The sequence below is a fragment of the Miscanthus floridulus genome, chromosome 16 (genome assembly GCF_019320115.1).
Source record: "Miscanthus floridulus cultivar M001 chromosome 16, ASM1932011v1, whole genome shotgun sequence".
Lineage (NCBI taxonomy): Eukaryota > Viridiplantae > Streptophyta > Magnoliopsida > Poales > Poaceae > Miscanthus > Miscanthus floridulus.
Window position 1 is genome coordinate 9,692,112 of NC_089595.1, and position 71,307 is coordinate 9,763,418.

General features: G+C 46.2%; 4 protein-coding genes and 1 pseudogene across 4 annotated transcripts; 4 read left to right on the forward strand and 1 right to left on the reverse strand.

The window, feature by feature from the left end:
• The first annotated feature begins 4,853 nt into the window (after positions 1–4,853).
• On the forward strand, positions 4,854–8,395 carry LOC136514505 (uncharacterized). Its single transcript, XM_066508445.1, has 13 exons — positions 4,854–4,989; positions 5,394–5,467; positions 5,596–5,670; positions 5,781–5,856; positions 6,389–6,459; positions 6,692–6,793; positions 6,921–7,010; positions 7,102–7,176; positions 7,279–7,311; positions 7,392–7,472; positions 7,598–7,657; positions 7,752–7,874; positions 7,967–8,395. Exons 1-13 carry the CDS (start codon positions 4,953–4,955, stop codon positions 8,177–8,179), a joined length of 1,110 nt encoding a protein of 369 aa, XP_066364542.1. The 5' UTR covers positions 4,854–4,952; the 3' UTR covers positions 8,180–8,395.
• Positions 8,396–10,847: 2,452 nt separating this feature from the next.
• Positions 10,848–11,189, reverse strand: LOC136510242 (uncharacterized). Its single transcript, XM_066504763.1, has one exon. It carries the CDS (start codon positions 11,187–11,189, stop codon positions 10,848–10,850), a length of 342 nt encoding a protein of 113 aa, XP_066360860.1.
• Positions 11,190–14,569: 3,380 nt separating this feature from the next.
• Positions 14,570–41,489, forward strand: LOC136510243 (probable cinnamyl alcohol dehydrogenase 8A; annotated as a pseudogene).
• A 930-nt stretch (positions 41,490–42,419) lies between these two features.
• Positions 42,420–47,697, forward strand: LOC136512721 (uncharacterized). Its single transcript, XM_066506719.1, has 13 exons — positions 42,420–42,552; positions 42,642–42,704; positions 42,831–43,004; positions 43,195–43,326; positions 43,442–43,581; positions 44,267–44,353; positions 45,850–45,975; positions 46,156–46,308; positions 46,421–46,474; positions 46,668–46,769; positions 46,927–47,097; positions 47,198–47,277; positions 47,386–47,697. Exons 1-13 carry the CDS (start codon positions 42,525–42,527, stop codon positions 47,444–47,446), a joined length of 1,371 nt encoding a protein of 456 aa, XP_066362816.1. The 5' UTR covers positions 42,420–42,524; the 3' UTR covers positions 47,447–47,697.
• Positions 47,698–49,152: 1,455 nt separating this feature from the next.
• Positions 49,153–50,477, forward strand: LOC136513910 (lysine-rich arabinogalactan protein 19-like). The gene is made up of 2 exons (XM_066507890.1): positions 49,153–49,300; positions 49,639–50,477. Exon 2 carries the CDS (start codon positions 49,656–49,658, stop codon positions 50,205–50,207), a length of 552 nt encoding a protein of 183 aa, XP_066363987.1. The 5' UTR covers positions 49,153–49,300; positions 49,639–49,655; the 3' UTR covers positions 50,208–50,477.
• Positions 50,478–71,307: the final 20,830 nt, after the last annotated feature.

Genomic DNA, 71,307 nt, shown 5'->3' on the forward strand with positions numbered 1-71,307 from the left:
ATTCCAACTAGAGTTTGATCCTTAATCTGTAGTTCATGTTCTTCTTTCGTCGTTTGCCCACGAGATTTTCTTCATGTTCCCAGCTAATGCTACTTATTTCCTCCAGATTGTGCAGATCGCTGGGTACCTCAAGGGCTCATTTCTTGTTTACTGGATAGTTGGTGTATGGTGGTAAGACAGCTCCTGCCTCTTATCCTGCCAACTCTTCAGACTATTAATGAATTTGCCGCTGGGCCAATGAAAATCCTTGGATGCTCAAATACAACTCTTATTTTTCTTCTCTTTTCATTAGATTACGTGCTTTATGAAAGATGCTTTTTGCTATTATTGTTAATGGTATATTATGGGTCCTCAGATTATATGACAATTCATTCCAATTTAGTTACAACTGTAAAATATATTTGGCAGAGTTGCGGCTTGCATATAATATCTTACATCCTGGATCGTAAAATAGATATGGAGGAGTACTTGCGCAGCGAGACTGTCTCGCAAATGAAATAGTCCTCCATTTTCCCTGCTTTCATTCTGATGCTGCCTGAAAATCACATGCAAATCACTGTAAATTTAGGAGCTGACAGAACATATGGCTTCTTTTAATGATTTCGGCACCTACTATTGGCTATTAAAAGTTTGTGCAGGTTGAGAGCTTCTAAACGGTCACTCAGTTTCTATATATATGCATATTTATTACAAAAACATAGGTAAAAAGCCATATTCGACAGGCTATAAAAATCTTGTCTGCTTCTTGCATGATTGCTTAATTTATATATTACCTGGAATTTATTACATATTGGTCACTGCAAAGTCTAGAAACTATTAGGAGTACATGTGCTAAGGGGGTGTTTGGTTCTTTAGTCGCCTCTAAAATTCATGTCACATTAAATGTTTAGATACTAATAAGGAGCATTAAATATAGATTAATTACAAAATCAATTACATAGATGGGGGCTAATTTGCGAGACGATTTTTAAGCCTAATTAATCTGTCATTAGCACATGTTTACTGTAGCACCACGTTGTCAAATCATGGACTAATTAGGCTTAAAAGATTCGTCTCGCAAATTAGTCGCAAGTTGTGCAATTAGTTTCATAATTAGTCTATATTTAATACTCCATGCATGTGTCTAAATATTCAATGTGACATAAATTTTAGGAGAAACTGCAGTAAGCAAACAGGGCCTAACTATTATGCTTCTGGTGTCAGTGCTGGTGGTTCAGTCATGGTGTTGGCTGCCAGTGCCTATCTTCAGCTCCAGTTTAGTTTCACCCTAACTTTCAAAAAATTGCTACAATACCTATCACATCGAATGTTTGCGGCTCGTGCATGGAGTATTAAATGTAGACGAAAAGAAAAACTAATTACACAGTTTGGTGGGAAATTATGAGACGAACGTTTTGAGCCTAATTAGTCCATGTTTGAACACTATTTGCCAAATAAAAACAAACGTACTACAGTAGCCCCAAAATCCAAATTCATGAAACTAAACAAGGGCTCAATATTGATTGGTGAATTGCAGATGATGATCGAAGAGCATAAGTGCATCGTGCAGCTGAACGGAGGTGCGTATCTTATCTCTTTTCGTATCAAGGAAGGTGTATCATTAATAATTGCAATTATAAGTTCCTCAGTTGTTTACTTGCTCAATATACCTTTATCATGCGCGTCATCCTACCTATGATCTTTTATTTAACTTTGCCAACTGATATATGCTCTCGCTAAAGAAAATGTTTTTACCATGTGTACATGTAGCAGTGAGATGTCTCCTGTAATATATGATGTTCATATTAGATTATTATATTAGTTGTTCCATGTAGTATGAGTTATCGGCTGTTTCAGTACAGAATATTATCTACATGAGTTCGATGTTGTGAATTATTTTATTCAAGGGTCCATGATTTAAAACTCTAAAGCCTACACCTATTGCCCCTCTACTCCCCGAATTAAAACTCCAAAGCCTACACTACCGATGAGTTGTGAGCATTAGCCTTTTGTTGACATGATCTGTTGCTGGCTGCGCCGTTATGAAGAAGCCAGAAAAGTTGCGTTAGAGCAAAGTGACATGGTTAGTTTAGTAACATCCTGTTTAACTGCTTTTGTTTTTGTGGGGAGCCATCCTTTCCCAATTATCTTCCGTAGGGCGTGTTCCCATAGGTGAAGAATAAGCGTGGGCAGTTGATCTCCCCAACTCTGTTCTCCTGCTTCGGCACCTTTTTGGTCATGTTCCCATATGATAATCTCTGCTATTTGTAAATTTCAATTGCTGGTTTATTCAGTGTATGCAGCACCTGGCTAACAACTTTGCACACAAAAATTCTCACGGTCTCGCCTGCATTTTTTTTATGTGCTTGTCCCAACAACTTTGAATACCCCTATTTCAGTATTAATCTTCATAGCTGAGAACCACCACACTATCTGCATGCTTTATCCAGATCGAGGCCGCTGCCATTGACAGAATGTGCTTCTGCGGTGTCACCTCCCCTGATCCTCTGTTCCTATTTCAGTCGCCTCCCCTTCTCATCCTGGCCCTCTCACGCTCCGTCATGTCCTTCTCCAAGGGGATAGCGTAGCAGCACAAGCGCATAGCTGCTGGTGGCGAGGCTGCAGGCCACCCTAGGATGCTTGTGAGAGTGGTGCCGTGGTTATCGCTGCGCTGTTGTAGCTAGAGGAACCCAAGGTATTGCGATATCTCATTTGCCTTCATACCCTGAACTGTCTAAGGAAATCTGACCATAACACAAACCACATATTAGATTCAATTTTACTTACAATTATGCCTTGTGCCAGTTCATAAATTGTGCTATTCTTTTCCTACCTATGCTGCTAATGCTATTGTTCATGCCGTTTATCGTCCGCCCTCTTGCTCTAAAGGCTCACGTAGGTAAATGTGCAATATCAGGTTCTGCTGTTGCAGATGGTTTTTTTCGATTTGATTTCGTGCTTTGTCTTTGCTTGGGCTTCATGGCCATAGTAAGTTCTACAATAAAAGCATGACTCCAATTCGAAATATACAGAGAAATACATAAAAGAGGTTCTGCCCTGGCCCGATCTGCGCATTGCTACGCTCGCAGCTTCGGTAATCATCTATTTTCTTTTCTTAGGTACCACATACTATTGAGAACATATGGTCTCAGTTCTTTTACCATGTGTAGATCGATGAGTTATTTTTTGGGATGACGTCGAATTTCCTTTTCCTCAATGTTAGCCTTTGATTTTGGCTTCAGAACCGGCATGTGTGTGTCTTCCATTTTTATTTCTTTATAATCTGCGTCAAATAACCTGCTTTGAGTAGTTTGTGTGCGATGTGATAGTAACAAAAAGGCCATTCTACTGTCTCAGCAACAGCATGTATGTTTGATTGGAGGACCGCAACAGAAAAGACCATCACCTGGCAAGCGGCGTCGCATGGCAGTAGGTCTACTCGACCAAAAAATTCTACTCTACTCAAATCATATCTACTCTACTCGACCATATCTACTCTACTCGACCAAAAAATTCTGTAACTTACAGTCATATATATATATATATATATATATATATATATATATATATATATATATATATATATATATATATATATATATATGATATCATGTTGCTTTGGTTTTAGCCTGTTGCCTACCTCCACTCATCATATATTTTCGTTGTACCCTAAGATTTTGAAACTCTGTTATGCACTTTTTGATACCCTGTTCTTACTAAACCTAAGTACAACTCTTTTCACAGGAACAAACGAAATCCCCATCAACAACGATGAATAGCTATCGCTACCCCAATCTCACAATTATTGAAGAAGATGACGACACCCTCATTGGACTCATGCAGTTAGAACAAGCTTGTCATTGCAAAGTTCCCAGACCAGGCTCTTCCCAGAGGCAATCAAAGATGAATTCATCAAACTCTAAAATATATCACTACCTGTAACATATGTCTACGTAGCCCTCTTTAAATTTGTGTATTACTTTAGACTGGTTTCCACTCCATAAATAAAACATATATCCTCTATCTGTATTTACAAACGCGCGCAGGGGCGCGTGCTTTCTACTAGTGAATGAAATACCACAGGTTTGTGCGTGCACTCTTGTCTTGTATCGTTGTTATATGGGGAAGCATTCGATGTTCTAGCGAGCATTGCATTGCCATTGCAACAAAATAACCCTGCACTCACAATATTATTAGTTATAGGATGATGCTTTCGCCTCCCCACCCCCCTTCATTTCTGCATAACAAATTATGTTTTTAATTGATTATAAAATAAATAAAGGGGAAACTAATGTCTTCATTTATATACCTTTTTTGGAATTGTCAAAATGGAAACAGAATAGTTTCTCAATTTATTTACTTTTACCAGCAAACAAGACGATGGCCAGTGACTCAATTCAGAGTGCGAGTGCTCATCATCTAGCTCTAGGACCTGCTTGCCGCCCATTGGCCACCCGTACGCACGCAAGCAGGCTTGTTTGGTTAAACTGTCTCACTTGGACCAAGCTAGATTTGGCAAGTTATCGGTTGCTTCCTTATGGGGTAAATCCATGCCATATGCTGCAAAAAAACCTAGACGGAAATACGAGATTTTTTTTTTCGGGGCTCTTTTAGAAAGCAAAAAATTTATAGGATTTATATAGGAACTTTATAATTCATTTCCATAAGAATAAAACTGTAAAATTAGGAAAATCATCCAGCCCAACAGAACTTATTAACGGGCTGGGCTGGGCTGGGCGTTCTATTAACAATTACTAATAAATCCGATTCTATATATACTATGTAATTGTTTATATATATATATAAAGTAGATATTGACAATTATTATAAGTAGTTTGATTTGATTGATAGAGGAAATTTGAACAGTCGGCGAACATTGAGCCATAAATAGATCGCCATAGCCGCCGCCGCCGCCGCTGTCGTGAGCAGATCGTTCGTTCGCCGTCGCGGCGGTTCGCGTTCCGTTCCCACCCATGGTGTTCGGCAATGTCTTCATCGTCCTCGGCTCCGGTTCGTCACTGCCGCTCCCCACCCTCAAACCGCTTCTCTCCTTGCTCCGTCTTTTATTTTCGCGTCGCGGACTCGCGGCGGTGTTGGGATTGTGCTAGATTGAATTGAATTTGAAGCAGTCTGTGGTGTCTCATGACCTAGACCCAATCTACCTTAGCTACTATTAGTTTCATGCTGCAGGCTGCTCGCTTAATTTGCTAGGAGTATTTTGCTGCGTTAGGTCCTGGTTGGATTAGGGTGACAGGTACGTTAATTCGTCTGCTGCCGTACGTCCACTTGCTAGTATTGACGAAATCAGAAGTGCTTATCGATCTATTTCTCCCAGATAACAATGATCTTGCAACTGCTTTATAGCAAAATCACAGTTACCGGCAAGTAGTAAACGTGTTCAATGTTGCTTGCAGGCGTCGCTGGATCCGTTCTCACCGGTGACGCCAAACTTCCTAAACTGGGGGATGTATTCTCTGGAGCCGCCAAGGTAGTATTGTTACCTTCTTGGTCAGATTGACCCTCAACAGGGAAACAATTAGGGAGTAGCATATAGTATATCTTAAAGGAATAGGCACAGGGTTTATAGCTTTGCTTGTGCTTGCCTGTCTTAAACAGTTTGTGAAGAAACATGGGAAAGAAGGTGGTGACGCAAAGTCTGGCAGCAGCGATCAGAATCAGTTGCTATCTCAGGTTTGTTAACATGTTAACTTTTGTCTGGCTCTCAGGATATATATATATATATATGGGCAATTCTAAACGTCTAGGGTATATGGTGATTAATGGGATCTCTGATATTTCAGATCAACAATCTCAGGGAGCAGATACACACCCTAGCCACAACACCAAATACAATAGTGACACCGGCTGTGAATTCTGGTCAGTGCTTGCTTATGGCTTCTATTGACGATATCCATGCACTCATGCACTGTGGATTCTGCATCTAGTAGTTATGGTTTATGACTGTAACCAATTGAACTTTCACAAACACAAGTTAACGGCGAATGGCTTTTGTGTATGGGTCCAGAGCAAACGTGCATCAGATGTGAATGGGAGTTACATTCTCATAAATTTTTGGATGCTTGTAATGCTTATTTTCTGATAATTTTTGCTTGTTTCTCATGCTTCCTTGCTATTTCAATTGTTTTTTATTGGTATATTGATCTCTTTAAGACTGTTCCAATTAAACACACAGGGCTCAATAACTGGCACTCCTTTGTAATTTGTACAATATATTTATCAGAGTTCTGGAGGGCTTCTTTTGACAAACCCATTCCCACCCAAAACATATGGATTAGAGTGGAAAATGAACTAACTTCCCCACCGTTTCATTACATATATGGATTGGAGGGGGTTATCTTGTTTCCAAATGAGCCCTGGATAATTGTTGTCTTACACCCTCCTCTTGTAGGACCCGGCGTATATACTATAACAGCAGTTGTTGTTGCTGGGGCTATCGGCTATGCTTATATAAAGTGGAAGGTAAGATTTGATTCTTTTAGTTTATGAATGGAAGTGTACAGATCATCAATGCTAAATTACCATTCAATACTATTTAGTTTCAGCTAATGTTTATGCTAGTAATAATATCCTGGTCATAATAACTGCATATATTGTATTATTATTGTTGCAGCTCTATCTTACCAGCTAGACATCATGTTTGACTAATATAGTAGCTACTACTAGTATCTAAAGTTTGGGCATTAATGTACAGGGATGGAAACTCTCTGATATGATGTTTGTGACAAAGCGTGGTTTATCTGATGCTTGCACTGCTGTTGGCAACCATTTGGATCAAGTTTCAGACTCTGTCGTTGTAAGTTTTTTCTTAAATTGTTTCCATTTTCACTTGTGCTGCATTCGGAGACTGCATTATGTCACCAGAATTTCAGTTTTATTTCCAACCAATACATATCCATAATTCTCTGGCTACTACTGTTCAGGTCACAAGGAAACATCTGGCTGGGAGGATTGATCGTGGGGATATTAGTTTAGATGAAACCCAGCAGATTATTGAAGGCACAAGGGATGAGGTGGAACCTTATTGCAGCATAGCATTATTTATTTATCTGGTTTTGATGTATTTGGAAGGTGGATAATAATGCAGAGCTTATTGACCTGTAGGTTGGAATCATACATGGAGATCTAAGTGCTTTCCAGGAGGATTTGCAATCAGTCAATCTTGTAGTTCGGACTCTGGTAGGCACCTTGTACTGGACCACATTTGTACCCTGTTGAGGATATAAGTATCACATACTGATGGAATCATGCTCCCTGCCTCCCTGTATATACATCTTGCAGGAATCCAAGATGGGGCGTCTTGAAAGCTCTCAGGTAAGGAGAAGTCATAGCACCACAATTCCCTTTACAGGTTGTACATGTGCCTAACGTTATCTGGTTACACATCCTGTCAGGATCAAACTGTAGACGGAATAAATCACTTATGTGAGTTCACCAGAAAGGTGGAACCTAGCCAGAATGCCAATGTTCGTCAGGCAAGTCACATATATGGCCCGTGTTACTCTTTATTATGGAACATGCAGCATGCTGCTTGTGTGATCTGAAGTGTTGTGTATTCCACCTTTGGTTCTCTGTTCTGAATAGGCATTTTGAGTTTCAGGTCTCTTCGTTATCCATTCCTGCTGTTATGGATTCCTCTTCAGAGCGAATTGTTGGGAGGGTAAAGAGTCATATATACCCTGTCCGTCCTATTTCCTAGTCCGAGCTTTGACTGGTTCACTTGTTGACTTTGTTTTGTTGCCCCATACCAACAGGTTAGCTGTTTGCCTCGCTTAGCTCTGGAGTCGCCAATCTCCTCACCTGTAGCTGAGTCACCTAGAGCAGAGACATCCCTGCAGGTTTCACCTGCGGCCGAACGGCCTGAGACGACATCGCAGGTTCGGTTTGGTTGGAGCTTTTTTATTTTGTCCAATCGGTTTCAGTGGTTTTATTCAATCAGGTCGGGCTTTGACTGACGTTTGCATTGCAGGAGCAGGAGCAGGAGAGTGTTAGCCGAAAATGTCGTACGAGAAACAGGGAAGGATCATGTGAGCAGAAGTCATCCCATTCGCATGGGGCCTCATCATCGTCATCGGCGGCTATAGCAGCTAGCATGAAGACACAAAACCCAAGCTCGAGCCGATTGGGGGGCCTGTGGATGCCTGTGCTTGGCACTTTGCTCAGGGCTTCTGCTTTAAGTTAGGACAGGATGGCAGCGCCATAGCAATTTTGTAGCTTAGATGGATAAGTCCTCCTAACAGGAGGAGGTGATAGCAATTAGCAATGCAATGCAATACGGGTGGGTGGGTGGCATGTGTCAAAACTCTTTTGTATACAAACGAAACGAGTGTTGCCTCCATATCAGAACTATCTGGCTAGGGTGAAGATTTGCATGCATTGGCAGCAAATTCGATTTAGACCTTTGTGCTTGTGTTTATGTGACTTGTGCAATTATTTCCAAAGAATGTTTGGTACGACTTACTGACTCGTATCTCCTCGGACTGCACTGCCGTATTCTATTCTGTAATATAATCGGGTCATGAGTTAGTAGTAACAGTTTACTCTAAACCCTGTCATCCCTTCCGATGGAACTTAATGATTCTGATTCTGAAGCTCAAGCGAGTACCCTGTTGCAGGAGACGGTTGTATTGTAACCAAATTATGAATGAAGATTGAAGAGACTATTTAGTTATTGGCATCCTCAAAATTATTGGCATCAGATTGGGCTAAATTTGGGAAACTATTGGTATCATGTGTCAAATATTCATGATGGGTCATCCGGCCTAGCAGTGCGGAACGAAGACCGAAAATCTGTACTTTTTTTTTTGCTCAAAAATATGTGTGCATGAATGATACGATACGATACGTCGTATTATATCTCCTACTAGTAGTCGTAGCTTTTCAAAACTGCAAAAGTGCTATATATATATATATATATATATATATATATTCTTTAGCGTAGGCTAGGACTAATCCTACTCTACTACGATCCATCCCATCTTCGTATCGTCCCTCTCTTTAATTTTTTCATCAACATCAACGTGGTCTTGCCTGCCTGGATGGGAATCATCGTATATATGCACTGCACGACGATGAGCTACTTGTAACAGGCAATGCTCATGGCGCCGAGGTAGCAAATAAATGGCATCGGATCGTCGGAACGCATCAAGTCGACAACAAATGAAGAAGAAGAAGGCGCGGGAGGAGGAGGATGAGATTGAGATGAATCATGATGATGATGATGATGATGCCGGTGCCGTCGTCGTCGACACCAGCAACAGCCGGGACGTACGGCCTGCTCTGCACGCTGCTGAGGCTCAAGGTGTGCGGGCCGCTGTGTCGAGGGCGTCAGCGCCTAGGGACGCCGGACCGCGACTACGTAGCTTGTAGTCGCGCCCCAGGCTCAACGCGAGGTTTTTCCCCTCTGTCGGTGGCTTGTTTAGATTAGGGAAAGGATAGATTAGATGGGTAATGACTTGCTTGCCTTCTTCATTATCCACGTACATGGCTAAATAGGCCTTGAGCCTAACAACTAGGAGGTAATTACTCCTCAATCTTAGAAACTAATTTGATCTCTCTTTCTATTCCTAGCCACTGATTGAAACAGCCTGATCCGCATGGCCTGGGGCCGACGGCTGTGAGCCAGCCGTGCGTTCAATAGCGCGACGGACGTCTCGGGCGCGCCGTTTCCTAGAATAGGGGCGGCCCCACATGACATCCCCCTCGACGAGCAACTCGTCCTCGAGCTGGAACGCTGGATGCTTGTCGCGGAAGGAGTCGAAATCTTCCCACGTAGTCGAGGCAGCAAGTTCGCCCTTCCACTGGATGAGCACTTGACGCACCCCACGGGCCAGTCGAGCGCGCACAACGCGGTCCGGCTCTGGCTCCACGGCACCATGGTGAATGACCGGCAGAGGAGGTGGTGCAGCTAGCAGCTCGCCCACCCACTTCTTGAGGAGGCCGACGTGGAAGACATCATGAAGCTTGGCGCGTGGAGGAAGAGCAAGGCGGACGGCCACCTCGTTGATGAGCTCAGTGACACGGTAGGGACCAAAGAAGCAAGGCTGTAGCTTCCCTTTGGGCGCCTGGGATAGAGACGCGACTGGGCGATGACGAAGGCGGAGCAGGACCCAGTCGCCCACGGCGTAGGAGACGTGACGGTGCTGCTTGTCGTAGTGGAGCTTTTGCACAGCTTGGGCTTGCTCCAGCCGGTACCGGACATCCGCCAGGAACTCCTCGCGCTCGGCCATTGTCTTGGCCACCGCAACCACTCGCGTGTCCCCCGGCTCATAAGACCGGATGGTAGGAGGGTCGCGGCCGTAGACCACCCGGAACGGTGTGTCGCGCAGTGATGTCTGGTACGCCGTGTTGTAGGTGTACTCGGCCCACGGCAGCCAGCGAAGCCATTGGCGAGGACGGTCGCCGGTGAAGCAGTGAAGGTACATGGCGATGACGCGGTTGGCCGCCTCCGTTTGGCCATCCGACTGTGGGTGGAACGCTGACGTCATGTGCAGCTTGGTACCCATGAGCCGCATCAGCTCCTTCCAGAACACAGAGGTGAACACCGGGTCGCGGTCGGACACGATGGACTGCGGCATCCCATGAAGGCGCATGATGTCGGTGAAGAACGCCTAAGCCACAGACTCCGCCGAGTACGGGTGGGCGAGGGGGATGAAATGGCAATACTTGCTGAAGCGATCCACAACCGTTAAGATGATGGACTTTCCTTGTACACGCGACAGCGCCTCCATGAAGTCTAGCCCGATGTCCGCCCAGATCACTGTCGGAACCGGCAGGGGAAGCAGCAACCCTGCGGGGTGAAGATGTTTCGACTTGTACCGCAGGCACATGGCGCATGCGCGCACGAAATCCTAGATGATGCGGCGCATGTCGGGGAAGTGGAAGTCCCGGCGAAGGCGATACAAGGTGCGCTGCACCCCCTCGTGGCCATCCTCGTGCACCACGGCCAGGAGCTCGGCTAGGAGAGGCGACGCTGGTGGCACGTACAGCCGGCCATCATATGTCACCAAGTCGTCAGTGCGAGCCCATGGCGCTCCGTGTGAACCTGTAGAAAGCTCGTCCCGGAGGGCGACCAAGGCAGGGTCAGTGGCCTGAGCCTGACGCAGGCGGTCGATGTAGTCGAAGCGCGGAGCAAAGACGGCCAGAACAGCATCGTCATCTGTGTCACGGTAGGAGAGAGCATCCGCCACCATGTTCTACGCACCGGGCTTGTATTCCACCGTGAAGTCAAACCCGAGCAGCTTCCCGACCCAGTGGTGTTGCAGGATCGTGGCGATGCGCTGGTCGAGGAGGAACTTCAAGCTGTAGTGGTCCGTACGCACGGTGAAGCGACGTCCCCATAGGTACGGCCGCCAGTGTCTAATGGCGTGGACGAGACCGATGAGCTCTCGCTCGTATGCGGCGAGGGAGCGATGCCGTGCGGCCACCGGTTGACTGAAGTAAGCGATGGGGTGCTTGTCCTGGATCAGCACAGCCCCGAAGCCGTGGGTGGATGCGTCGCACTCGACGACGAACGGCCGTGTGAAGTCCGGTAGCGCCAGGACTGGCGCCAAGGTGACTGCGGCTTTGAGGGCCTAGAAAGCCGCGGTGGCATCGTCGTTCTAGGTGAAGCCGTCCTTCTTGAGCAACGCTGTAAGTGGGGCCGCGATGGCGCCGTAGTCGTGGACGAACTTGCGGTAATAGTCTGCAAGACCCAAGAACCCCTGTACTGCACGAGCTGAACGGGGTTTGGGCCAGTCGGAGACCGCCTGCACCTTTGCGGGATCCATGGCGACGCCAGCGTCGAAGATGACATGCCCCAGGTAGGCAATGGAGCGCTCGCCGAAAGCGCATTTGGAGCGCTTGACGAAAAGTCGGTGCTGCTGCAGGACGATGAAGACGGCCCGCAGATGGCGCAGGTGATCGGCCCATGATGCACTGTAGATCAAAATGTCATAAAAAAATACCAGTACGAAGCGCCAAAGGAAGGGCCGCAACACGTCGTTCATCAGAGCCTGGAATGTTGTCGGGGCGTTGCACAACCCAAATGGCATGACCAGGAATTCGTATAGGCCATCATGGGTGTTGAACGCCGTCTTGGTGATGTCGTCGATGCGCATGCGGACCCGATGATAGCCTGAGCGAAGGTCGAGCTTGGTAAAGAACTTAGTGCTGTGAAGCTCGTCTAGCAGCTCATCGACGATGGGAATGGGGAAGGCGTCCTTGACGGTGATGGCGTTCAGAGCGCGGTAGTCGACGTAGAACCGCCACGAACCGTCAGTTTTCTTGATGAGGAGGACGAGCGAGGAGAACGTCGAAGAGCTCCGACGAATGAGGCCTTAGTGCAGCATCACGGCGCACTGGCGTTCCAGCTCATCCTTGTGTGTCGCCGGGTAGCGGTAGGGGCGCACCACGACCGTCTGCGACCCTGGGACAAGAGTGATGCCGTGGTCCCGGGAACGGATCGGTGGTAGGCCGTGTGGCTCAGCGAAGACGTCGTCGAAGGACACGAGCAACTTGCCCAGCAGAGTCGTTGTGGCAGTGGTGGTGCGGACGGCGGGCGCCTCAGGCCCGGGAACCCCCTGCCAGCAGACGGACTGGCCCTGCCACTAGAACATCATGGTGCGGGCGCCAAAATCCCACAAGACAGGGCCCAGCGTCGCCAGCCACTGTGTGCCCAACACCATGTCGTACCCTGCAAGCGGCATGACAAAAAGATCGACGTGGAAGAGGTCGCCGTGGATGGTGATCGCGGCCTGGCGGATGACGCCGACGCAAGACACCCGTTCGCCGTATGCCACTATAGCCGTGAGGCGAGGACGACGTTGGAGGGGTAGACCGGTGCGCTACGCCGCGAACTCGGAGATGAAATTGTGAGTAGACCCTAAGTCCAAAAGCACGATGAATGAGGTATCATCAAGGTCAACGCCGAGCTACATGGTGTCGGTGAAGCGGACGCCCACAATGGCGTGAAGGGAGAAGAGGGGCGACTCCTCTTCAGCGGCCGTCAGTTCGGAGGATTCCGGCAGATCCTCCGTGTCCTCCACGGCGTCGTCTAGTAAAAAGAGGCATTTGCAGACGCGATTGTGCCCGCGAACGAATTTCTCGTCGCAGTTGTAGCAGAGGCCCAGCCGGCGGCGCTCTTCCTGTTCGGCTGTGGACAGACGCTTGATCGGCCGGCCCTCCATGGCGACGGTGTTTGGGGCAGGATGATTGGCCCTTGGTGGTGCAGGCAGCGCCAGGCACTGCGGAGGCGCGGGCAGCAGTCCCCTTGTCGCTGCTCGTGGGGCCGGCGCCGCGTACTGCTCCCATAACTCCAGCTTGCGGGCGAGGCTCATAGCGCCGGCGAGGGTTTGCGGATTGTGGACCTCGACGTCGAGGCTGAGCGGTGGCTGAAGGCCCCCTGTGAAGAGTTGGACGCGCTGGTCCTCATCGAGGCACCCAGCATGGGGGAGGAGCGCTTGGAAGCGGTCCTGGTAGTCTGCGACGGTGCCCGTGCGCTTGCATGAGGCCAATTCGTGGAGGGGGTTGTAGCGCAGCGGTGGCCTGTAGGGGAGATGGAGAAGGTCCTTGAAGCGGCGCCACGAAGGAATGCCCTCGTCTTCCTAGACCTGGATGTACCACATCTAGGCGCCCTCTTTCAGGTTGTAGGAAGCCATCCACACCTTCTCTTCCTCCATGATCCGTTGCTGGTGGAAGTAGGACTCGCACCGGTTGATGAAGATCAGCGGATCAGACTTGCCATCATAGCGCGGAAAGTCGAGCTTCTGGAACCGTGGCGGGCGATCCTGGTGGTGTTCGCCAATCCCGGCCCTGGAGGATGACGACCACGAGGAACGGTCCTCGCTCAGTCGCTTGATCGCCTAGGTATTGGCCTCACTGAGGTCTGGAGCGTCGTCAGGGTGGCTGCTAACGCGTCCAGGGTGGCCTGAAGGGCGGTGTTGGGCTGTTGTCCCATGATGTCGGCTGGAGGTGGTGCTGGATGGGCGGAGACAGTGGGGGAAGGCTGGGTGGAATGAGCGCGAATCGGCGGCGGCGGCGGCGAGCCGGAGGAGAACCCGGATCGTGATACCAGGTTGTCAAGGGCGTCAGCGCATAGGGATGCCGGACCGTGACTACGTAGCTCGTAGTCGCGCCCCAGGCTCACCACGAGGTTTTTCCCCTCTGTCGGTGGCTTGTTTAGATTAGGGAAATGATAGATTAGATGGGTAATGACTTGCTTGCCTTCTTCATTGTCCACGTACATGGCTAAATAGGCCTTGAGCCTAACAACTAGGAGGTAATTACTCCTCAATCTTAGGAACTAATTTGATCTCTCTTTCTATTTCTAGCCACTGATTGAAACAGCCTACTCCGCATGGCCTCTGTGAGCCAGCCGTGCGTTTAATAGCACGACGGACATCTCGGGCGCGCCGTTTCCTAGAATAGGGGCGGCCCCACATGACGCGCTGTTTGCCCTTCGCAAGAAGCTTGTCAGATCCTACCTGAGCCAGAACCAGAACTACCTGGGCATCACGCAGACCGAGTACGACGCCGGCTTCCGGCGGCAGGGCTGCCCCTGCGCGCGCTGGACCGCTGCGGTGTCACCTACCCCATGGCCCTCGTCCACCTCGCCAAGACGTGCCGCCTCCGCACAGGCTGGGGGGACTTCCTCCGCAGCTCCGGCTTGCGCCAGGACGACGACACCCACGTCGGCGACGTCATCGAGATATGGGCGTTCCGGTCGCCGGCGTGGCCTACCGGCCTCGGCCTCGTGCTCCTTCACTACACCAAGAAGGAGGACGCCGAATTCATGGCCTCCTTACAACAAGAAGAGGAGGAGGAGGACGGCATAAGGACGTCCTCCGACTCTTCCTCCGACTCCCATCAAGAAGCAGTGTATCAAGGACCAACAAGACGACGTCGACTAGAAGAATTGCTCGCCGCTGGGCCAAGGCCAAGACAGTAATTGCTCGCCGCTGGACAAAGAAGTAGTGTGCGCTGCTGCCATCCTTGTTTCCATGAAGTAAAAGTAAGCGTGGCCTACAATTTTTTTCCAGGGTTTGTCTATAGTATGGAACTTTAGTAAAAGAAGAGTATAGTATAGGGAACTTCTTGAGTAAAATTAGCAGGATCTTCCAGGCTTGATAATCAAAGTTAGTTGTTTTTAATGCATATATGTTTTTAGTACTAGTCTCTTGTTCAACCCTCTAGCTACTTTTTTCCTGCTTAATGAAAACGTGTTGATACGTGATAAAAAAAACTTTTCAATACACACTACTGGAATCTCGAATTCTTCTCAGAAAAATGCGAATACCGATAGAAAAATATTTTTCTGACGGTGTACCGTCAGAAAATAACCCACAGAAATTTTTCTATCAATTCGCCGTCAGAAACATTTTTTTGTGTAGGTCTTATACGCACAAAAAAATTATTCTGTGCGTTATTCCTCACAGAAAAAAGCAAAACCTGACAGAAAAAGCATTTGTTAGTGTTAGTCTGTCAGAGTTTTAGAGGTGCATTTGAAAGGAGAGAGACCATAGAGTGTATCAGGCCCTACGGGTGCGCGGTCTCTGAAAAGGTGATGGCCAAAGGAAAAAAACTCGAAGGCTGTTCAACAGGACTGAAAAATAAGCTAAAATACTATTCTGGCTGATTATCATGAGAGAAAAATAATGTTCTGTTTAAAAACACTGTTTATGTGAACAGTATCACTATAAGTGCGCTGGCCAGCCCAGCCCCAACCGGCCAGCCAGCCGAACATGTCCTCAGTTGCAGGTCAGGTACACTGTGCTGGTGTTGTTGGCTCGTTGCTAGCGTTCGTTCGCTAGATCTGTGTAGTCACCCAATGGGTGGGTGTGTGTTCGTTGGATCATCGAGATGCCACTAGCGCGCTGCTCGTTCGACGAACAGAGTCTGTAAAGCTCCTTTCTTTTGAAAGACGTGCCACGACAGGTTCACAGAGAAAGTATGACCTTTTATTAGATGAGTTTGTATTACAACTTTTGCAAGAGGTATACTGTTTTTTTTAAGCAAATGGTTTGGGCATCTTTGTATTTAAGATAGGAGATAGTGTGGTTACAACGACATGTTTCAAGTGAGTGCCTTAGGATGGTTTAAGATAGATAGAATTATGTATTTGGCACTAAAATAAATCGGTCTTTTATATTTGTCATTAGAAAATTTGAACTTTTTTATTTAGCATTATCGGTACAGAAAGTGACCAACACGTAAATATTTGTAGTTTTATTGTACGTTGTGATCGGAGGTGGCCTAGCACTCAATGACACATGGTTTATACTGGTTCAGGCAACGTGCCCTACGTCCAGTTTGAGTCGGTCGGTGACTTTATTCCTGAGCCCAGGTGCTCGAAGTTTGCTGTGGGATTACAAACGGAAAGGAGAAAGATGAGGGGTACAAGAGGTCCGGTCGGACTCTGGTCTAAAGGGCTGAGAGTGACGGGAGCCCCGCTATGTGCTAAGTGTTCGGGCGTGTGCTTATGGTTTGAACCTGGTGGCTCTGTTATTATGTACTAGTGAACTGATCGATCTCTATGTTGGGAGAGAGTGTATCCCTTTTTATAGATGAAGGGGATAGTCTTACAAGTGAGAGTGAGAGAGTACGTATGCTACTAAGTCTTGTTGCCCATGCCGACGGGTACAAGATGATGATAGACGCCCACAATACTGTTTAATGTCAGATGCACGTGGGAGATTGCGTCGTCGTCTTCTAGTATGGCAGACGTCGTTGCCTGCCATACTGTTGATGCAAGAGGTATGCAGGGGGTTTTACCATGTTCGCTTGGTACGGTAAATGCCGGCGTCCACAACACTGTTCGATGTCCAGATGCATGTGGGGGAGCCTTACCGCGTTTGTCTGGTATGAGAGTTGATGGCGCCCACAACACTGTAGGAAAAATGTCAGCGCCTATAACACTGTTTGGGTTCTGTCATGCTAGGGAAGTCGTAGGGTACTGTCCTGTAGGTGTACAGGGTATGTTTCTCCGTATTGCGGTTGACATGAGTGCTCTGCCTTACTTTCTCCGTCCGTTTCCTGGTCCTTACCGAGCGGGCGTCTCTGGTCGGTTGATCCCAGTCGGCTCTGATTGCGCCAGTTGGAGAAGAGCTGTGAGCAGGGGTTCGGCGCATCCCCAGTTGGGGGACGCGGGTCGGAGTCGGAAGTGGTGTTTGGCTAGGTCTTCCGGTCGGAGAGGCCATTCGGAGGCAGACTGGAGTTAGAAGCGAGGCCTTTCGGTCAAAGAGCCGGGCCAGAGTCAGAAGCGAACGTCATCCCTCCTCGACCAGGCCTTCCAATCGGAGATTTGATTGTCCTTCTGGCCTGTCGTTTAAGTATCTTTGGCCGGCCTTTGAGCTTCACGTTGTTCGCAACGTTGTCTTCTTGGCCGAGCCTTTGTTGGGAAGCCGATCCATGAGGGACCCCGGGTTTATGAACCCGACAGGAGCCCCCGAGCCCCCAGGTGATTCGGGTAGAATCGCCTTTGATTTTTGTCTTGACGGCGGGTGCGCGCGAGCGCACCGCGGGTGTTTCCCTCGAGCGATTTGGGTAGAATCGTCTAGGGGGTTTTTCGTGTTATCAGCGGAGGAAGTTTCATTTCGTTAGCGGGTGCACGCGAGTGCACCCCCGGGTGTAGCCCCCGGGAGATTCGGGTCGAATCGCTTGGGTTTTTTTTGTCAGTGGGCGTGTGTGCGTGTATTTTAGTCGAGACAGAGTTTTCAACCAAGGTGTCATGCGTATCTGAGGTAGTTGTTTTTAGGTATCAGGCGAGACGGAGCTCGCAGATTATGGCGTCGGGCATAGTCAAGGGATCAAAATGGACTTGCAGATCCAGGCGTTGGGCGCACCGAGGGATTTGGGTGAGTCGGAGTCGGGGACCCAGGTGCTGCCGAGGCATTTTTTGGTGTCTTGAGCCCCTAAGCCACGTTGGCCTTTGGTAGGGGTTGGTTGAGTTTTGTGCGTTACCCCATCCATGGTTTCTCACAATTGGAGGGGTTGAGCTAACGTCGCTTGCCTCGATCGCTCGGGCTCGAGTGACGCGCTAGGTGAGCTCGCTAACGGGTATGATCGAGTGAAATCCGGGTCCATCATTCGTGACGGGGTCGGCATAGTCCTCTTGTGACATTCCACTGCTCCTTATCCTGCAACCCGGTAGATGCCTGGGTCATCCCGAAGATTGACCCGGGTGGCCCGCTGGCCTCCCCTCGATGGAGATTTTATGGGTTTGGTGAGGTTTAGGATCAAACGAGAAGGTTGAGATGACCTTGTCCTCTTTGGGGTAGACTGGACGACAGCCGCTCGAGGCTCATCTATGTTTTCTCCCCTAGCTCTATTTGATGCGAGGCAGCCTCGAGTCCTTTGTGGGCTAGCATTCGAACCCTGGTCGATCGTTGCTCATGTTTGAATGAGGCAACTACCACTTCGTGATGCAACACAGAGCGTTGTGATGCATTTGACTGCATACGCAATGCTTTAGCCCCCAAGCCCATGGGCGATTCAGGGTAGAATTGTCCGGGGGACGTGGGTGTATGGAATGAATGTGTGTATGGATGTATGAATGATTATAAAGAAAGAGCGAGGGTCGGTAATGTTACCTTGATGACTCAAGTGATGAGGTTTGGAGAGCTCCAATTGAAAATGTTCGACCGAGATCCATGCTTGTCGTTCGTGATGGAGTCGGCATGGCCCACGTGGGGCGTCCCTTTGCTCCTTACCTGTCTCTCGGCGTTTTCCTGAGCCGTTCAATTGATTTACGAAGCCCGACGGTCTCTCCTGGCGGAGATCTCGTTGTTTGGGTCTTTCCCAGTCCCGCCTAGGAACACGGAGAGCTGCCTACGCGTGGTGGCGCTTTGTTTCTCTGGCCCGGTCATGCGGTAGTGGTGGGACATACCCAAGCCACATCTTGTCTAACTAGGTGCCGTTCCATCGGTCAGTGTGCGTCCCATCGGTCAGGGCACATCCCATCGTTTCCCATTCGCATTGAATGGGGGATGGGAGAGGGTTTCTCGCCCCAATCCTTTTGCCTTTCCTCAACTACTCCACCTCTTATTTAAATAGGGGAAGGGAGAAGGAAAGGAGAACTCACAGACCCATTCGTGATTCTAGGGCACGATGTCGAGTTAGAGGTCCCCCAACGTAGATGAGATGGTGCTGGCTACCTTTATCGAGAAGGGGCTAGTTCTGCCGAAGGAGGTGGCGCACTGGAGGGTGCCATACGTTGCCGACTTTGTCACCGTCTGCGAGGCTTTCATCGGGATGGAGCCGCTCATGGACTCCTTCTGGCGAGTCTTCTCTGGATGAACCTTATCGGAGAGGAAGACGCTCGGGACTACACCGGTGGGTGGTTTCGCCCTTGCAGCTGCTCAGGTTGGCCAATTCATAAAGTTTGATGAGATATCTTCCAGCCATGGCGGCCATACCTTGGTAGGCAGCATCCCAGCCCAGGAGCTGCGTCGACTGCATGAGAAGGTTAGGAGCTCCATGTTCTTCTGCTGAGCATCTATGGGTGCGACGCCCTTGAGGTACCCGTTGCACTCACCAAAGTCAAGGGAGCAGAATCGGGTGGGCCCTTGCGGCGGTGGTTATGTCCAGCGGCGTGTGCCGTGGCCTCTCCTTTGGCATCAGCTGATGCCATCGAGCAGCCATAGTGGTATTTGGAGTAGAAGTATTCAGCAAATGTAATCGTTGAGTTCATGGGGGAGCCCCTATGTGAATAGTTTTTGTACCAATGAATATATTAGTTCTATTTTTGTGATAGAATCACTATCTGTTCCTTGTTTTTTTATCCTAGCATAGCTTTGTTTTTATCCTTTCTTTTTCGCACCTGCCTGTTCATTCTGTGGGCTGCAACTTTTAAGAACCTGGGCATGGCCCGTGAGGCTTGGCTGCTTGTAACTGTAGGTCGTGGCGGGGCATGCCCGGTTGGGAGTACGAACAAAGTCACATAGGGTAATCAAAGGAATGGAATGTGCTTTCGTTCGGAAAAAAGTTTTTACCACATGACAGTAAAAAAGAGAGGTAGTATTTAGTTTTGTACCCTTATGGAGCCCCCGAGCGACCTAGGCTAAAAGTGTTTGGGCTGGGGTGCTTTACAGGAGCAAGTGTTGAAAAAAGCGGTAAGACCGAATTTAGGGAAAAAAGCGACGTAGCTGTTTAATGTTCAAAGTATTGGTGAGAATGTTGTCGTTGTCGTCCTTCAGTCGGTAGGCGCTCGGTCGGATCACTTCGGTCACTATATAGGGTCCTTCCCATGGTGGAGAGAGTTTGTATTTTTCCTTCGTTGATTGGGTCCTCTAGAGCACGAGATCTCCGACTTCAAGGATCTTCCCCCTAATCTTTCTTTCATGGTACCTACGGAGAGTTTACTGGTAGCGAGCGGAGTGGATGACGGTCGTCTCACGGGCCTCCTCGAGTAGGTCGACTACGTCTTGCTGAGCCTCCGTGACTCAATTACGGTCGAAAGCCTTCACTCTTGGGGCACCATGGTTGAGGTCGGAGGGCAGCACTGCTTTAGCTCTGTAGGCCAGGAAGAAGGGTGTGAACCCTATGGATCGGTTTAGGGTCATTCTCAGGCTCCAGTGGATCACTGGGACCTCTACAACCCATCGCCCGGCGTACTTGTTGAGTCAGTCAAAGATGCGTGACTTAAGTCCTTGGAGGACCATTGCATTGGCATGCTCGACCTGACCGTTAGTACATGGGTGTCCGACCGAGGCCCATCGATCCTGATGCCATATCCATCACTGAAGTTCTGGAACTTCTTCCCGGTGAAGTTGGTCCCGTGGTCTGTGATGATGCAGTTTGGAACACCGAACCGGTAGATGATGTAGAGGAAGAATTTGACCGCCTCTTCTGAGCAGATGTTGGTGATGGGCTTGGCCTCTAACCACTTGGTGAACTTATCGACTGCTATGAGTTGGTGGGTGAAACCACCTGGGCCCTTTTTGAGGGGTCCTACCATGTCGAGGCCTCAGACCGCAAATGACTAGGTGATAGGGATGGTTTGAAGCTCCTTTGCTGGAAAATGAGTTTGCCGAGCATAGAATTGGCGTCCCTCACACCTGTGGATGACCTCCTCTGCATCTCATAGTGCGGTGGGCCAGTAAAAACCTTGGCAAAAGGCTTTTTCGACCAGTGACCTTAGGGTCGCGTGATGTCCGCAAATCTTAGCATGGACCTCGAGGAGGAGCTGCTTCCCCTGGTTGGTGGGGATGCACTTCATGAGGACCCCTGATGGACTCTGTTTGTAGAGTTCATCGCTGAGCGCGACGAAGGTCTTGGCACGTTGAGCGATTCATTGGGCTTTAGTCCTTTTGGGTGGGAGAACCTCCTTGAGGAGGTAGGCGAGTGGCAACACTCGCCAGTCAGTTTGATCGAGTGCCAATACGGCGACGTCAGTAGGTGACATTGTCATAGAGGTACTAGGGTCGGAGCCCCCGAGCACCGGCTTGGCGTCAGGGTCAGAGCCCTCAGGCGCTGGCTTGGCATCGGGGCGTGTCTAAATTGGACCTTCCAGGACATGGGCGGACGACTCATGGAGATCATTGATGAAGATCCTACTCAGAGATGCGTAGCGCCAAGCTCGATAGCGATGCACAGCCCGCTGATGAGGGCCTCATATTCCGTGGTGTTGTTTGAGGCCGAGAAATGGAGGCGGATGGCATAGCGGAGCCTACTCCCATCTAGTGAGATCAGAACCTCTCTAGCCCCCAAGCTGGGCGCCATTTCAGACCCGTCGAAGTACATCATCCAGTACTCGTGGGTGACATCTAGGGTCGGTAGCTGCACCTCTGTCCATTCAGCGATAAAAATCCATGAGAGCTTGAGATTTAATAGCAGTATGTGGGATATACCTAATGTCATGGCCCATGAGTTTGAGTGCCCACTTGGAGATCCATCCCATGGCGTCGTGGTTGTGGATGATGTCCCCGAGCGGGTATGAAGTGATGACCGTGACTTCATGGTCGGTGAAGTAGTGCAGGAGCTTTCGGGTTGCCATTAGCACGGTGTATAGGAGTTTCTGCACCTGGGGGTACCAAACATTGGGGTCAGTGAGTACCTCCCCGATGAAGTACACAGGCCACTGGACCTTAAGGTGGTGTCCCGGCTCCTCCTTTTCGACGACCAGGGCGGCGCTCACAATGTGGTTGCTTACCGCGACGTAGAGGAGGAGGGGTTCTCCCTGTTCGGGAGCAATGAGGATTGGGGCCAACATCAGGGATGCTTTGAGGCTCTCTAGAGCCTACTAAGCTTCCTTAGTCTAGACGAAAGCGTCTGTCTTTTTGAGGAGCTTGTAGAGTGGCATCCCCCGTTCACCGAGCCAGAGATGAATCGGCTTAGGGTAGCCAGACATCTGGTGAGCCTTTGTATGCCCTTGATGATGCGTATAGGGCCCATGTTGGAAATGGCCATGATCTTTTTAGGGTTGGCCTCGATGCCGCGCTCGGACACAATGTATCCTAGCAGCTTCCCCTTTGGAACCCCAAAAACACATTTCTCGGGATTCAATCTAATGTTGAACCTTCGGAGGTTCGTGAACGTTGCGGCCAAGTTTGCGATTAGGTTGTAAGCTTGAGCCATTCTGACCACTGTATCATCAACATAGACGGCGATTGTTGGTTTTGACTGCTCGGCTTGATCAGGCTAATCGAGCGGGTCAATTTGGTCGGTGAAGCATTGCTGCATGCACCTTTGGTAGGTGGCGGCAGCATTCTTCAGGCCAAAAGGCATAGTTACGTAGCAGTACGAACCATATAGGGTGATGAACGAGGTTGTGAGCTGATCGGACTCTTTCATCACGATCTGGTGGTAGCCCGAGTAGGATTCTAGAAAGGAGAGGATCTCGTAACCCGATGTGGAGTCGACTATCTGGTCTGTACGCGGCAAAGGAAAGTGATCCTTTGGATACGCTTTATTGAGGCTAGTATAATCAATGCACATTCTCCATTTTCCAGTTTTGTTTTTAACAAGAACGGGATTGGCAAGCCTGTTGGAGTGGAATACCTCTCTGATGAATCCGGCTACGAGGAGTTTGGCAATTTCTTCGCCTATGGCCCTGCGCCTTTCATCGTTGAAGCGGAGCAGGCGTTGCTTAGTGGGCTTCATGTGTGCTTGGTGACGTCTCGTGGTATATCCAACATGTCAGATGGTTTCTATGCGAAGACATCATGATTGGCGTGCAGGAAGTCGATGAGCTCGCATTCCTATTTGACTAGGAGCTATGTCCTGGTTCACACCATCTTGGTTGGGTCGGTGGGGTCAATTCCCAACACCTTGGTTTCCTCATGCGGACAGAAGGCCATTGAGGAGGTTCATTTATTGCAGTCCAGGACTACTAGGGTCGACGACTCCCCGAGCCACAGGAGCTCAGATGAGTTGATGACCGTGGTGGCGAGCTCGAAATGCTCGCGGTCGCACATGAAGGCATTCAAGAAGGCGTTGCTCATGGTGATGACACCGTTTAGTCCTGACATCTTCAGGTTGAGGTAGGTGTAGTTGGGGATTGCCATGAATTTGGCGTAGCATGGCCGCCCCAAGATGGCGTGGTGGGACCCTAGGAAGTCCACCGCTTCAAAGGTGAGGACCTTCGAGCGGAAGTTGGCTCGGTTGCCTTACATGACGGGCAGGTCGATCTGCCCGAGCGGGTATGCCTGCACTCCTAGGATCACCCCATGGAAGGGAGAGCCCGCTAGGCGAAGTTCTGACTAGGGGACGCGCATAGCGTCGAGTGGGTCGACATAGAGGATGTTGAGGCCGCTGCCTCCGTCCATCAGCACCTTGGTGAGGCACTTCTTGCGGATGATGGGGTCGATGATGAGCGGGTAGCATCCTGATCTCACAATGTGGGAGGGATGGTCCCTCTAATCGAAGGTGATCGGAGATTCCGGCCAGCTAAGGAAGGAGGGGACGGCCATCTCGGCAGTGCATGCCTCCCTATAGCACACATTGTGCTAGCGCTTGGACCAGATGGCATCGGATCCACTGAAGATCATGATGCATTCCTCGAGGTCGGGGAAGCCTTCTCCATCCTTGCCCACCATGCCTCCTTTCTTGGCTGCCGCCTCTTTGCCGTCTCCTTCTTTCGGCCCACTGGCCTATTGTAGGAAAGGTTTGAGGAGCTCGCAATCCTTGTAGAGGTGTTTGATAGGGTAGACGTGGTTGGTGCACAGGCTATCCATGAGCTTGTTGAAGTGGTCAAGCAGGCCCTGCTGGGGCTGCTTGCCCATCCGATCCGTTGTGGCGACCAACGCGGTGTTGTTCGATCGGCGCTGATCATTTTTGTTTTTCTTGCCCCTCTGTGTGGAGGGGACCTCATCTTGGTCCATGCGCTTGGCCTTGCCTTTGTCCCAATCTCCATTGAAGACTGCCTCCTTATTGAAGGCATGGTTAGTGGCGATGTCAAGCAGGTCGCGGGTGGTATAGGGCATTTGGCAGCCATGCTTGTGGATTAGGGACTCGCAGGTCGTCCTAGAGAGAAATGCGCTGATGATGTCTACGTCGACGACATTAGGGAGGGAGTTGCATCGTTGGGAGAACCTGTGGATGTAGTGCCGAAGGGACTCGCTGGGCTCCTGCTATCAGCTCTTGAGCTCCTAGGAGTTACCAGAGCGGACATATGTCCCATAGAAATTTTTGACAAAGACCCTCTTGAGATCCGCCTAGTCACGAATGATGTCATGCGAGAGGAATTCAAGCCATGCCCAAACATGTTCCCCTATGTAGATGGGGAGATATTGAATGATGAAAAGGTCATCATCCACCCCTCCAGCTCAGTAGGCGAGCCAGAAATCTTCGAGCCAAATACTGGGGTTTGTCTCCCCAGTGTACTTGGTGATGTTGGTGGGCGGTCGGAAGGGCTATGGGAACGGCGCTCTCCGGATACGTCGGCCAAAGGCCAATGGTCCCAAGCCCTCAGGGCTAGGACTTTGGTCGTCTGGCCGGCGACCATGCCTAGGACGCGTTTCACCGCTCCCCTTGATGGTTCGGTCGGGACATGTGTCACCTGCCCTCATCACCACTCGGTGGACATCACCATCATGACGGGCATGAGGCCGGATGCTGATGACACTATGAGTGTCTTGGTGCAGACTAGGCTGTTCGCGTATCGGTGGTCGGTGTGGAGCAGGTGTCAGGTCAGACCACGGCGCAACCACTGCCTCCCGAGCCATGCTTGGTGGCTGTAGCGGTGAGCGGATGGAGCGATCCGTCTGGTGTGTCCCTACTCCCCTAGTGGGGAGAGAGGGCATGAGTCAGAGTCGCGATGTGGAGCTTTCCGCCTATTGAACGGCAGTGGCTTCTACCAGCGCCCAGAGGTTTCGGTAGACCGCCCACTCCTGGGGGTCGACGGGCTCGGGAACACCGCGTAGAAGCATTGCCGCAGCAGCGATGTTCTGGCTAGCCTGAGCAAACTGTGGGGGATCATTCCCCTTGTTTATGATGTCACGCTGGACCTAGCGGGCGCGACCCCAAGCACCGCTCACTGGGTCTCGTGCATAGGGTGCAACATGCTGCGTCGAGCACGCTAGTGCCGGCGATAGCTGGTTCTGCCGCCGTTGTCGTAGCTCCTCGACGTGCCCTTGTGCAAGCGTGAGGGCCCCCGCACGCAGGTCTAGAGGGGTGTGAGTCTACACAGACTCCGCAACGACCAGTGGCTATCCCGAAGTGTTCGCCATAGCGCACTCCCAGGACGGGTGGTTGCTAGGTGCCATGTCACTGATGCTAGAGCCATCGCTCTCAACCTCGTCATCTAGGAGTTTATGGAAAGTGGTGGGAGCATAGCTCGCCATTCCCATGAATTCGGATGTGAGAAGGGATGGCGCCAGCGTCCTTTGGAGCCCCCGAGTGCACACGTCCGTGGGGGACGTGAGGCCGCAGGGGAACTAGTTGCATGGTGTTTGCAGTGCGGACAATATGGTCCCTCTAGATAATCGATGGGAGATAATAAATAGAGAGTAAATAACATTATGCACATTACTCACAGCGGGATTTGAGCAGAGAGTTTGCTCAGAATGAAGCACAAGTGCCTTGTTGTTGAAGTCATCATGCGTCCTAGAGCCGATGGAGGGTGCCCCTCTGACTGGCGTTGAAACAAGTGCCTCCTTGCGGAGGTGTAGTACGCCGAGCCGGTCGGTGATGAACTCCAGGCTTCCGAAGAGGAAGGCCTGGGATGGCCCGAAGACTGGTGGAACCCACATCCCAATGGGTGGGAGTGTGGGAAACTCCAGTAAGACGAAGTGAGTCGTATCACTTGAGCCTGCCATGGCAAAGGTGGTGGAAAAGTGGGCCATCTGATGACCAAAAAGTGCTGATCATACAGCGTCTTCCCCACGGATGGCGCCAACTGTCAGTGCAGAAAGTGACCAACACATAAATATTTGTACTTTTGTTGTACATTATAATCAAAGGTGGCCTAGCACTCAATGACACAGAGTTTATACTGGTTCAGGCAATGTGTCCTACATCTAGTTTGAGTAAGTCGGTGACTTTATTCCTGAGCCCAGGTGCTCGAAGTTTGCTGAGGGGTTATAAACGGAAAAGAGAAAGATGGGGGGTACAAGAGGTCCGGTCGGACTCTGGTCTGAAGGGCTAAGAGTGATGGGAGCGCCGCTATATGCTAAGTGTTCGAGCGTGTGCTTGTGGTTTGAACCTAGTGTCGACATGAAATTTCATCCCGTGCTGAGGGCACATAAGCAAGCCGGATGGGTTTGCTCGATGGAGCTATAGATCCGCCTGACTTCAACGCAGGGGTGGTCGATCCTGCATACTCCTCTCGAGACGTGCCAGTCAATTTGACCCTGCAATTGACAAGGAGAGAAAGCTAATCAGTAATTTAGGGTGAAACATGCGGTGTTGCCAGACAGTCCTGAATATGCGGCTCTAAGAGCTGATGTGGAAGGAGATTGACTAGATAGTTGATTCTAGCATACTCATAAGAATAAATCAGTTAAAGCTCATGGGGTTGTGGAAGGAAAATCGGTTATCACTCAGGATGAATATCGTTATTCAAACAAATATTAGTCAACGACAATAGGATGTCAACAATAATCAGTTTATGCTAAGCCAATGATTGCAAGTAACCGAATCCCTTTTTATATAAAAGAAGCAGCCCATCATCATTTAATCATTTAATAAAGATAAATCTAACGAACATATTAGATCTCATCTATCATCATGACTAGTGGGGCATAAGGTAGAATCATGTAGGCCATAGAAACAACGATAAATTCAATGACCCTAACTTATTACTAATATCAGTGGGGCATGAGGTAGAATCATGTAGGCCATAATATAATAATAAGATCATGGGGCTAACATATCTTTCAACCTATCTTTACTTCAACGGTCTCATGACGTGAACTGCATATGTGAAAGCACTCGATATCGGCTAAAACAACCAATTCAGGCATAGCACACAGTTAAGGTCATGCCCTATCAGGAACAGATCTACCAAATAACGATCTCCACTCCATGGTATTAATAGTGGGGTGTGAGGCAGAATCACACAGGCTATGATAACGGGCCATGGAACGATTTTCCTTAGCCAATAGATCTATTCAAGACCAGACATGCCTTAATCGCACACTATGCACGATCAAGATTGACATAAAACAGCAGATAAAACATAACTCATCGTTTAAGTTGCAGATTAGATCAGTTTAGATTAACAAACGATGGGTTAAACAGGATATAAGGCCGATCTAGATCAATCTCAATGAGGCAAAGTGATATTGCTGTAATTAAATAAATAATGAAAGCAATAAGCAATATCGGTAACTTAATGAATCTATCCGAAGGACGCCACCCTTAGATAAAGCTGATAACTTGACCTTAATCTAGTTCAAGTAGTGGAGGTCGATCAGATCGATACAGCCGTACTTGAACTAAACAAGAGTCGATAACTAGCTTATACCAGAGTCGCAGTGGAGGTCGACTGGATCGATGCAGCCGTATGAACAGAAGTATAAGCCATGATGATACTTACAGACAAGCCGGAGGTCGGCCGGACTGATGCAGCCCTGCTCACTGAAGAACCCACCGAGATCTACTCTACTCCTACTCCTAAGGGTGGCCGGAGCCAAAAAAAAGTAAGGAACTTGTATTTGATTGATTGTGTGTCATTTATAATAGCCAGGGTCCAATATTTATACCCGAAACCTACGCATGAATCCTACTTAAGCATGACTCATTACAATTTTTTGGCCTAAGAGAAAACACTCCTAATTTAAGATAACTTGAACTCTAATCTTTCCCTTTTTGTAGAGTCCAACATGATTTTTTCGACGTCGATTGTAGCTTTTATCGTTATCTGTTGGCGCTATCTAAAGAAAGCAGATTCCCGTGCTACATTCGAATTAGTTGATACCGACCTTCATACAATTGATTCCTTGATGACATGATCTTAGGAGCTTTTGAGTCCCTGCAATTCTTCTTCCAAATTTTGGTGTAAACACATGCCCCCAATTTTGGAATAAAAGTAATTTTATTCCAAAATTATCACGTCTGTATCCCCGATAGGTCCACGGTCATGGGTAGAGAATCTTGATCTGGGGTCTATTGTTTGTCACCGTCTATGTCAGCTCATGAGCCCATGCTTCAAAACTTTTACGAGAGCATTATTGCTTCATGGGCACTTGGATCCATCTATCCAGGCTGACTATAAAATGCCTATCTGACTCTGGCAAGAGTAATTCAACAATTCAGCTATGTTTCTCCTCTATTTGCTTCCTCGAATGCCTCTGACTCTGCCTGACCCTCCATGGTCTATCCTTTTGCCATGAGGATCTTGAGTGGTTAGAAGAATTCTTGTGCATAGGGTGATTGTGTCGCTCATTTTAGCACCTTGTTGAGCAAGAGGATCAGTTACTGCGTTTAGAAGAATTCTTGTGATATCACCTGAGTCTTCTCTCCATGCTCGTAGAGCTGTTCTAGTGTTTGCAAGGGCTAAAATGTGTGGACACCTTCCCCTTGTTTATTCCATCAAACGCCCATCGGGAAAGCCACAGGCTTCTTTCCCATAGTTTCCCAGTCACCGAGAAATTAGTTGGACATCTGTTAGGCAGGCGGCCTTTCCCCTTCTCCTAGCATAATTTTATCAATGGGCCAATGTGACTTGGTTCACGATGACCTTTGGCCTTGTGGGGACCCGAACTCCCTTCAATCCAACAAAGCCTTGGTGGATTGATCGTTGGTCAATGTAAACTTTTCGTATCCATCCCACGATTTTTTGTGATTATGGGAAGCAATAAGTCCAAATCTATTATTTCTTCATTATATGTCCCCTGGATTTCTAGAGTGTTGATCCGTTTCTATATCTGACTTCAATTCCATACCCCCAACGAAATCTATCTCCTCACCTTCCTGGGCTATATATACCGGCCACAGCTATGGATCGAAAAACAACCCGCTCCATCTCAAATCTTTTGCATCTTTAGTGTAGTTCCTGCTTTCCCGTAGGTTTGAGATTATGGAGAATAACAAGAGGTCTGCTGAGGAGGCCCTCAATGGATCTACATTATCATGCCAGCGCCTTCATCGCCAAGAGGGTGCAACTTGGGATGCTCCCGTTGTTCTAGAGCAGTGGGCCGATTCTGCTTAGCCTTTAGGGTCCTCTTCAGCACCAATTCGCCGCCAGCTCCCCCGCTATCCGAGGAGGCAGATTGACAATGACGATCTACTGGCCTCCATTGATCAGACTGATCAGAATCTAGCCAACTGCCTTTCCCTTGCAGAATTAGCTCTGGCCATGATTCAAGGCCGATCACCCCTGACGCTAACCCGATGGGGGAAAGGTTGGCCAGGGCTGAAGCTAGAATCATAGGTGATACGTCTATCACAATTTTCTATCTCTTCTTAATTTTGCCTTCAAGATTTCTGATCATTCTTTCCTTGAATCTTTTAGATCTAACTGCTTAGTTGGAAAGCCTTCGATTAGCTATGGAGCACGTGGCGGGATTTGTCAACGCCAGGGGCACCATTCTGGTGGTTCACTTGCATGACATCCCAAACCGTGTCAGGGAGGTCGCTCTTCATGGCGTTCGTCATGGTGCTACCATGGCGTTGGCTGCTGCACAAGCCTGCTCTGGCCATGATCTTTGGCTTCTTTCCCATGGTTTTCCAGCCACCGAACGCCCTAGGGATCATGAGCGCCTAGTCGATGATTTCTTCAACGCTGCCAACTCTAGAGCTTTCAACACCTAGGCCGATGATATAGTAAGCAAAGTGTTTTCTAGCCTGTAGTTTGTAATAGGGGATATTTAGCAAACAATTTCTCTGTCTTGAATGATCTTCCTTTGCTTCGTACTTATATGCATCACTTTGTCCATGTTTGCTTTACTTTTATAGGCGATACACATCATACCGGCTTTTACCCCTTTAGATTTATTTTTGCACTAGAGGCGATACCTTTCTGATATCGGCTATTAGAGCCGACGATCGAACAAATCGGTTGTCAAGTATTAATCCAGACGCTAGGGTAATATTTCCTTAGATATTTCCCATTGATTGCTCTACCAAATTCTTCGTCTCCTTTTACTATTTTCAAAATATAAGCATTACCAGGTGCCCAACGTTTGATCCGATAAGGTCCTTCCCAATTAGGTGACCATTTGCCAAACTTACTGTCTTTTGACCCGATCGGCAATTTCACTTTTCAGACCAAGTCTCCTTCAGAAAATTGCTTAATCTTGACCCTTTTATTGTAATATTTTGCAACCCTCAGTTTATTGGCTTTGATATTTTTAAGAGCACGCAGCCGAAGGTAACTCAAGTCCTCTAAGTTATCTATCATAAGATTCTTGTAGACTTTAGCTGACAAATCATTTTGCAATGTAACATGCCTCGATCCAGTCTGAACTTCCCAAGGAAGAACTACATTATGACCATACACAAGTTCATAAGGCGATGCTTTAATTGATCCATGACAGGCCATCCTATATGCCTATAGTGCCTCATTAAGCGTTGAATGCCACTTTCTTGGTTGTACCTCAATCTTTTTCTTGATCAGATTAATCATAATTTGATTGGACGTCTCTGTCTAGCCATTAGCCTGCGCATAGTAAGGAGAAGAATTTAGTAGCTTGATTCCCATACTGGCAGCAAAATCTCTGAACTACTCTGATGTGAACATTGTCCCCTGATTGGTAGTTATAGTTTGAGGAATCCCAAAACGATACACAATGTGCTCTTTGACAAAATCAACCATGTTCTTTGAGGTTACCATCTTCAAAGGAATTGCATCAACCCGTTTAGTGAAGTAATTTGTTGCTACCAGTATGAACTTATATCCTTTGCTTGAGGGCAGAAAAATTTGGCCAATTAAATTAATTCCCCAACCTCAAAATGGCCATGGCTTAATTATTGGATTCATGGCCGATGCAGGCGATTTTTGGACATTACCAAAGCGTTGACAATCCTGGCACCCCTTGTAATATTCAAAACAATCTTACAATATTGTTGGCCAGAAGTATCCAGTTCTGCAAATAATCCACTTCATCTTATAAGCTGATTGATGAGCTTCGCATATCCCTTCATGCACCTCGCCCATCAACACCTTAGCTTCCTCTCGATTTAGGCATTTGAGCAATACTCCATCGACTGTTTTGTAATATAGCTCATCACCCAGTAAAACATACTTAGTCGATTTGTATCTTAGCTTTCTGGCAACTTTCTGTGACGAATTTCTAAGGTAATCGGCTATTTCAACTCTCCAATCATCATTTGAGGTTCCACTACTCAAGACTTCCCAAAACACCCGATATCCTGACGCACTTTGAGCTATACGATTAGCCTCTTGGTTTTGTGCTCTCAGAATATGTTGAAAAGAGACATGAAGAAATTCTTTGAGCAACTTTTGGCACTCAGCATAGTATCCTTTCAAAGTATCTTCTTTGCACTCATATAGGTCGATCAACTGATTAATAGTTAACTATGAATCTCCAAATACTTCAATTGCTTCGGCCTTTACTTCGTGAAGAAGTTGAAGTCCCTTAAGAATAGTTTCATATTCTGCTTGGTTATTGGTAATCATTGGTTCAGTTGGAAGAGCAAACTCAAAACCTGCCCCCAAGGTGAAATAATAACAATACCAATGCCACCACCTTGCTTGCATGATGATCCATCAAAGAATAATGTCCAAGGCATCGACTCTACATAATCAATGCTTGGCTTATGATGCTGGGTGACAAAATCAGCCATTATCTGTTCTTTGACTGCTTTAGCCGATTCGTACTTCAAGTCAAATTATGATAATACAAGAATCCACTTTCCTACTCTCCCATTCAGTATTGGCATTGATAACATGTGCTTAATCATATCAGCCTTGGAAACAACCGTACATTCGGTCGATAATAAGTAGTGTCGCAACTTAGTGCAAGAGAAATATAAACACAAGCATAACTTTTTGGTGGGAGAATATCTTGTCTCTAGATCCAGGAGCCTTATACTCAGATAGAAAATAACTCGCTCTTTTTCTTCAAACTCTTGCATCAAGGCCGATCCAATTGTCTTGTCATCAGCTGATATGTACAACTTAAAAGGCTTACCTTGCTCAAGAGGGACCAACACAGGTGGACATTTCATATATTCTTTTATTTCTTCAAACGTCTTTTGTTGTACGTCACCCCATTTGAATTCTTGATCATTTTTCAACTTCAACAAGGGAGAAAACAACAGAATTCTTTCCGACAAATTCGAAATGAATCTTCTGAGGAAATTAATCTTACCAAGCAGAGATTGTAACTCTGTTTTAGTAGTTAGGGGAATTGCCTCATCAATTGCTTTTATGCTTTTTTGACCAACTTCGATTCCTCTCTCGTGGACCATAAAACCCAAGAATTGTCCAGTTGACACTCCAAAAGCACACTTATTAGGATTCATGTTGAGACCATGTTTTCTTGTGTATTCTAGAGTCTTCCGCAAATAAGCTAGATGCTCTTTGTACCCTTTGGATTTTATCATCACATCATCGATGTAGATTTCAACAATCCTACCGATCAACTTATGAAAAATATAATTCATCGCCCTTTGACAAGTTGCACCGGCATTCTTCAGACCAAAGGTCATCACAACCCACTCGAATAAACCGATTGCGTCAGGGCACCTGAACGCGGTCTTTGCTATGTCTTCCTCAGCCATGAAAATTTAGTTATACCCTGCATTGTCGTCCATGAAGCTAATTACCTTGTGCCCGACTGCTGCATCTACTAACATATCAGCTATCGGCATCGGATAACCATCCATGGGTGTGGCTTTGTTTAGATCCCTGAAATCGATGCAAACTCTTAATTTTCCATTCTTCTTATACACAGGGACAACATTCGATATCCACTCTGCATATCGGCATGGTTGGATAAACTTTGCTTCCAATAACCTTTCACTCTCCTTTTTGATATCATCAAGCACGTTCAGGTTGAATCTCCTTGGAGCCTGTTTAAACGGCCAATATCCAGATTTGATTGGCAACCGATGTTCGATAATTGACCAGTCTAGACCAGGCATCTCATAGTACTCCCAAGCAAAATAGTCTTTAAATCCCTTTAACAAATCAACTAACTCTCGTTTATACTCAGGATCTAACTTGGCACTTACATACGTCGGCCTAGGTCTATCTCTAGAACTAATATCTATTTCTTCTAATTCATCGACCGACGTGAAACCATGTCCTAGTTTGTCATCTGTACCACCTATTGGATTATGCATTAAGACAAATTTTCAAATTCGACTGCTTGGATCAGCTGTTGGCTTTCATCGTTGATTATAATGAAGTCTCCTTCCCATAACTTGCCAGAAAAGCATTCGAAGTCTCCTAGTTCCCAAAAGACTGGATCAGCTGTTGCGATACTCATAGACTCATCAGCACAAACTAGTTCAACATCATCTCCATGCCATTGAATCAAACATTGATGCATGGTCGATGGTACACAATAGTTCATATGAATTCAATCATGACCAAGGAGCAAACTATACGACCCTTTTCCATCGATGACGAAGAATGTGGTGAGCAGAGTATTACTCTCGATTGTTAATTCGACGTTCATTGCCCCCCGGGTCTTGGATGCATTACCCTCAAAGTCCTTAAGCATCATGTCAGTCTCAATCAGATCTCCTAGTCCCTTGCCAAGTTTACGAAAAGTGGTGTAAGACATGAGATTGACAGAAGCACCTCCGTCTACCAACATTTTGTTTATCGACTTCCCATCAACCAAACCTTTTATATATAAAGCCTTTAAGTGTCGATGCTTAACTGGTTTATCAAATATAGCCTACTGTATAACTGTCAGCTTGGTAACTATCTCTTCATACTCTGATTCATCAAAATCCAAATAAACTTCTTAATCTACCGGAGCTCTAAACTCTGATGGCAACATGAAAGTCATTTGAATATTAGTCGATGGTTGTCTTCTATCGGCTGTTTGTTTAGCATGCCATACTTGAGGTTTACTGGATGCCTGAGCCTGTTCCAACTCTCTATTCCTTAGACGTTGCACCCTTCTTTTCTGGCTTCTTGTCAAACCTCCTAGACACCATTGGCCTTCCTACCAAACATATTTTCTCTCGTTACTTTCTTCTTCATAATCGACCTAGTCTAGATCAATAACTCTTTTTCCAAGCCGATTATGAACATTTCCACTTTTTAAGCGCCGATCCATGTTATTATGATGATACACATCTTGAGCATGGATAGACCGGCGGTTGGCTTGAGATTGCCTAAACTCTCAATATTGATCACTACACTCTGGACAACTATTCCTAGTAGGCAACTTCAAACCTTCGATCCAGCAATGTTTGAAGAAAGAACAATTCCAATGCAATTCAGCTTGCTTTCTTTGATAACTCTCCTTTTCCTGTTGATGCTGGTATTCTTGCTTTTCTAACCAACGTGGATAATCCTTTTCCTTCTACTGCTGCCATTTATTCAACAGAATTCGATATGTAACCTATGGCTTTATCGCCCCTTCTTTTGATGTTTCTCCCTGCTCATATCGACTCTTTTGCTTATTGCGATGTCTTTTAATTTCCCTGTATTCATTGGCCGATATTTGCCTCTCGGGATCGACTGTTCTAGCTTCTCTTGATTTGGTTGATATTAGGACCTTAGTCTTTCCTCTAAGTAGCCTAGCATCGACCATATTTTGATCTTCAGGGAAAGGATTATCATCAACTTTCATTTTTCGAGGTGTATCAAATTTGAGTCTTCCTTGCTAAATAGCCCTCTGTATATGCTGCCAAAAAATTCTGCATTCATTAGTGGAATGAGAAGTAGCGTTATGAAACTTGCAGAACTTCTTATTCTTCAATTGATAGGGGGGCAACATAACATGATTATCAGGCAACTTGATTTGTCCCTTCTCAAGCAAGAAATCGAAGAGCTTGTCTGATTTTGTGATGTCAAAGTCATAGCTCTCCTCGACTCCTCTTCTCCGAGGATTTGATACCATTACTGTCTTTTTGCCCTAATTCCATTTAGCCCCGGCAACCTCTTCTTCTCCATCTTCATAGCCGTCATCGACTGAGTATGGATTATAAGCTTCGGCCACTGTGGTACTTTTCTAGAATTGGGTATCTCTGCGCATACTCTAGAATTGGCTATTGAGCGCCACCACTCGTTGAGCCAATTGACCCAGGTTGTCAAATTCTTATCCTAGTAGTTTTTCTTTCTATGTTGGCAGCATTACTTGAACGGCCAAAGCAGCTAGCTGATCATCAGCCAAGTTTAATGAGAAGCACAAATTTCTAGTCTCTCGGAATATGTATGAAATTTCTGCCTTATTCGTTAGTTTTCTGCCCTATAGTTGTCAAATTGGTAATCTTCTTTTCTCTAGTCCCAGTATAAAAATATGTATGAAATTTCTTTTTCAGATCAGCCCAATTGGCAATGGAGTTGACTTGCAGTGATGAAAACCAAGTGAAGGCTGGCCCTGACAGTGACAGGGAGAAGAAACAAACTTGATGGGCCTCCTCAACTGATGCCTCGCCCAATTGTGTAAGATACCGACTGACATATTCTATTGTGCTTGTGCTGTCTTGGCTAGTGAACTTAGCAAACTCTAGAAGCCTATAATTTGCAGGAAGAGTGACCAAATTATACCATTCTGGATATGGGCATTTATACGAAAAGGTCAGCCATTTTGGCTTCAGACCGAACTAATTCTTCATCATCTCGGTCACCTTTAACAACAACTCATCAGCATATGAATTTGGATTTCTCTACACCTGTTGACCCATCTATGGATTGAAATCCTGTGTGCCTTGATACTCTGGATTCAAAATCATGTGAAGGGTATTATAATCTGTGCCATAATGATACCCTTGTGGAATCTCTATTTGTTGGGTCCTTTGCTGGTTTGCTGCTTGAAGTCTCTGATTATAGATATAAGGATCTATATCTCTACGGATCCTTTGAATTGATGGTGCTATTTTTTGAGCCAACGATGGTATGTGGCCCGATATGCCAAAATTAATCACCTGGTTCTGACCTTGCCCCATGCGATTGTTGCACATGCTGCACTGACGATCCAAGATTATACTGTATCTGATTCGCAGTAGTACCTTGAGCTTGTTCAGATGAACTCAGAACTACCTAGATATCATCATTACCAGCTGGTGCTGCTTCTTGATGGCTGGTACTGACTTGATTAGTCCCTTGGGTCGACGAATGTAGAATGTTATAATAAGCCAGCCCAACTTGACCAACTGGAAACCTATGAAACACCTCTTTCATGGCGTTGTGGAATATGTCCAAGAAAGCTTCATTATGATTTGATATGGCATCGTCGTCGTCGTCGTTGTTGTTGTAAACCGCCATGACGATTGTGGGGTCCCACCGGGCGTGCCAAGAACGTGTGTCGGCATAAAATTTCTTCCCGTGCCGAGGGCACATGAGCAAGCCGGAAAGGTCTACTCGATGGAGCTGTACATCCGCCTAGCTTCAATTCAGGGGTGGTTGATCCTACGTACTCCTAAGACGTGCCAGTCAATTTGACCCTGCAATTGACAAGGAGAGAAAGCTAATCAGTAATTTAGGGCGGACATGCCGATGTTGCTAGACAGTCTCGAATGTGTGGCTCTGAGAGCCGATGTGGAAGGAGATCGACTAGATAGTCTATTCCAACAAATTCATAAGGATAAATCAGTTAAAGCCCATGGGGTTGTGGAAGGAAAATCGGCTATCACTCAGGATGAATATCATTATTCAGACAAATATTAGTCAATGATAATAGGATGTCAACAATAATCAGTTTATGCTAAGCCAATGACTGCAAGTAATCGAATCCCTTTTTATATAAAAGAAGCAACCCATCATCATTTAACCATTTAATAAAGATAAATCTAATGAACATATTAGATCTCATCTATCGTTATGACCAGTGGGGTATGAGGCAGAATCATGTAGGCCATAGAAACAACGATAAATTCGATGACCCTAACTTATTACTAATATCAGTGGGGCATGAGGTAGAATCATGTAGGGCGTAATACAATAATAAGATCATGGGGCTAACATATCTTTCAACCTATCTTTACTTCAATGGTCTCGTGACACGAACTGCATATGTGAAAGCACTCAATATCGGCTAAAACAACCGATTCAAACATAGCGCACAGTTAAGGTCATTCCCTATCAGGAATAGATCTACCAAATAATGATCCCCACTCCATGGTGTTAATAGTGGGGTGTGAGACAGAATCACACATGCCGTGATAACAAGCCATGGAACGGTTTTTGTTAGCCAATAGATCTATTCAAGACCAGGCATGCCTTAACCGCACACTATGCACGATCAAGATTGACATAAAATAGCCGATATAACTCATCGTTTAAGGTGCAGATTAGATCAGTTTAGATTAACAAACTATGGGTTAAACAGGATATAAGGCCAATCTAGATCAACCCCAATCGCACAAAGTGATATTGCTATAATTAAATAAATAATGAAAGCAATAAGCAATATCGATAACTTAATGAATGTATCCAAAGGACGCCACCCTTAGATAGAGCCGATAACTTGACCTTAATCTAGTTCGAGCAATGGAGGTCAACCGGATTGATGCAACTGTACTTGAACTAAACAAGAGTCGATAACTAGCTTATACCAGAGTCGCAGTGGAGGTCGACCGGATTGATGCAGCCGTACGAACAGAAGTATAAGCCATGACGGTACTTACAGACAAGCCGGAGGTAGGGTGGACTGATGCAACCCTGCTCGCTGAAGAACTCACCGAGATCTACTCTACTCCTACTCCTAAGGGGTGTCCGAAGCCGAAAAAGTAAGAAACTTGTATTTGATTGATTGTGTGTCGTTTATAATAGCAAGGGTCCAATATTTATACCTAGAACCTACGCATGAATCCTACTTAAGCATGACTCATTATAATTTTTTAGCCTAAGAGAAAACATTCCTAATTTAAGATAACTTGGACTCTAATCTTTCCCTTTTTATAGAGTCCAACATGATTTTTCCGGCGCCGGTCGTAGCTTTTGTCGTTATCTACTGGTGCTATCTAAAGAAAGCCGATTCTAGTGCTGCATTCGAATTAGCTGATACCGACCTTCATGCAATCGATTCCTTGATGACATGATCTTAGGAGCTTTCGAGTCCCTGCAATTATTCTTCCAAATTTTGGTATAAACACCTAGTGGTTCTGTTATTGTGTACTAGTGAACTGATCGATCTCTATGTTGGGAGAGAGCGCATCTCCTTTTATAGATGAAGGGGATGGCCTTACAAGTAAGAGAAAGAGAGTACGTATGCTACTAAGTCTTATTGCCCATGCCGACGGGTACAAGATGATGGTAGGCGCCCATAATACTGTTTACTGTTAGATGCACGTGGGAGGTTGTGTCGTCTTCTTCTGGTATGGCAGACGTCGGTGCCTGCCATACTGTTGATGCGAGAGGCATGCAAGGGGTTTTACCATGTTCGCCTGGTATGGTAAATGCCGGCGTCCACAACACTGTTCGATGTCCAGAGGCATGTGGGGGAGCCTTACCATGTTTGTTTGGTATGGGAGTTGATGGCGCCCACAACACTGTAGGGAAAATGTCGGCGCCTACAATACTGTCATGCCAGGGAGGTCATAGGGTACTGTCCTGCAGGTGTACAGGGTACGTTCCTCGATATTGCGGTTGACTTGAGTGCCCTGCCTTACTATCTCCAACAGTTTTCTGGTCCTTACCGAGCGGGCGTCCCCGGTCGGTTGGTCCCAGTCGGCTTTGATTGCGCCAGTTGGAGAAGAGCTATGAGCAGGGGTTCGGCGCATCTCCGGTTGGGGGACGTGGGTCGGAGTCAGAAGTGGTGTTTGGCCAGGTCTTCCGGTTGGAGAGGCCGTTCAGAGGTGGACTCAAGTCGGAAGCGAGGCCTTTCGGTCGGAGAGGCGGGCCAGAGTCAGAAGCGGGCGCCGTTCCTCCTCGGACCAGGCCTTTCGGTCGGAGATTGGATTGTCCTTCTGGCCTGTCGTCTAAGTATCTTGGGTTGGCCCATGAGCTGCGCGTTGTTCGCAATGTTGTCTGCTGGGCTAAGCCTTTGTTGGGAAGCCGGTCCATGAGGGACCCCGGTTTATGAACCCGACAAGCATCGAGTTAAAATTTTCTTTCGTAAATGGCACTACCGTCTATTTAGATCATTAACGGTGTCAAGTAGCTAGCAAAATGACATAAATGCCCTTGATTGTAGCAAAAGTCCATGGTGCTAAATAGGAAAAAAAAATAAATAGACAGGTTGTCAAATAAGAAAATCATAAATATCATAAATATACTTTGAACTAAAATGTGGATTTTTGATAATTGAAGACTACAAATAAATAATTAATTAATTTCAAATTGGTAATAGTAGGTACAGATTATGTCTCTCACTCTTCCTTTCATCTCGGCCACAAATCAAGGATGCATGGCTCAGGATGCCTGGTTGAAATACGTAACTTATATTTTCAAGGTATTTATCTTTTAGTTTTCTAAAAGAAAAGGAGAGTATATGCCATCATCGTAACATCATGACTCAAGAGCATAGCACACCATGCATCGCTCGGCCGGCGTTTGACGCCGAGCACACGTGGCCGGCGGAGCACGTGGCCCGGGCAACGCGCGGAGCTCGCAGCCTTGGCGGCGCACGGAGCACGCATCCGGGGAGCTCGCGGCCTGGGCGTGTGGTGCGCGGAGCACGCGGTCTTCGCGAAGCTCGCCCGACGTGCTGCTGCTGCTGCTCTCCCGACGTGCTGCTACTGCTGCTTGCCATCGATGGCCGTCGCGGAGATCGCCCGACGTGCTGCTGCTACTGCTTGCCATTGGCGGCGCACGGAGCTCGTGGCCTAGGTGGCGCGCCAAGGACGCGGCTGGCGCGAAGCGGGAGAACTGGGCGGCGCATGGAGCATGCGGACGGCGTGGAGTGGGCGAGTTGGTGAGCCGCTGCCACGGCGACCACATGGCCATGTGGGCAAGCAGCAACACGTCGGTCTGGGAGCTCCGACGTCATGCAACATAGTCATGTGGGCGAGCAGCAGCAGCATGTCGACCGCGTCCTCCGCACGTCGCTAAGGCCGCGAGCTCCGCTCACCCACGTGCTGCTGCTGCTGCGCGCATGAGAGGCCGCGTTTTGCGCAGCATCGCCGCCGCTCGTCCCACGCCCGGCGTCGCGTTGAGCTCCAGCGCCATCGCGTCATCTCTGGACAGAGAAGCTACTCGACGACGTCCTCCTCGCCGAGACGCACGCTGCGCATGAACGGCCATCGCAGAGCTCGCCCCGTCGCGTCCCCCGCGTCGCCGCAGCTGCTTCGTCGACTCGTGCTACAGCTGCGACAGCTGCAGCAAGGGGTACGAGAGCTACTGCCCGCAGCTCGTGCCAATCTCCAACGGCGTGGGCTTGGACGACGGCGACGCCACAACCCAGGGGGGCTTCTCCGACGTCCTTGTCGTCCGCGACGGGTCCCGTCCAGCCTACCGCCTGCCGGGGCCGCGCAGCCCGCTGCTGTGCGTGGGCGTCACCGTGTTCAGCCCGTTGGTGTAGTATGGCCTCAACGCCCCCGGCAAGCACCTGTGCGTCGTGGGGCTCGGAGGCCTCGGCCACCTGGTCGTCAGGTTCGACAAGGCGTTCGGGATGACGGTCACCGTCATCAGCACGTCGCTGAGTAAGCTCGAGGAGGCGCTCGGCCGCCTCGGCGCCGACGTGTTCCTGGTTAGCCGCGACCCCGCGCAAATGGAGGCTGCGGCGAGCACGATGGACGACATCGTCGACACGATGTCGACGGACCACCCTGTCGTGCCGCTACTGGACCTGCTCAAGCCGATGGGGCAGATGGTTGTCGTGGGCTTCCCGAGCAAGCCTCTTGAGGTGCCCGCCTTCGGCCTCGTCACCGGTGGGAAGCGCGTGGCCGGGAGTGCCGGCGGCGGCGTCGAGGAGTGCCAGGCGATGCTCGACTTCGCGGGTGAGCACGGGATCAGCACTGGCGAGCGAGGAACTCCCAGCGCATCCCCCGCGCCTCGATCTGCCGAGTTCGGCGCGAGAGGCCGCCGCGCCTCCGCGAGCTCCTAGGCAGGAGATGAGTCGCCGGCCACGAGCGAGTATAGAGGGGCATTTTGGTACTTCCGAAAGAAACCTGACAGGTCAACGCAGTCAACTGACGGATAGATGCACTAAATGGAGGGTAGTGCCATTTACAGAAGAAATTTTTAACTCGATGCCAAATAAAAAAGTTCAAAATTTTTAGTGGTAAATAAAGAAGGCTGATTTGTTCCGGTGCCAAAAACATAATTGCCCCTTTAAAATACGGAGCCATCGGACCGCCCTAGCGTACTTAAACGAGCTAACTACTACTCATGGATCAGAAATCAGGGGTGGATGTAGCACCGGGCCGGGTAGAGTGTGCTTGCGCTTAGCTTCTGATAGACTTTTCTATCTTCGCTCATGTAGGCCAGATAGATATGTTAATCCAATAAGTTGGGCTCAACCAATTGATTCCTTTTTTTTTTTTTTTTTGCTATCCACACCTCCAATAACCATCTCATGTATGGGTTGTCAAACATCTCGGCGTATGTAACCTTGCTTATATAGCCTTGAAATCAGCCATTAGCTGACTTATTGGATTGAAACCCAGGTGTTGGCTACATCTATAGGTGCTGTTTTCCTCAAGCTCTTTGCTTTGTTTCTTCTAGCGTGCAAGGTGGCAATTGATCGACGTTGCTTTGATGGCTTCATGGGCAATGCGTTGTTGTGGATGTTGTCTTTGTCGATTGGTGAAGGTGGTTATTTTCTGTTTTGAGTGTGCTTTTGTTCTTAAGGTGCTTCTTCCCTATTAATACTTGCCCAACAAAATTTATTGCATGATTTAATTTAGTGTTAAGGAACGGGCTCTAACTCTAATGGGCCTTCCGTTCCTAGTGGCGACGAGTAGACGACTCTACACGAGAAAGAGAGAGGCCTGGCCTGGCCCGGCCCGGCCCGACCGCCCGACTCCACTCTTCTTCTGCCTTCCGGACTCTGCCTGTCTTCGCCCAATCTGCTTCCCTCACCGCCGCCTCCACTTTCCTCTCCCCACCCCGGTCGGAAACCCAAGCTTCCGCTTCTCTCATGGCCGACGCCACTGCCGCCCTCTCAGGTACCTAGCTTCTACTGGATCCAACGAAACAATCCCCGCTTCTCGCTCTCTCAGTTTGGTTAACTCCCCACATTGCTTGGAATTGGCAGCTCGGAGCAAGGTGCAGGCTTTCCTGGAGGCTGCGCGCGCCGGCGACCTCCAGTCTCTCAAGAGTACGTGCCGATTCGATTGTCATCCTTCATCTATTCAACTCTCTCTCTCTCTCTCTCTCTCTCTCTCTCCTCACTACTACGGTACCGCCGTATTTGCCATCTTCTCTCCCGGTGCTTTACCTGCAGGCCTAGTCGCGGCGCTCGACGAGGACGGCACGGGCGCTGCCTCCGTCGCCTCTGCCGTGCGCGACGCCAACAAGCGCACCGCCCTCCACTTCGCCGCGCGCGAGGGCCGCACCGACGTCTGTGAATTCCTCATCGGCGAGCTCGGGCTCCCTGTCGACCCAAAGGACGATGATGGTTGGTACCTTCCAGAGTACCAGTCTAATACTACATTTCCGTTTTCCTTTGCTTTGATTTTCATCTCTACTGCATATACTGCGCTGTGCCCAGTACAATACATGAATGCAAACACCACCTGTAATCCTGTATGCCTAGTGTGGTATCATGCATTATGCCATCTCATCTGGATACTCCTCATCCTCCCCAGGCGAAACTTCGCTCATCCATGCTACGCGCCAGGGCCATCTGGATACTGCCAAGTACCTCCTTGACCATGGCGCTGATCCTTGGGTGGCCACCAACCTTGGAGCCACAGCGCTACACCATGCTGCAGGCATAGGTAACATAACATAATATGCGCGGCCAATGGGTGCTCTGTCCCTTCCGCGCCACCGCCACTCCACCAGTCAATAATCACCAAATCATGTATAGCAACATCTCTTTTGCTTGAGCAGGGAATATGGAGCTCATGAAGCTTCTCCTCTCCAAGGGAGCTGACGTCGAATCAGAAAGCGACGCCGGCACTCCCCTCGTGTGGGCTGCTGGTCATGGCAACCCGGATGCCGTCAAACTTCTGCTTCAACACAATGCTAAGGTACCGTACCTCTTATATGTATTATATGGTACGCATCTCGGTTTTCGATTATTCTTTCAAAACATGCTGACTACATATTCAGTTTAGCATCAAACATTAGGCTGGTTAAGCTTTGTAACTCTTCCGATGCTGTCAATTCACCTCAGTACTTATCTCCACGACCATTTAATTTTTTTCCTGATTGCAACCCTTTCTCCTTGATCTGAACCAATGACTACAAAAAACATGCAGCAATAATCTCTCCCTTTCCTTTTTTGTGTTTGGTCCGGAGAACAATAGAGGAGACCCCTAGTTCGCTACTAATGTATTGAAATAGTGTTCAAAACCTACAAGATCAGGATAAAAGCACAGAGGTGTATGAAGCCGATATAACGGGACTAATATAAATGTTGAAGACAATCAATTAATTATCTTGTAGCCAAGCCAGTAGGTGCAGCAAACGTTACTGATGAACCTCTTTGCCTTTTCCAGACTTATATCTGCCATTAGTGACATCTTTCATCTATACTTGTTTGAATGTTTCAAGCCACTATGCAAGAGATGCATATGTTTCTCTGGATCCAGATGTGCCAATCCGGAAGCACAATAATTAAATCATGATTCCTGAGTACGGCATGAAGTTATTTAGGCTTCCTGTAATGTTGTAATTGGGCTAATTCTTTTTATTTATCTTTTTTTTTTGCAGCCAAATACTGAAAACGATGATGGTGTCACAGCATTGTTATCTGCTGTTGCTGCAGGTTCCCTCCCATGCTTGGAGGTTCTAATCGAGGTACGTAGTCTAATTTGATGAGTAAAACACCTGTGTTTCCCCCTACGATTTCTTCTTACTTCATGCTGTGTCCAATGCCCTTGGGATTCATAGGAAAGCACATAAATAAAATTAAGCATATTTCTTGTTCCCCTATTTTTCAGTCTTGCTTATATTATGCAATGCAAAGTGTGATGCTTGTTTGCCAGCATAAAGGAGTTTCAAGGAAAAAAGCTGAAATGTTTAGTTGACTGATGCACGCAGCACAATGTAGTGCTAGTTGATGAAAGCAAGACAGGAGTGAATCAGAAACTGGAGTTATGACGGGAGATTTTGGAGTCCAAAGGTTTTAGACTCAGTAGAACTAAAACTGAGTATATGAGATGTGACTTCGGCACTACTACTCGGGAGGAGGAATATGTTAGTTTGGAAGGTCAAGTAGTGCCTAGGAAGGATACCTTTCGATATTTAGGATCAATGCTACAGAGAGACGGGGATATTGATGAAGATGTTAGCCATAGAATCAAAGCAGGGTGGATGAAGTGGCGGCAAGCATCTGGTGTCCTATGTGACAAAAGGGTACTACAGAAGCTAAAAGGCAAGTTTTATAGGACGGCGATTAGACCTGCTATGTTGTATGGTGCAGAATGTTGGCCTACGAAAAGACGACATGTTCAACAGATAAGTGTCGCGGAAATGCGTATGTTGTGTTGGATTTGCGGTCATACAAGAAGGGATCGAGTTCGTAACGATGATATACGTGATAGATTAGGGGTAGCACCAATTGAAGAAAAGCTTGTCCAACACCGGTTGAGATGGTTTGGACATGTCCAACGGAGACCTCCAGAGGCACCGGTGCGTAGTGGAATCCTAAGCCAGGATAGTAACGTGAAGAGAGGCAGAAGAAGACTGAAGTTGACTTGGGTAGAGGCAATAAAAGGAGACTTGAAAGGATGGAATCTACCCAAAGACTTAGCCTTAGATAGGAGTGCTTGGAAGACAGCTATTCACATGCCTGAACCTTGATTGCTTCTGCTGGGTTTCAACTCTAGCCTACCCCAACTTGTTTGGGACTTAAAGGCTTTGTTGTTGTTGTTGTTGATACACGCAGCACAATATTGTTCCATGTACTTAGTTACTAATACCTTGTACTCCCTTCCACCGTGAATAGAAGGCGTAACCACTTTTTTCTATAGTCCGAGTATACATGGGGGCCGACTCCTGGCACCATTCACGCGCATGCAACATTTACTGCTGTCTGTTAACCTCTGGTCTCCCTAGCCGCATGCACAGACCGTTACTCACAGAGCATGCATGTTCTCTCATGCGCGCGTGGAGAAGTGAATGGGCTGGCCATTCCTGCATGCATGACATCCAAAATGCTCTCCTCGGAACGCACGTAAATTAAATTGTTTATTGGCCTTGGTGCTGGAGGAGTTGCGCCTTCTATTTACGGACAGTGGGAGTATCAGCTGTGATTTCTACCTCAGCAACTAACCAAATAATATGCAATGTAGGCTGGTGCAAACCCAAATGTCAAGGCTGGTGGAGCAACCCCATTGCATATTGCTGCAGATAGTGGAAATATAGAAGTCATCAAATGTTTGCTTAAAGCTGGAGCTGACCCGAATATCTGCGATGATGTAAGTTGTATTTCATCGTAATAAAACAAGTAGTGTCATACTGAAATTTCAATATCAGGTTCATGCTATGTGACCTGTTTTAAATATCCACAGAGATGCAGCAATCTTTTGGTCTTCGTATCCAGACCATGCCAACGAACACTAAATACAACTTGATTGCCATGTGATTTTCTACCTCAGGATGAACTGAAGCCAGTTCAGGTTGCTGCTTGGAGAAATAACCGTGAAGCTGTGGAACTTCTTTTACCATTAACATCCACAATTCCAGGTGTTTCAAACTGGAGCGTAGATGGGATTATAGAACACATGCTGCCTAAAGAGTATGGGGAAAAGGTGCCTCTTGAATCACCGTTTTAGTTATTTTGCATTGCCATAGGATCCATAAACCTCTAACCAAAAAAAGAAAAGCTCTCCGTGTCTGCTAACTGTTGAACAAACTTTGCAGTCTCAATTGAAGGAAGCAACATCTCTGAAATCAGGCCGAACACAAACTGTTGAGGTATGTCATGCACTTGTTACATAGTTTTGGTGTCAGTCCGGGCTTGTACTATATTAAATGACAGTCAAGTCATATACTTGTATTAGGACATAATCAGGGACAGGTCTCTATCATCTTAAATAGAGGTAGACTTGATTTAATTGTTGAGGTTAGCTGAAAATTGAAATCTGACATTAGTTAATTTGATGTGCAGGTGTCACCGGAGGCAAAAAAGAGGTCCTTGGAAGCCAAATCAAGAGGTGATGATGCCTTCAGAAGAAAGGACTACCTTGTAGCAGTGGATGCTTATACGCAGGTAACTAAGATGGAGGTTTTTCCGCATAGACCAAGCACGATATTGAACTCTGAAATTGGGCTTTTTAACTGTACCTGAGATCAGACTGTTATTCTTCATGCCCAGAGTGCTGTAAGTTTAGCCGCAAGAGACTTACTTTGGTATGAATTGCATTCAGGCTACAGAGTTGGACCCAAATGATGCGACAGTGCTCTCAAACAGAAGCCTCTGCTGGCTGCGAGCAGGGCAAGCTGAGCGTGCTCTGGAGGATGCGAAAGCATGCCGGGCATTGAGACCAGATTGGGCGAAAGCTTGCTACAGGGAAGGTGCGGCCCATCGTCTGTTGCAGGTATGCGAGGGCTCTGTGATGTGATTGGGAACTCACTCAGTACTGATTTGTGTTTAGACGATGACTGATTCATTTGTTGTTTGTGGTGTGATCCTGGCAGAGGTTTGAGGAAGCAGCAAATGCCTTCTATGAGGGGGTGCAGCTTGAGCCGGAGAACAAAGAGCTCGTCAGCGCATTCAGGTTAGAAGCATTCCCTAGCTTGTAAAGAAGATGCCTTTAATTTTGTTTAGCATGCTGTTCTTGTGCTAATTCAGATCTTTTGGTCATGTTGATGAAACAAACAAACAGGGAGGCCATCGAAGCCGGGAGAAAGTTCCATGGCGTGGACACGCCAGGCTCAACACAATGAGACGAGGACTATGTGGTGGGGACTTAAGCTGTGCTGTTTGATGGGATAGATATGATGAGGTGGAGCTAGTCTAGTTGGATGGGCATTAATGTTTTTGTTGATGATAGAGGAACTCAAGTTCGATGAGATGAGATCATGAAATTTGGAAGAGCGAATTTGCCAATTTTTGTGTTTTGTGATTGTTTTCGGAGTAGAGTGCATGGCTGGATCTTAAACTTGTCCTCTTGCGTTGTCCCGGTCCATGTATGCTCTTAATTGCATTTTAACCACTGTTAGGGCCCCTTTGGGTACCCCAAGCGGATCCCTGGCTAATCTGCGTAGGGGAGAAGGCCCCTGTCTTTGCTGCCCCGTCAATCCACGGTGCCCTTCTGGATACACCACAGCTCACCATAGCCCAGTGTACCCCCGTACCTTTGCAGCCCTAACCCCGTCGATCCTCGGGGCGTAGAAAAAACTCCTCCGCACTCGTGATTCGCTTTCCCATCGTTCTCTCTCGCTCGCTCGATCTCCAAGCGTCTCTGCCTCGTCATGGCCATGGATTCTTGACATTTCTGAAGCACGGACCATCCTCCCGGACTGAAACGGCGTGCACAACGTCCCGCTCCTGGTCCTCACGGCCGCCCTCGCCACGGCGCTGCGAAAAGCCACCTCATTTCTCTCCCGATCTCTCGTTACTGGCCAATGGCCATTATGGGCGCGTTTAGTTCTCATGTGAGATCTCCAGCAGGATTTGCGCTAGCAAAATTTTTCCTTACTCTTGCTCGGCTAGAAATCGAGATGGAACAAGCGTTTGGTTTCCTAGCTAGCTTGCCTCGGGGTTTGCACTAGCAAAACTTTTCATTGCTGCCGCGGGAGTGAGATTGGCTCGCCCACGCCCGCATGTCCCAGCTTATTTAGCGAGGCGAGACGAACAGAGGGCACGTCTGGTTCCAACTGATTCTTTGCCTAGCCTTGCCTTGCTATGTGGGCACCAACGATGAAAAACTTGCCCAACTAGGTAAAGGAAACCTTGCCTGCACGAGTTCCAAGAAACTATAGCAAAAGAACCAAAAACTCAAACTTGCTTGCAATCTTTGCTGGGCAAGGTAGCATCGTGACCAGCAAAGGAACCAGACACATCTAGTGAGGGAGCCAAGCACACCCTGCGCCTCTTTGGGTTTGTGGTCACGAGTGGAATTTAATTTTGATATTTATTTGGAAGCTATGGACATGTTTGGTTTGTGAGCTTGAGAGGCAAGACAAAAAATTGGCAATCCCATAAAAATTGGTTACTATTCGCTTCACTGCCATAAGCGTGTTCGGCTGAGCTGAAATTTTCACTGTTCATGCTGGAAACACTGTTTATGCTGGAATGTTGTGAGAGAAAAATAGAAAAATAAGCCAAACAACCCAAATTTCAGCTCAGCCGAACAAGCACATAGTTTGGTTTGCTAATATGAATTTGGCCATGCCCATATATATTATTATTCTATATAAGAAGGCAAAGTTGGGGCTATAGAGTCAGCCAACAGATCAGAGCGTCTTTTTGAGGAACATCAGATCGGAGAGTTAAAAGATTGATGAAGAATGACCGGGCCTAGAAGCCTTGCTTGGATGACCAAATCTGCTGGGGTAATTAAGGCCCATGTAAATTCCCACGGGATCTTACTTGGAATCCAAACAGCCTCGCCGCGCCGGAGCCTTGGTCAGCCTGTGCTTCTTTTTCTTTTTCCTTTTCCTTTTTCCCCTTCCTCCCGCGTCCGCCTTCTCTGTCTCTCTCTCGTGCCGACCGCCGCCGCCTGCCTGGCCGGCTCCCGCCGCCGCCAGGTACCAGGAAGTCGTCGGGAGTCTTCTTCGGCGACGATCACCCACCAGGTACGCCCACCCGCTTCTCTTCTCTTCTCTTCCGTTCCTGCCGTGCGAAACCGAGCCTAAGCTATTCGTTTCCGGATCCGATCTAATTACAAGTGTATGTACGTGGTGCACATGTAGGATTACGCCTACTGCTAACTTGGATTCGATTTTTGCAAAAATTATCGGGTGTACTCCCATGTTATTCACTTCTAACGGTACCATCGTGCATTTGATGTGCTTCTAACCCAGTACAAATCCAGTGAAACGACGCATACCTTTAAACAATCTGCATCTTGCTTGCAATTATCAGCATTCTTGCAAGGTGAAGATGGCCATTGATATGCTTGCTATTGGTGCAGGACACATCTCTGCTGCAATGGGTGACTACACAATCCAGATCAGCACCAAGCTCATCGACCAGCTTGCTCGCGATGATGAGAAGGTGAAACGGAAAGCCAGGAAGCCTAAGCCTAAGAAGAAGCCCACCGTCCAGCCACATGAAGAGCCCCTGGAATTCCCGAGCGAACCCAAGACGACCAGCCCCGCTCCCGCTCCTGCTCCTGGGTGGCCTCTGCAGCCTCCCCCTATGTTTCTGCCCGTGACCCCTGCTCCGCCGCCACCCCCGGCCACAATGCCGGAGGTGGAAGCCATCCGCTCCATCCTGAAAGAAAGCGAGGCGGTTCTCGAGAAGCTGGAGAAGCAGGAAGCTGGGGCACGCCAAGAGCTCAGCAAGAGAGCAAAGGAGCTGCATGACAAGGAGTTCAAGCTGCCATACCAGGACCCCATGCCCTGCACCCAGGAGAGGGCAGGATGCCTCGAGTGTTACAAGACCAATGCAAAGGACCCGCTCAAGTGTGCTGAAGCAGTCAAGAGATTTGAGGCGTGCGCTCGCATGGCCGTCAAGGCTGCTGCCACAAAAGCCGATTAGTAAGTAGCCCATGAAGCTCTGTGAGTTGGGGTGAGCTGATACGCGGACTCTGCATTTTCTTTTGATCTTTTGAGTTGAGGTGATTCAAATAACCAAGGATTTTCATGGGACCCACTGTAGATTTCTAATGCCACTGCACTGGGCTACCTGAGGCAGCACCAGGGATATTGCATATGCTTGTTACAATTGGTATATCAAATTGCTGGTGAAAAGGTTTTTGTCTGAAAGATATATCGGATCTTGTGTTGGAATGGTATCCACTAGCCACGCTGCATATTTTTGCTGTGTTCTACGGTATCACTATTGGGCTATTGTCGAACTCTTGTGTGCATGATGCCTCTGTTTACCTCTTTTCCTTGATTTGCACAATGCTTTATTAGTGTCAGCATTGCTATTTTGCATTTCGTTCACTCATGGGCTGTAGAATTCTGTTCCAAGTGGATCAATATCATTATCTCCTCTTGTGCTATAGGAAATATTGTTCTGCTTATCTGTCATGAGAGAAACGCTAGTGATGACTGCTTTTAGAACTCTGAAGTCTGAGAATGGTGCCAGGCAGGCAGTCTCCCCCCCTAAAAGAAACTGTCTCTCCTTTTTTTTCGACTAAAAATCGAAATATGATCTGCATTTTCTTTTTGCAAATAGAACACATATATATTGTTGCCACTATCGAAATATGATCTGCATTTTCCTTTTGCAAAGAGAACACATATATATTGTTGCCATTCTGGCTTGCTGATCCAATGAGTTCAACATATTCTAGTACTTCGATTTTTGCTTCAGCCACACCTTTTCTTTTGAAACACAGAATTTATGTCCAAAGTACCTATTTGCACACTGCTTTTCATTCTTGTGTGTGCACACTAGTAATGGGTGCTTTTAGAACTCTGAAAGTCTGGGAATGGTGCTAGCCAGGCAAGGTGGTCTTTCTTAAAATACAAAAAAGGTGTCCCATCTTTTGCAACTATGGACCTCTAAGAAATTGCCACTTAATACGCCTTTCCTTTTTCATAGCTAGAACATATATATGTTGGAAAAATCATATGGCGCCCAGGGGGGCTGGCGCCCTCGTTAGCTAAAAGACTAGAATACCATGTTAGAATGTTTCAAAAGTCATCATAAAAATCATATATGTAGTGCACCTAAAGTGTAGCCACAACAATTCAGATTGAAATTCATCTTTGGTGCTGAGATTAAAAAAACAGAAGTGTCACTATCAGCACATGATGAACAGTACCGGGTTGGTTGCTTGTCTATTTTGTTTCTTGGCATCTAGGATGAATTTCTAACTGAATTGGTGCAGCTATACTTAACTTTATGTGTACTACATACATGATTTTTGTGATGGTTTCTGAAACATTGCAACATGGTATTTTAGCCAACGAGGTGCCAGCCCCCCTGGGCACCAAATCTGCACTCTATATGTTGTCAGTTAGCTTGCTGATTCGAAGAGTGGAATGCATTATATCACTGGATAGAATCTTTGCTTCTACCACAGAGTTTCTTTTTGAAACATAGAGTTTATGTCTCTATACTGCCATTATCATGTGTAAAGCAGGTACACATTTGCTCAACTGCCTTTAATTATCTTGCTTTGCAAATTCATTTGCTCCGATTCAGCTATTGTCACTTTGGTTGCCCGTGCAACTCGTGTCATCCACATTCCTCTGTTGTTTTGTTGGTTCATTATTTATATTCTTTTGATAAAAAAAATAAATATATTTCCGGCCAATTGATGGATGGATTATTCAATTGGTCCAATGGTAATATATCCTCACGGGCTTTAGTAAAATACTGTCCTATTTATCTCCTATGACCATGAGATACCCTAGTGATGCCTGCTTTTAGATATCTGAAAGTCTGAGAATGGTGCTCGCCAGGCAAGGTGACCTTTTTTCTTAAAAGAAGGGTTATGTCTCTTATTTTTTGCAACCAAGGATCTCTAAGATGTCGACACTTAATCTGCCTTTTATTTTTTGCAACTAAAACATACAGATATTTTCACCACTCTGGCTTGGTGATCTGATCTGTAGAATGTATTCTTGTATTTGAATCTTTGATTCTACCCTTGAGTTTCTTTTGAAACGCAGAGTGTTTGTCTGAATACTGTCATTTTCTTGTGTTAAGTCCCATTTGCTCAAACTGGCCTTCATTCTAGTGCTTTGCAAACTCACTCACTAGTGATTTAGCTATTGTCACACAAGTGCTTGGTTGCCCCGTGCAACTCCTGTCATCTACATTCTTCTGTTGTTTTGTTGGTTCATATATCCTTTTGATCGAAATGAATATATACCAAATTGATGGATGAATTGCTTAATTGGGTGTTCTTAATATATCCAATTAAGAAACAAGAATACATTGCATGATGCAAATATATGCCTGCAACCTGCATTATTTCATTCAGTTTATTGGCTGTAGAATTCTGTGCCAAGTGAATCAATGCCATTATCTCCTATTGGGCCGTAGGAAGTATTGTCCTGTTTATCTCCCATGAGGGAAACCTTAGTGATGCCTGGTTTTAGAACTATGAAAGTCTGAGAATGATGCGTGGCCTTTTTTATTTTTCCTAAAAAACAACTATGTCTCCTATATTTTGCAACTAAGGATCTCAAAGAAATTCGACATTTAACCTGCCTTTTCGTTTTGGCAACAAGAAGATATATACTCCTTCTGTTCTAAATTATAAGACATTTTTTGCTTTTCTAGGTACATTGTTTTTGCTATGTATCTAGACATAGTGTATATCTAAGTGCATAGCAAAAGACATGAACATAGAAAAGCCAAAACGTCTTGAGGGAGTACTCTGTTGTTACCACTCTGGTTTGCTGCTCTGATGATATAGAAGATATATTCCAGTATTGTGAATTTTGTATTCGGCCACACCTTTTCTTTTGAAACACAGAATTCCTGTCTGATTGATGACTGCCTGTCATTCTTGCGCTTTGCAAACTCACTTGTGAGATTCATATACATTCCTCTGCTGGTTTGTTGGTTTTTATATTTACATACCCTTTTGATCAAAATGAATATATATATCACCGGCCAATTGATGGATGAATTGCTCGATTGGAAATTCTTAATGTACCCAGTTAAGAATCAATCAAGAATATAAATAACAAGAAATTCTTAATGTACCCATGTTTGACTGCATTGTGAGACCGAGAGGCAGGGGAGGGGAGTGATCATAATTCATACATGCATGCAGATCACTGCATTGAACAAGAATGAACAAATGAAGAATGTGTGGTGTGGTGGATGGATCATGTCATAGATGGCTTTTTGTTGTTGTTATGTTATTTATTAATTAATTACTGGGCGGAGGGAGCTTCAGAGGCGGGGCAATGGCGGCCCAGGACTTTGCACTCCAGCTTGTTCTTGCCCGCGGAGATGCCCTTCATCATGGTGTGCAGCCCCGCCTTGGCCTTGGCGCCTATAGTCGTCTTGTGGCTGGGTTCCTCGCTCGCCGGCGCTGGTGCTGGAGCTCCGTCGCCGCCGCCGCCGCCGCCAGCTGTCGTGTCCTCGTCCACCAGCGCTGGTGCATCAGCATCCGCAACCGCTGGTGCCGCTGACCCCTCCTCTGCTGCGGCAGCCAGTGACTGCTCCTCCATTGCTGCCGCCAGGAGCGCCACCAGCAGCGCCAATGCGACCAAGGACGGCGTCCTCCATGATGCCTTGCCCATCGCCGTCCGTCGACGTACTGTTGTGTTAGATGTTTTTCTTGGATCACCGGAAGTGATGGAGGAATGCGACACTATCAATCTTCTATAAATAATGTCATTACTGCTAATATTATTGTAGAGAGAGGTCGTCAGGGCCTAAAACACAGATGGTGCAGAGCCGCTATGCTGTGTTTAGGAACTCTATTAATAAAATTGTTTGTTGGATGCTATCTTTAGGAATGTATGCAAGCAAAAGCCAGTGGAAAACCAGTTGCCAGTTCCCCCCTCTTTCTTCTCTGATCAGCTAATGTGTGTCATTTTTTTTTAATTTCTGCCACTGCATTTCTGGCTGACATTATTAGCAATTCGTTCCAGAATTGTTTAGAGGAAAAGAAGGAAGGAAGGAAACATACTGAATATAACATTATTCTTTTAGTTTAGCAGTTTGCAACCGCATGTATGTCGTCAGACTCGGAGCTTATGCTGCCATGCCATCAGATCATCATTGTGAAAGTGAAATATACTGCAAATGGAGAGAGATATTCAACTGAAGACAACACATTTCACGTTCTCGAAACCAAAGGCAGAAAGTGAGATGCATGGTGCTCCTGCTCCACAAGGGGGGAGCCAGAGATACATGGCTTGGCTTGCTCTTAGTCTTAGCCTTATCTTCATACAAGCTAGCTACCACCGTTCAGCTTCAGTCATATCATCCTTCAGTGGTGAACAAGAATCGTCTCATCATCATCACATCTATATAGGACAAAGGTTAGTGGACGATCATATACGTCTCTGTCACGTCTACACAACATGTATTTATTGTGTAAACTAAAAAAGAAAACAAAACATAAGTGACTCAGCTCCCTTTTCTAATTCTTCAGAAGTATATCCTTTTCAAAGTGTACATACATACGCACTCCATGTACAAACAACCATCCCTTTAACTTGTCATAGTTTACCAAATGGTTAGTTAGTCAATGCAAATAATGTTAAGAGTGTAATACATTTCTTGTCGAAATTAGGTACTTTGAGAACAACATATATATACACTTACAATTGGTTTCGTTGTATCCATGAAGAAGCAACCAAATATCAAACTTTGAACAGTGAGGTCAAAGTTATCAAATAAAGTTTGTAAAGGAGAGAATAATTAATTTTGGAAGAGGCAGATGGATGCTGAGAAATTAAGTAGCTGCCTGAGATGGTTGGAGTTGGGGGACATTGAATTAAGTTGATTATTATGATAGCATGCATGCCTGACCTAACTAATAAGGGGATGGATCCATGGTCCTCCTAACTCTCATGCATGTCTATTTGGGTATATGGTAGAGTCTAGGTAAAGGAGAGACACTTCGAATATCAACACGTACGGTCTCCATAACACAAAATTCAACGCTACAATTTCTCCTATATACTTCCTTCGTCTCAAAAAAGAATGTAATTATCATTTTCAAGAAGTTAAACAATTTTAAGTTTGACCAATCTATATATAAAAAGCACTAATTTCTATGGTACTGTATAAGTACCATCGGAGTGTCATATGTATGTTCATAATAAACTTATTTAGAGACCTAAATATTGATACTATTTTCTACAAATTTGGTCAGACTTAACAAAGTTTGGCTAGCTCAAAACCTAGAATTACATTCTTCTTTAGGACCGAGGGAGTAGTATATGTATATATATATATATATATATATATATATATATATATATATATATATATATATATGAACCACAAAAAACTTATATGGTTATGAAAGTACCTTTAGTTAGACATATAAAATTTCTGAATTTAATTTGTTGAATCTCATTATACCCTTATGAAAGGATCAAGATGTCCAAGAGGGGGGGGGGGTTGAATTGGACTAATTCTATTTTTTTTTTGCAACAATTAAGCCCTACACTTAGCCCATTTCACCCCTTGTGTCTAGAATGTGTTTCTATTGTTCTGCCGTACAAAAGTTTTGCATCCTAGATTTCAATCCTACTCTAGCATGGCAATTCTAGGAATGTAAAGATATGAAATGAATTGTTCAAATCTAAATGCTCAAAATAAAGAGAGGGAAAGGAACGCGACGATGTTTTCCTGAGATATCGGAGAGTCGCCACTCCCCACTAGTCCTCGTTGGAGCACCCACGTAAGGGTGTAGCTCCCCCTTGATTCACGTAAGGATCAAGTGCTCTCTACGGGCTGATTTTTTGACACTCCGTCACGGTTAATCGCCCACAACCACTCACAACATGACTTGGGTCATCCACAAGCTCCGCCGGATGATCACCAAGCTCCCAACCATCACCGAGTCGTCTAGGTGATGACGATCACAAAGAGTAACAAGCACAAACTCTCACTTGACCAAGACAAGTCTAATAAAAAAGATGGATGCACACTTGCTACTCCCTATGCACTAGTGAGGTCCTTAATCTTGGATTATCAACTCTCAATCACCACACTAGGCTCTTGCTCTCCCTTGTACTCTAAAGGCGTTTCACAGCTGAACAATTGGGTAAGACACCTCTCATGAATGAGTGGGATAAGTATTTATACCCCCTCATTCAAAACATAACAGTTGGAGGCCAACTCAGCAAGTTTCGGGGTGATCGGACGCGCCAGTCAGGGTGACCGGATGCTCCGGTCAGTAGTACACATCACTATGTCAGATAGAGCCGTTAGCTCTGACCGGACTCTGACCTGCGCCCGGTCATCACCCACCGGACGCGTCCGGTCAGCAAAATGCCCCTATGGATGCTGTCTGATGTTGATCGAACGCATGCACCCTAACATCTGGTCATGTACTGTTTAGCGTCTGGTCAGTACATGACTATAGCTGCTGATCAAATGAACTGACCGGACTCTTCACGCTGCGTTCGATCATGACCAAACTAGTGTTCGGTCAGTCATTTGACCCTCTATTCACTTCCAATTCGAAATCCTTCGAGAATGAAGTTGACTTCTATTGATCTTAGGGCTATTCCTGAGCTACCTAGTGCTAAGTTTGACATGTGTGCACCACACCTAATCCATTAGACTCACCTAGGTCAAGCTACTAGTCCATACCCCTCTTAATAGTATGGCCAAAGGAAAAACAAAGTCCAAAACTACTCTAAGTGTCTCTCTAACGCCAAACAACACTTAGAACTAGTTTGTCCTTAACCTTGTCATCCATCCTTTGAAAACCGAAATGATTTCCATCGACAGGGGCATGACAACCATGATTACCCAATCAATTTCCATTACCATGACCTAACTCAATTTGCCTCTGCAAAACATACGTTAGTCATAGTAATCTCATATCGTCATTAATCATCAAAACCCAACTAGTGGCCTAGATGCTTTCAATCTCCCTCTTTTTGGTGATTGATGACAACACAACCTCGAGTATGTAATAGAGATGAGTGAGATTTTCAACATGCTTGGTTCATATAAGCATTTGACAATAAGAACAAAGGAGTTAGGCATGCTTGTATGACCCAAGCCAACATGGTGTACTCAAAAAATATGAATTAAGCATGAGTACATAAAGTAAAGCTCATTTGAAACAGAGTAAAACGCGAAAGCACAGCAAATGAGTATAACCAAGTGACATGACATATATATATATATATCAATGTAGAGAGCACACATGTCACATAAGTCTCACAATCACATGTATATAATACAATGCATGAAAGTAAATGTGAATGCACGAAGTATCACACACAAAAGACCAAAAGAAACGAATTGAGACCATCTCACATGCTCCCCCTAGATCTAACATACTCGCTCCCTCTCCCCTTTTGGTGACAAGCACCAAACCCTAAGGATCAGACGGTGGGATAGGAGCAGACGAGTCGGACGCTGAGGTGCGATGAGAGATCTAGAACTGAGCTGCATCACCCTCTAACCCTGAGCTCTGAGCGGTTTGACCCTCTGTTGCTGGAAGTGAAGGTGAAGCGATCTGGGTCTGCTTAGTAACTGGCGTAGCCTATGACTCTAGAGGTGTCACTATAGGAAGTAGAGCCACATCTGCCGCTATCGCTGTCGTTGAAACCTCAAGTGTAGGAGTGTCTGTCTGAGGTGGCTCGGATGATGCAATAGATGATGGAATCATCTTGGTAGTCCTAGTAACTGGGGCAACTGTGGTAGGGACAGAGACTCGAAACACTGGAGGTGTAGGCTGCCCTATAAGCTCACTGAAGGTAGCACCGAGACTCCTAGAGACTAGGGTGTCCATCCCTAACGCCAAAGAAGTTTGAGTCAGAGTGAAGCCCATAACAATAGGAGTAAAGTGCGGACCCTGAGCTGTCCCTGGTGAAGCAAACCACTGAAACACCTGCTCTGTAGGTGAGGCAAACTAAGAAGCTGGCTATCTCTAACTCGAAAGCCCACTAGGCTGAGCTGGAGTCACTGGAGTGGTGGTGGTAGGCTGGCCTATCTGAAGTGTAGACTATTGAGGAGCAACCCCAATAGCAGTGAATACATGTTGCATGAAGCCAAATAACTGCTGCTAAATCATAAGCTGTTGCTGCTACATGGCCTATTGCTACCACTGAAACTCATCCTATCATGCCTAAACCTAAGCAAGTGCAGCTACGGTCTCCTATGCCTAGCGTGCCTAGTCCTGTCTCATCCGCTCAAGTATAGCTAGAAGTGTTGGATCAGTCTGCTGTGGCTGTGGTAGAGCTGAGCTATAGCCACTGGCCTCTCTGTCGTGTGGTCGAGGAGCCATCTGTGAAATTGGCTAATAGTCATCATCTGAGCTGTCAGTAGGGTCGTTCTCGACCACATCTTCCTACTAGACATCTAGCTGCTGCTCCTCTATCTCCGCAATGCCCCTAATGATCTCATCCTGCTGAGCTACTGTCTCTGGTACCTCTGGGTGATGGCTTGGCTGGCGAGGTGTCCTTGTATGACTGTGATGTAGCATCTGGCTCATGTCGTACTATGGAAACTCAGTGGTAGCACCTGTCCACTCTGCCATTGTCTCTAGAACTACCTTTTAGAGTAGGAAAGTGATCCAATGAGCATAAGGCAGCTGATAGTGACCTCTGAAGCCCTCTGCTAGTGTGTTCGCCATCTCTAAAAGCATCACATCCCAAATATCAAAGACAGTCTAAGACACCAGGTAATGCACTAGCCACAGCTGAATTCGAGTCAGGCTCTCACGATAGCCCATCTTTGGGAGCAGAGCCCTCCTCATAATAGCATCAAGGAGCCAAGCTGTAGGTGTAAGGTCACGTGGTGTCTTGCTCGACCCCTCGCCAAATGGCTCTATGAAGCATGGTCTGACAAGATCTATAGGTGGCATAAGTCCTCCATGAGGGCGTCTCAGAGGCTCTGCCTATCCATAGCATACCTCATGAAGATGAATATGTGACTCTAGAATCCTCAGTATCTCTCTGACCCTCGAGCTCTGGAGCCTGTAGTCATGCCCTCAGAAAGCAAAGTGAATAAACCTGTGACTTGGGTCAATCCATAAGGAGGAGTAGAACTCATGGACCAAAGATGGAACATATCGACCAGTCCATCCAAGGAGATCGGACAAGCCTCACAGATAAGAAAGGTGAGGACAGATCTGCTCGCCTACAGCTACAACTAGAGACTCTATGGAGCAAACCCATTGAGATCTAAAAGCAACACCGCTATTGAGATATGCACTATAGAAGTCCTCCTACAACATAGTGTAGAAGTGCTCTGAGGCACGCTCATCCTGCCTCGGCAGAAACCAATCCTCAAACTATACGAACCGTAGTTGCTGCACCTGTCTAGCTGTGGCTGCCCTCAGGTTAAGGTGTACCACAGGAAGCAGATCATGTGGTCTAGGAGGTGGACGAGAGCCCTGCCTCTATGTCTAAGGCCTTAGTGACACCTAAGTATGTGTGTGACTGGAGTGTTGAAGCTATGGCTGTGCTGCCTACTCTGCCTGTTGAGCGTTCTCTGTTTGCTCTACCGACTGTGTCTGCTGCTCAGTCACCCCCTGAGTCTGACTCTCCTCTACATGAGAGACCTTTGGAGCATCATCTAAAGAGACACGTTGTCGTCCAAGCATGATAGTCCCGGGTGGACTACCAAGACTAGCCTTAATCCTATCGATGGTGGACATCTGAGTTGGTAACAACTAATCGCCTATGCGAATGTCACTGCTAGATCCACCTCTCTTGGCACGCTCTGTTGCAGCTGCCACTGCTGCTACCCTCTCTGCCTCAACATCAGCGAACTTGCGCTTCTTCTTTGTAGTCTTTTTTGCCTTCCCTTTTTGCTGAGCAGTCAGGCGAGGCAGAGGCCTTGGATCCTCATCGCTAGGACCACCCCCGACATTCTTGCAACGTGCCATGTCTAAAGCTGACAAGAACCACTGACACTCAAAAGGCTTGGCCTCTGTTCTATACTCATGGGCTTGTCCCCGGGTTCAACTGCCACTAGCAACTGCTAAGTAACCTCAAACAAACCATCTCATTGCATGGATAGAATAGATGGAATACACATAAGCATCACATTATATTCTAGAGATGAGCGAGATCCTAATCAGAAGCAAGCAATAAGGTACGAATAGAATGAATTTGGCTTACTACCTTAGAACAAGAAGAATCCCTGTGAAAAGGTATGTCACTGGAGGAATGGTAGCCGGCCAAGAGACTCACCGGTGCGTGAGCACGGGATGTCGAGAGAAAGACACGTGAGGTTACCAGAGGGAGCCAAGATGCCGATGAGTCAAGGCGAGGAGGAAACTCCGGTGGAGGTGGTAAGCACCGGGCGGGCACGATAAGGCACGGTGAGAGCAGGACCAGGAGCATGAGAAGGGCACCAGTGCGGAGAGCTTGGGAGCGGCGGCGGATATGTGAGGGCGGCGCATCAGCTACGACAGGATAGCGTGGGCTCGGTGGTGGAGGCACAGGCATGGGTGTGGCGGCGTAGATGCAAGGGTGGTGCGTCAGCTAGGGTAGGGCAGTGTGGGCGCGGTGAAATAAATAAGGGCCCCCTCATGATAGTTACGGAAGAAATGAATTAATCCACATGAGTTGAAGCAACCGGATGTAGCAAACTAGAGTCCGGTCGAGTATAGAGAGGTCCAGAAACACCTAAATGGCGATCGGACGCGTCTAATGACATGTGACCGGACATGCCATAGAGTCTGATCATTCTCGAGAATCAACACGCACATGACCAGACGTGGAGGCATGTCACACCGGACGCTAGGCAAACACTGTTCAGTGTCTGGTCCTCCTTCAGCAGCAGTTCCTCAAAAGTACTGACCGAACATTCGGTAGCAGAGTCCGGTGCGCGTTCGTTCACTCTTCAGTTGTTGTTTTGCTTCGATCCTGCGTGCCGCCTTTTCCCAATCAAGTCCCAACTTCAATAAGACCAAAAAGAAACACAAATTGGTTCTGATATGAGAGACTTCTCTCAAAGCCTCAAAAAAATTTAAAATAGTTTGCCTTCGGCTATAATTCTTTTTAGGAAAATAGGCAATAAAAGGGTGAGGAGCAATATGTGGCCACACAAATAGAGAAATCAACCATTGGGAGCTTCAAATGCTCTCTCTATTTGTGGACGAACATAGCGGATGCTCAAAAGATAATAAAAAAGAATCGACAAAGCAACACACATGCATATGCAATGCAATGCAATACAAGAAAGTAAATCTAGTTACTTGTCAAGTTTGATCCAAGGTTAAGCTTTTTCACATGCTTTTTGGCGGTTATCTTAACCATGTTAGACAAGCGCTAAGTGCATTACTAAGAATTAAACATATTTTATATTACAATGCAATGCAAGGGACAACACAAGCTCATTTTTTATTGAAGTTACTAAGGTCAAGCACATTGAGCTCTCCTCAACCGACAAAATGTAGCCTCATCCAGCAGTTTAGTGAAGATATCCCTCAATTGATCCTCGGTCCTTACACCTTCTAGTGATATATCATTTTTAGCAACATGATCTCTAAGAAAATAATGGCGGATATCTATGTGCTTAGTGCAAGAGTGTTGAACCGGATTATTAGCAAGCTTTACCATGCTCTCATTGTCACACAAGAGAGGTACCTTTTCTAGAACTACACCATAGTCTAGAAGAGTTTACTTCATGTAAAGAATTTATGCACAACAAGCACCCGCTGCAATGTACTCTGCCTCAGCGGTGGACAATGCCACACTATTTGCTTCTTAGAGGTCCAAGACACTAGTAATCTACCAAGCAAATGTCAGCCTCTAGATGTGCTTTTCCTATCAATTTTGCAACCGACATAATCTGAATCAAAATAGCCAACTAGTTGGAATCTAGCTCCTTTGGGATACCAAAGACCAATACTTGGTGTGTGCTTAAGGTACCTAGGGATTCTTTTAACGGCAACTATGTGAGCCTCCTTAGGATTAGCTTGAAATTTAGCACACATACACACACTAAACATGATGTCGGGCCTAGATACGGTCAAATATAATAAACTACGAATCATAGAACGGTAGAGAGTTTGATCAACCAATTTACCTCCCTCATCTAGGTCGAGATGTCCATTAGATGGCATTGGTGTTTTGATTGGCTTACATTCATCCATTTTGAACCTCTTGAGAAGGTCCTTGGTATATTTTTCTTGAGAGATGAAAATCCCCTCTCTCATTTGCTTGACTTGAAAACTAAGAAAGAATATAAGCTCTCCAATCATAGACATCTCAAACTCCTTTGATATCAATTCACCAAACTCTTTGCAATAGTCTTCATTTGATGAGCCAAATATGATATCATCAACATATACTTAACAAATGAAGATCTCTCCATCAAGCTTCTTTGGTGAATAGTGTGGTATCGACCTTTCCAATGGTGAAGCCCTTCTCAATAAGGAAATCCCGAAGGCGCTCATACCAAGCTCTTAGGGCTTGCTTAAGCCCATATAGCACCTTGGACAACCTATAGATATGATTAGGATATCTAGGGTCTTCAAACCCATGAGGTTGATCAACATAGACTAGTTCATTTATGAAACCATTTAAAAATGCACTTTTAACATCCATTTGATATAATTTTATTTCATGATGGGATGCATATGCAAGAAGGATACGAATGACTTCAAGTCTTGCAACCGGTGCAAAGGTCTCTCCAAAATCCAACCCTTCAACTTGAGAGAACCCCTTCGCAACTAGCCTGGCCTTGTTCCTCACAACGATGCCTTGATCATCTTGTTTGTTGCAAAACACCCACTTTGTTCCAATGACTCTTGCATCTTGTGGTCGCTCTTCAAGTGTCCAAACTTCATTTCAGGTGAAGTTGCTCAACTCTTCATGCATGGCATTTATCTAATCCAGATCTTGAAGAGCTTCTTCTATATTTTTAGGCTCAATGCAAGAAATAAATGAGTGATGTTCAAAAAATGAAGCAAGTTTTTTAGAGCGAGTCATTACACCCTTTGAAGGACTCCCTATAATGAGATCTTGTGGATATGCTTGTAGTAGGGGTGAATTTCTTCTATCAACCACTTGAGGGGGAGGTTGTGGAGCATCAACATCTTGAGCTTGTGCCACCATTTGATCATGGGAGACATGAGTATCTTTATTTTCTGCTCTCCTATCTTTATCATCATCTTGTGGCACATTTGATGAAAAGGGTGGATCAATCACTTGTACATCATCTTCATCATCTTTAGACTTGATGTCTCCAACCGAAATGTTCTTCATGGCCTCCCTCAATGGTTCATCACCTACATCCTCAAGATTCTCATGTGCTCCTTAGGAGCCATTAGATTCATCAAATTCTACATCATATGTTTCTTCAACCAAGCCAGTGGCATGATTAAATGCTCGATATGCTTTGGACTTTGATGAGTAACCAATAAGAAAACCAATATCACAACATCTTTGAAACTTCCCTAGGTGTTGCTGCTTCTTGTAGATGTAGCATTTGCAACCAAACACCCAGAAGAATGATACGTCCGGCTTCTTCCCATTGATTAACTCATAAGGGGTCTTGCCAAAAAACTTTTGAAGAAATAGACGATTTGATGCATAACATGCGGTGTTGATAGCTTCCACCCATAGAGCTTTAGGTGTATTGTACTCATCAAGCATTGTTCTTGCAAAGGTGATAAGTGTCCGGTTCTTTCTCTCTACTACACCATTTTGTTGAGGAGTGTATGTTGCGGAGACCTCATGCTTGATCCGTATTTCATCACAATATGCTTTAATGTTTGTGTTGTCAAATTCTTTTCCATTGTCACTTCTTATCTTCTTGGGCTTCACTTCAAATTCATTTTGTGCTCTCTTGGCAAACTTCTTGTAACATGTGGCCACTTCGGTCTTGTCATAAAGGAAGAACACCCAAGTATATTTAGAGTAGTCATCAACTATCACAAGATAATAGAGATTGCCTCCCAAACTCTTGTAAGTTGTTGGTCCAAATAGATCCATGTGAATAAGCTCTAGCACTCTTGTTGTTGACATGTAAGCTTTTATTGGATGAGTGTTTGCAACTTGCTTGCTGGCTTGACATGCACTACAAAGCTTGCCCTTCTCAAATTTCACATCCTTCAAACCTCTCACCAATTCATTCTTCATTAGCTTCTTGAGTGAGCTCATCCCAACATGTGCAAGTCTTCTATGTCATAGCCACCCAAGTGATGTTTTGGTGAATAAGCATGTCTTCACGTTGGCATCTTTGGAGATGAAATCCACTAGATATAGGTTGTTGTATCTAAAACCCTTGAATATAACTTGATCATCATCTTTCTTTGACACAACCACTTCCTTCTCGGTAAACAAACATTGAAAGTCAAGATCACACAATTGACCAACGGATAGCAAGTTGAAACTTAATGAAGCAACATATAGCACATTTGATATTGAATGCTCATTTGATATTGCAACTTTGTCCAATCCTTGAACTTTGCCATTTGAATTATCACCAAACGTAATTCTTTCTTGACCATCTACTTCTTCATCTAGTGAGGTGAACATACGAGGATCACCGATCATATGTTGTGTGCAACCACTATCAATAACCCAATGACTTCTACCGGTCTTGTAGTTCACCTACACACAAGAGATCAAGCTTGTTGTTTAGGGACCCAAACTTGATGGGGGCCCTTGACTTTCTCAACTAGTGACTTTGCAACCTAAATTTGCTTAGGCCTATTCTTGTTGGATGGACCTAAGAACATGACTTTCATCTTTCCACCAGAATCCTTTCTAAGCATATAATGAGCATTAAAGGTGAAGGGAGACCACGACGCCTAAGAGGGGGGGGGGTGAATTAGACAACTTAAAATTCTAACTCTAAACTATGGCCTCTTTTTCTAACCCTAGCAAAACCTATGTAAAAGATAAACTATCTAAGTGTGCAACTACGGTTTTGCTAGTGTATTGCTATCTCTACTGCAAAAAGAGTAATACAATTAATGTAATTGCGAAAGCTAAAGAGCAAGGTAGAGATATGCAAACTCCCGTCGATGACTTCGGTATTTTTACTGAGGTATCGAGAAGCGCGCAAGCTTCCCCTAGTCCTTGTTGGAGCCCATCGCAAGGAATCCCTCATAAGGGCCAAGCTCTTGGTTGGGTAACTCCGTGGATAGCCTCAGGCCTTCCCCATACGTAAGTGGGTCTCCGACGTGCCTTCCGGCAAGCCTCTCCCAGATGCTCCCCACCGTCTTCACTATCAAGCTTCTGGCCAAAATGTCGTGGGCCTTGTTCCCTCCGGTACACGGTGCCGGCCACACCACAAACGTGGTTGGTGTGATCTCATAAGACTACAAGCCCCTCCGATGTACAACAATGGTGTGCGCAAGCACCGAGTGGTAAGAGGTATGCAAACCTCACTAAACACTAGGTCTAAACCTAGAGCAAGCACATAAGCAGTGGTCTAATCAACCTAAGCACTTCGCAAAGCACCTATGCTAATCACCTAATGAAACACTAAGCACTATGCAAGTGGAGATCACTAAAATGGTGTATCAACACCCTTGGTATGTTTCCTCAGCTCCACTCTACTTATTTGGCCGGTTGGGGGTTGTATTTATAAGCCCCACTGAGAAAGTAGCCGTTGGGGAAAAATCTTACTTTTCTGCTACTGATCGGACGCTGGAGTCGTCCTGATCAGACGCGTCTGGTCGTCCCAACCGTTGGAGCCATGAACAACTGATCGGACGCTGCCAACGTCCGGTCACTTGCCACCGGACGCGTCCGGTCGTAAGTTCGCCGCTCTAGAACCTCTGTGTACTCGATTGGATGCTGCTGTCCTGCGTCTGGTCGGTTTGCCGCCAGCGTCCGGTCGCTGCTGCTGATGCCGAGCCACTGATCAGAGCATCCGATCACTTTTCTCCAGTGTCTGGTCACTTCTGTGAGCTCATTTCTTCATGATCTTGCGTATGGCTTGGTTCCTATCTTCGTGCTTGGACTTTGCTTGATATCTTGGGTCTTCTCTTGTGCTTCTAAGGTCTTGCTTGAGGTGTTGATCATCGGATCATCACGTCGCCTTTGTCCAAGTCACGTCTTGCATCCTATTGAACTACAAAACAATCACTTGCAAATTCATTAGTCCAATTTGGTTGTGTTGGTCATCAAACACCAAAATCCAAAGTAAATGGGCCAAGGATCCATTTTCCTTACAATCTCCCCTTTTTTGGTGATTGATGACAATACGACCAAAGCAAGCAAATAATAGAATTTTGAAATTTAAAAACTACCTACTTGCTAGGGTGCAATGCAAGGGGCAAGATTATATGATGCTAAAAGATACTACTTGTAAGACTATATAGAAACTTGTCTTGCCCTTGCAACTGTCCCCATGTGGTATTATGGATTTAAGCCCTGCTTCCTACAAGTTTTCCCATTACTTAAGCTAATCCATAATCCACTATCCTCCCTTTCTCGTACCATTACTACAAATCAATGCTTGCTTTTGGTCCTCTAAATTCTCCCCCTTTGGAACCAAACACCAAAAAGGAAGACATTAGTAGCACAAGGGAGGGTCAAACTTTGTGATCCTTTGTGTGTAGAGTGAAATAGATCACAAAATTTGACTCTCACATTATATAGACAAAGCTCCCCCTAAATATATGCATACATATGATAGAGTGCAAAGCATTTGCATAATTGGCAAATTTTTGCTCATAGGAATTTAATCTATATAATGCATAGAGAAAGCATATAAATATCAAAATGAAATCAACATGATGATATTGGTTTAGAAATACCACATGCGGAAACCAATTTGATTTCTACCACTTGCAACCGATGGTGGATCTTTAAAGTATGATGCTTAACTCCAGGGACTCCATTTTCCTTACAATGAGACTACTACACACATGATAAGCTTGAAAAGGTGTTAGTCTCAAAGCATCCAACTTGTAGAGTAACCTCCCCCTAAATTTGTGCACACAAGTATGGAATACTTGTTGGAAACATGCACATTGATTTTAGAATAAAAAAATACCACTTGAAAGATGACATCTTATAAATGTGAGAATCATTTTCGAAGATGATAGTCAGGAGAAATTATCTATAATTTGGACTTTGGCACATATTAGATGAACAATTGAAGGACAAGCTATGTGACGTGCTCCTAAATAATTTTAAACCATGTAGGATTGCTCCAAGGAATAAGAATGAAACCGAGCAAGCCTACCATATGAAATACCTAGTGTATGCATGACAAAAGATATAAGCATACAAATATAAACCTAGGCATGAATAGTAACTAGATGCTAAAAGATACCAATTGTAGAAAAATTTAAATCAAATACCAATTGAAGTAAATTGAATCTAGTTACCTAACATGGGAAGGGGAATTTGGGTCCATAGTATTCACTAACCTACTTGGCAATAATTTTGTCCATCATGATGCACCCCATGAAATGCATCCATACTTTACCAAGTCTCCAAATTCCCCGAAGTCCATCGGACTTCACTTCCCTTTCGGGATCCAAACCTTCTTGGTGCTCTTCATGTTGGAAATGATTTCCTTCGGCACCCAAAAGCGTTTGACCCCATTATTGGCTTGCTTGTTCACCTTGATGGCCACCACCTTGTCATTTTTCTTCTTCTTTAACAAGTATGGTGTGGAGTCCTTTTTGTCCACCTTGTTGGTGTAGGTGTTGGAGAGCTTGCTTGTTTGCTTCTTCTCTTTCTTCTTTGCTCCTCCCCCATTCTTCACTTGCACTCATAGGACTTGTGACCTTCCTTGTGGCACACATAGTAAACCACGATTTGTCCTTCATTAAGCTTCTTCACTTCCTTGACGGTGTTATCTTGATGAAGTTGGGCTTGCTTCGCCTTGCCTTTCACTTGAGTCAAGTCCTTGGTGAGGCGAGCCACTTCTTGCTTGAGTTGCTCATTTTCCTTTGCAGCCTCTTGTGTGCATGTATCTACAACAACTTTCTCAACACAAACTTTGTTGCACAAAGGTGAGTCTAAACATAAATCATTACAAGAAGTAGAGGCATCCTTTTTAGACACGTTAGAACTTTTCCTTTTAGATGCCTTAGTGGGAGTTGTACTAACGGCTTCAAGATTAACAACCTTTTTAGTTAGCTCATCATAATGTTTGCACATGGTTTCTATTTTAGCAAGCAAACTTTTATAAGCATCTTGTGAGCTAGCTAATTTTTCTTTTTCTTTTTCATTTTTCTTTACAAGTTGCTCATCATTGATTGTGCATGAATTTGTTGTTGCACTAGCCTCAAGTTGCTCAATTTTAGTAGATAGTTGAACATTAAGATTAGCAAAATTTTCATATTGTTCAAGCAAAGTTTTGTATGCTTCTTGTGAACTATCTAGCTTTTATTTTATTTTCTCAAGCTTCTTTTGTTGACTAGTGCAAACTTTAGCATAATTAAGGTTTTGTTGCACAATTTCTTCATAAGAAGGTATTTCATCATCACTATCACTCTCACTAAAGGATGAGCTTTCATTACCTCGTGATGATGAGTGCTTGCGCCCTCGCCTCTTGTGATGATGTTCTTCTTCACTTGAAGAATCATCCCATGATCTTATTGATGTGAGGGCTTGGTTTTTGTACGCCTTCTTCTTTGTCTTGGATGTGGGCTTATTTGGACAAACCTCAACAAAGTGCCCCAACTTGCCGCATCCATAGCATCCTCTCTTTCTTTGCTTATTTCTTTGATTGGTGAAAATGAGATCTTGGATTTGGATGGGCACACCCTTGACATTGAGCTTTTGGATCATCTTCTCCACCTTGTTGATTAGTTTGATTGATTCTTCATCAAGGTCGGAGGTGGAGGAGGAAGATTGATCATCATCACTTGAATCTTCATCATCCTCATCTTCTTCTTTATCTTCACTTGAGGAGCTTGAGCTTGAGCTTGTCTCAACTTGCTTGCCCTTCATCTTCTTTTTCTCACCACATGCGAGAGCTTTGCCTTTGCTTGATGAAGAGGCTTCTTCTTGACCCATCTTGCATGACATTTTAAATGCCACTATCTTGCCAATGACTATGGCCGGGGTCATGGTGCTCAAGTCCTCCATGTTGTGAAGGATGGTGATGATGCTTGCATATTTCTTTTGTGGTAGCACGGAGATGATCTTCCTCACGATGTCCGCATCATCTAGCTTTGTTAATCCTATAGAATGGAGCTCATTGATAATTAGATTCAAATGAGAGTACATATCACGAACAAGCTCATCATCATTCATTTCGAAGGAATCATAATTTTGTTTAGCTAGACAATGTTTTTACTCACAGACATTACTTGTGCCATCATGGAGCTCTTGGAGTTTTAACCATATTTCATGTGCCGTATTTAAAGTGAATACTTGGTTAAACACATCCATGCTAAAAGATTCAAACAAGCAATTTTTAGCTCTAGCATTGTAATGAATTTCTTTTTCATCACTCTTAGTGGGTTTATCGGGATTCTTAATGGGTTTCATCCCATCACGAGTGACTCTCCAAACTCCTAAATCAACCGCCTCAAGGTAGCAAGCCATTCTAGCTCTATAATAGGGGAAGTTAGTGCCATCAAAGTGCGGAGGCCTAGAGGATATCCATCCCAACCTCTCTAAATAGCGTTGGCTCAATGGCAGTTAAGCCAAAGGTCCAAATTGAGCCAACCGGCTCTGATACCAATTGAAGGGAGACCACGACGCCTAAGAGGGGGGGGGTGAATTAGGCAACTTAAAATTCTAACTCTAAACTATGGCCTCTTTTTCTAACCCTAGCAAAACCTATGTAAAAGATAAACAATCTAAGTGTGCAACTATGGTTTTGCTAGTGTGTTGCTATCTCTACCACAAAAAAAGTAATACAATCAATGTAAATGCGGAAGCTAAAGAGCAAGGTAGAGATATGCAAACTCCCATCGACGACTTCGGTATTTTTACTGAGGTATCGAGAAGCGTGCAAGCTTCCCCTAGTCCTCGTTGGAGCCCCTCGCAAGGAATTCCTCGCAAGGGCCAAGCTCCCGGTCGGGTAACTCCGTGGATAGCCTTGGACCTTCCCCACGCGCAAGTGGGTCTTCCGACGTGCCTTCCAGGCAAGCCTCTCCTGGATGCTCCCCCCCCGTCTTCACTATCAAGCTTCCGGCCAAAACACCGCGGGCCTTGTTCCCTCCGGTACACGGTGATGGCCACACCACAAACGCGGTTGGTGTGATCTCGCAAGACTACAAGCCCCTCCGATGTACAACAATGGTGCGCGTAAGCACCGAGTGGTAAGAGGTATGCAAACCTCACTAAACACTAGGCCTAAACCTAGAGCAAGCGCATAAGCGGTGGTCTAATCAACCTAAGCACTTTGCAAAGCACCTATGCTAATCACCTAATGAAACACTAAGCACTATGCAAGTGGAGATCACTAAAATAGGTGTATCAACACCCTTGGTATGTTTCCTTAGCTTCACTCTACTCATTTGGCCGGTTGGGGGTTGTATTTATAAGCCCCACTGAGAAAGTAGCCAGTTGGGGAATGAAATCCCTGCTTTTCTGCTACTGATCGGACGCTGGAGTCGTCCTGATCGGACGCGTCCGGTCGTCCCGACCGTTGGAGCTACGAACAACTGATCGGACGCTGCCAGCGTCCGATCACTTGCCACTGGACGCGTCTAGTCATAAGTTCACCGCTCTAGAACCTCTCTATACTTGATCAAACGTTGTTGTCCTACATCCGGTCAGTTTGTCGCCAGCGTCCGGTCCAGCGTTTGGTCGCTGCTGTGGATGCCGAGCCACTGATTGGAGCATCCGGTCACTTTTCTCCAGCGTCTGGTCCAGCATCCAGTTGCGTACGGCTTGGTTCCTATCTTCGTGCTTGGACTTTGCTTGATATCTTGGGTCTTCTCTTGTGCTTCTAAGGTCTTGCTTAAGGTGTTGATCATCGGATCATCACATCGCCTTTGTCCAAGTCACGTCTTGCATCCTATTGAACTACAAAACAATCACTTGCAAATTCATTAGTCCAATTTGGTTGTGTTGGTCATCAAACACCAAAATCCAAAGTAAATGGGCCAAGGGTCCATTTTCCTTACAGA

Excerpts from the sequence above, each read along its gene's own strand:
- LOC136514505 (XM_066508445.1), top strand. The coding sequence starts at position 4,953 with ATGGTGTTCGGCAATGTCTTCATCGTCCTCGGCTCCG. Across the intron at positions 5,468-5,595 it reads TATTCTCTGGAGCCGCCAAG|TTTGTGAAGAAACATGGGAA; the intron begins GTAGTATTGTTA and ends TGTCTTAAACAG. Across the intron at positions 7,473-7,597 it reads AGAATGCCAATGTTCGTCAG|GTCTCTTCGTTATCCATTCC; the intron begins GCAAGTCACATA and ends TTTGAGTTTCAG.
- LOC136510242 (XM_066504763.1), bottom strand. The coding sequence starts at position 11,189 with ATGGTGGCGGATGCTCTCTCCTACCGTGACACAGATGACGATGCTGTT.
- LOC136512721 (XM_066506719.1), top strand. The coding sequence starts at position 42,525 with ATGGCCGACGCCACTGCCGCCCTCTCAG. Across the intron at positions 43,582-44,266 it reads TGCTTCAACACAATGCTAAG|CCAAATACTGAAAACGATGA; the intron begins GTACCGTACCTC and ends TTTTTTTTGCAG. Across the intron at positions 46,770-46,926 it reads CAGTGGATGCTTATACGCAG|GCTACAGAGTTGGACCCAAA; the intron begins GTAACTAAGATG and ends AATTGCATTCAG.
- LOC136513910 (XM_066507890.1), top strand. The coding sequence starts at position 49,656 with ATGGGTGACTACACAATCCAGATCAGCACCAAGCTCATCGACCAGCTT.